Raw genomic sequence first — 61461 nt, 5'->3', positions numbered from 1 at the left:
ATCTCATACTTCCATCTTTCTTTTTGACCAATAAAACAGGCGCTCCCCAAGGTGAAACACTAGGCCTAATGAATTGTTTCTCTTGTAGTTCCTCTATTTGTTTCTTAAGCTCAACTAACTCTTTAGGAGACATCCTATAGGGTGCTATAGATATGGGTGCGGTACCTGGCACTAAGTTTATACTGAACTCAATCTCTCTCTCGGGTGGTAAACTAGACACATCCTTAGGAAATACTTCAGGAAATTCTCTCACTAAGGGAATCTCATCTAGCTTACTCTCAGTCTCAACTGTTAATGAAGATAAGATCATGTATACCCTTTCATTTTCCTTTAAACAAGTTTTAATGTTAGAAGCACTAAGAAATTCCGTACTCTTACATTCACCAAATGAAATGGATTTATCAAAGCAATTTAAAAGAACATGGTGAGAAGATAGCCAATCCATACCAAGGATTACATCTAATTGACTAAGAGGCAGACAGATTAAGTCAATTAGAAACTGTTTTTCAGAAATTGTCAAAGGGCATTTTAAACACACTAGGGATGTAGTTACAGGACCATTAGTAGGGGTTTCAACAACTAAATCAAAATTTAACAAAGACACAGGCAATTTCAGTTTTTGGACACAAGAGATGGAAATAAAGGAATGAGTTGCACCAGAATCAAATAGTACAACAAAAGGAGTCTCAGCTATGAAACAAGTACCTTGTATCAAATTTTCTGACCGAGCAGCTTCAACACCACTAAGAGCAAATACTCTCCCTATAGTCTTTGGTCGTTCGGTTTGCGATCCTGATCCAATGACACGTGTTCTTGGTGGTTCAGGACATTGAGTACTGATGTGTCCTTTACCATTGCAGTTGAAGCAAGTAACCTCCTTGTCACGACACTCTGATTTAATATGACCGATCCGTCCACACTTTCCACATCTTCCTGAAGAAATAGACACAGACCCTCCAACACTACCAGTAGTGTTCACAGTGGACGATTTAGTTCTATTGGCAGCAACCATATTTCCCTGAGATCTGGTAGAAGCAGAATAAGGCTTACTCTTACCAGAAGTATTTGAATTCACTGCACGAATAGGACCTCCAACTCCCTTGTAAAAGACAGAACGTGCACGATTATCACGGTCATAGATTCTACTCTTGTTGACAAGCGTTGGGTAGTGATAAATCTCTTGATAATTAATTGCGGTTTTTATCTCAGGACGAAGGCCATTCACAAATTTAATACATTTAGCCCGTTCGCCACCCTCACCATGATAATGGGTACAATAACGGACCAAGGCATCAAATTTTTCAGCATAGTGTGCCACCGTATCATTTCCTTGCTTTAACTCGAGAAATTCAGCTTCCTTCTGGCTTCTCACATCATCCGGGAAATATTTCTCAAGAAAAACTCTTTTGAAGTTTTCCCAATTTAATTGCATTCCTCCATCTATTATCCTTTGAAGTGCTCATTCCCACCAAAAATGGGCATCAGCAGTAAACATAAAGGTAGTGTAATATCCCAAAATTTTATTCAAATGAAAAGAGTTATTTATTATGTGAATAAGTATTTTATTCCCGTATTTTACTATTCATGTATACGTATTTTACTATTTATGTATACGTATTTTACTATTTATGTATACGTATTTATGAATAGTATTTTACTATTCATATGAATAGTAATTTTGAAAAAAAACGTAAGCACTTACGCAAAACTCAAATTATTTGGATGAATAGTATTTTACTATTCATGAATAGTAATTATATTATTATTTTAATGAATAGTGCATAGTGCATAGTAATTTATAATATTATTTTAATGAATAGTGCATAGTGCATAGTAACTTCAAAATTTCTATAAATAGGGGCCTAAGGTTTTGGAAAATTTAGAATTCTAGAGAGAAGGAAATTCTAGAGAAATAGAGAGAGAAAGTAAGAGAGAAGGTTCTGCCTAGGTTGTGAAAAGAGGAGGAGAATAGAGAAGGTTCTGCTCTAGTTCCGGTTCCGGTTTAAGGAGAAAGAGAGGAGATTCTGCCCAAATTCCTATTTATCCAGGTAAGGGGGGAGTGGGAAACCTTGCTTGGGGGTGTAGAAATAATTGTTAAATAGTCTGTTTGTTGGATTGGCTCCCGATCCCTTGTCTGTTGTTTGATTATTTGAATATACATTATTACTGTGTTTTGTTTGTACTACTTGATTTTCTTGTTGCGGTAATTAATAATTATAATTAATGGATAATTTCACTTTTACTATTCTAAAATATTCATTGAATGGAAGACTAAGTCTCCTATTAACTTATAAATTTAGACTTTATTATCTAAATGGAAGGCCGAGCCTCCTTATTTTCATTAAGCTTCCTATTTTACTTAAGGATATAATTATACCAGGAAATATAAATTATATGATCCCTAAAGACCTTTGAACTATTGGACCCTTGACTTAATGACCTTGGACTATTGAACTGTTGGACTGTTGGACAATGGACTATTGGACTATTGAACCTTTGGACTATGGGACTATTGAATTATTGGACCTTTGGACTATTGGATTAATAAAATATAATATAAGTATGAATTATGCTTATGATATGGTATATTATAGGAAATTCTGTAACATGTGAAATGTTAAGTTTATGATTGTATGACATGCATCATATGCATATATACTCCAGGTGTGCCGCTGAGGCCGCATACCCACGACTAACAAGGTGTGCCTTTGGGTCACCAATGATGTAACCAGGTGTTCCTTTGGGTCACCCACGATATGCTAACTAGGTGTGCCTTAGGGTCACCAATGATGATATGTGAACTTCCGTATGGCGCCACATGCATATATTTATGAGTTGAGTCTATGACATCATTGCATGATAAATAATTATTATATATGATAATGATTATGTGTGTGTGCTATTTAACTTTTATTTCTTCATCTACAACTGAGTGAGATGTTTCTCACTCCCTTGTTATTTTTTTTGTATATGTTTAAATTTATGTTGCAGGTGATCATCATCATGAGGATGTTGGTGATGAGGCCTAAAGGCTTCTTGGGGCATGCTCTGATAGGATGTGACATCGGGTTTAGCTAGGATTTCTCTGATGTCTTTCTTGTTCTAAAAACATTTTCTTTTCTTGTGTAATTTAATAAATTATAAGTTGTTTCCTAACTAGGAGGCACTGCCACCTTTACTGGGATTAATTTATAATCTTTGTTTTATAATAACTTCTTAAGTTTGATATTTATGTGTATGAATTTATGAATGTGCATCTTCTACCTTATGATACTTATTGTTTTATATCATTCTATGAAAATCTTTTATAAATATAGTTTATGTTTATTAATGATTTTGGGGTAGAGGGTGTCACATTTAGTGGTATCAGAGCAGGTCGATTTTATCGGCCGTGAGTTATGTGTCTACTATATTTATTGATAAATGAATTGATTGTGATATCTATTATGTTGATATGATGCTTGCCTATGTCTATTAATTGTATTATTTCTTTAGAATATGGCTGGTAGAAATGATCGTGCGATTGCTGATGCTCTCCAAGCATTAGCCCAAGCTATGAACAACAATAATATGAATGGAGTTGCTCCTAACTGGTTGGAGCAATTTCAGAGGAATAATCCACCCACTTTCAAAGGAGGTTATGACCCAGATGCCGCCATGAATTGGTTATCAGAGATCGAGAAAATCTTTAATGTTATGGATTGTCCCCTTACAGAGAGAGTGAAGCTAGCCACCTTCATGCTGACAGCTGATGCTTACTTTTGGTGGGAAGGAGCACTTCGGAGGATAATTGATGGAGGCGTACATTTGAATTGGGAGAACTTCAAGAGGGTCTTTCTTGAAAAATATTTTCCAGATGATGTAAGGAGTAGGAAGGAAATGGAATTTCTTGAACTAAAACAAGGAAACGATACAGTAGAGGTATATGCTGCAAAGTTTGATGCTTTGGTCCGCTACTGTACACACTATCATGGTGAAGGTGGGGAAAGGGCCAAATGCATAAAGTTTGTAAATGGTCTGCATCCTGAAGTGAAAACAGCAATCAATTATCAGGAGATATATCATTTTCCCACTCTGGTCAATAAGTGCAGTATTTATGATCGTGACAACCGTGCTCGTGCTGCTTTCTATAAAGGAGCTGGAGGCCCTGCTCGTACAGTGAATTCTAATACTTCTGGTAGAAGTAAGCCTTATTCCAACCCTACAAGATTTCAAGGGAATATGACTACTAATAATAGAAGTAATTCCTTTACTAGAGGAACCACTGTAAATACTACTGGAAGTGTTGGAGGATCTACTTTTTCAGGGAGATGTGGGAAGTGTGGACGTGTTGGTCATAACAAGTCAGAATGTCGTGACAAGGAGATTACCTGTTTCAACTGTAGTGGTAAAGGACATATTAGCACTCAATGTTCTGAACCACCAAGAACACGTGTCGTTGGATCAGGATCGCAAACCGAACGACCAAAGACTGTAGGAAGAGTATTTGCTCTTAGTGGTGTTGAAGCTGCTCAGTCAGAAAATTTGATACAAGGTACTTGTTTCATAGCTGAGACTCCTTTTGTTGTACTATTTGATTCTGGTGCAACTCATTCCTTTATTTCCATCTCTTGTGTCCAAAAACTGAAATTGCCTGTGTCTTTGTTAAATTTTGATTTAGTTGTTGAAACCCCTACTAATGGTTCTGTAACTACATCCCTAGTGTGTTTAAAATGCCCTTTGACAATTTCTGATAAACAGTTTCTAGTTGACTTAATCTGTCTGCCTCTTAGTCAATTAGATGTAATCCTTGGTATGGATTGGCTATCTTCTCACCATGTTCTTTTAAATTGCTTTGATAAATCCATTTCATTTGGTGAATGTAAGAGTACGAAATTTCTTAGTGCTTATGACATTAAAACTTGTTTAAAGGAAAATGAAAGGGTATACATGATCTTATCTTCATTAACAGTTGAGACTGAGAATAAGCTAGATGAGATTCCCTTAGTGAGAGAATTTCCAGAAGTATTTCCTAAGGATGTGTCTAGTTTACCACCTGAGAGAGAGATTGAGTTCAGTATAGACTTAGTGCCAGGTACCGCACCCATATCTATAGCACCCTATAGGATGTCTCCTAAAGAGTTAGTTGAGCTTAAGAAACAGATAGAGGAACTACAAGAGAAACAATTCATTAGGCCTAGTGTTTCACCTTGGGGAGCGCCTGTTCTATTGGTCAAGAAGAAAGATGGGAGCATGAGATTGTGCATAGATTATAGACAATTGAATAAGGTAACCATTAAGAATAAGTATCCATTGCCTAGAATAGATGACCTTATGGACCAGCTAGTTGGGGCTTGTGTGTTTAGTAAGATAGATTTGAGATCAGGTTATCACCAAATCCGAGTGAAATCCGAGGATATCCCAAAGACTGCTTTTAGGACCCGCTATGGGCACTATGAGTATTTAGTGATGCCTTTTGGTGTGACTAATGCACCTAGTGTTTTCATGGACTACATGAATAGGATCTTTCACCCTTACTTGGATAGATTTGTAGTGGTCTTCATAGATGATATCCTAGTGTATTCTAAGAATAGGGAGGAGCATGCTGAGCACCTTAGGATCGTTCTTCAAACCCTTAAGGAGAAACAGTTGTATGCTAAATTGGCAAAATGTGAATTTTGGTTGGAGAGTGTAAATTTTCTAGGGCATGTGATATCCAAGGATGGGATAGCTGTAGATCCTTCTAAGGTAGAGGCGGTTCTTGAATGGAAAACACCTAAGTCAGTTTTTGAGATTATGAGTTTTCTAGGACTAACTGGGTATTATAGGAGATTTATAGAGGGTTTTTCTAAATTAGCTTTACCTTTGACCAAATTGACTAGGAAAAACCAACCTTTTGTGTGGGACTCTAAGTGTGAAGAGAGTTTTCAAGAACTTAAGAGAAGACTAACTAGTGCCCCTGTGTTAGTATTACCTGACCCTAGCAAGACTTTTGAGGTATTTTGTGATGCTTCCAAATCAGGTTTAGGTGGAGTACTTATGCAGGAGAGAAGGGTAGTAGCCTATGCGTCTAGACAACTTAAAACCCATGAGCAAAACTATCCTACCCATGATCTTGAGTTAGCTGCAATAGTATTTGTGCTTAAGTTGTGGAGACACTACTTGTTTGGATCTAGATTTGAGGTGTTTAGTGATCATAAAAGCCTTAAGTACTTGTTTGACCAAAAGGAATTAAATATGAGAGAGAGAAGATGGTTAGAGTTTCTTAAGGATTATGACTTTCAGTTGAACTATCACCCAGGCAAAGCTAATGTGGTAGCTGACGCTTTGAGTAGGAAATCCTTGAGAATTTCTTCTTTAATGATAAGGGAATTGCACATGATTGAGGAATTTAGGGATATGAGTTTAGGGTGTGAACTAACCTCTAAGAGTATTAGGTTGGGAACCTTGAAGGTGACTAATAACTTGATAGATGAAATTAGAAAAGGTCAGAAGGTAGATCCTTTCTTATTGAGTCAAGTTGAGAAGTTAAATCAAGGTGTGGAAAGTGAATTTAAAATTGGAATAGATGGAGTATTGAGGTTTAGAGATAGGTTGTGTATTCCTAGTGTGCCTGAACTTAAGAGAGCAATTCTTGAAGAAGGACATAGGAGTAGCCTTAGTATTCATCCTGGAGCCACTAAGATGTACCAAGACCTTAAGAAGATGTTTTGGTGGCCTAAGATGAAGAAGGAAGTGGAGGAATTTGTGTATGCCTGCCTAGTATGTCAAAAAGCTAAGGTAGAACACCAAAAACCTTCAGGTTTGATGCAACCTTTGGATGTGCCTGTATGGAAATGGGATAGCATCTCTATGGATTTCATAGTTCGATTACCTAAAACTACGAAAAACTTAGATGCTATATGGGTTATTGTAGATAGATTGACTAAGTCTGCCCATTTTATTTCCATTAACATTAGATACTCTTTGGAGAGACTAACCAAGTTGTACATAAGTGAGATTGTGAGATTACATGGGGTTCCTACTAGTATAGTTTCTGACAGAGATCCTAGGTTTACTTCTAGATTTTGGGACAGTTTACATGAGGCTCTAGGCACTAAGCTTAGATTGAGTTCAGCCTACCATCCCCAAAAAGATGGTCAAACCGAAAGAACTATTCAATCTTTGGAAGACTTGTTGAGAGCTTGCATCTTAGAACATGGGGGTAGTTGGGATAGTTTCCTACCTTTGATAGAATTTACCTACAACAATAGCTACCATTCCAGTATTGGGATGGCACCCTATGAAGCTCTATATGGTAGGAGATGTAGAACACCCTTGTGTTGGGTAGAACCTGGAGAGAATGCTATCTTAGGACCTGAGATAGTTCAACAAACTACTGAACAAGTTAAGATGATCCAGGAGAGAATGAGAGCAGCTCAGAGTAGGCAGAAGAGTTACAGTGATAAGAGGAGAAAGGACCTTGAGTTTAATGAAGGTGATCATGTATTCCTTAAAGTTACTCCTTGGACAGGAGTAGGCAGAGCACTAAAATCGCGTAAGCTTACTCCACGTTTCATTGGTCCTTATCAAATCCTTAAAAGAATTGGTGAAGTAGCCTATCAAATTGCCTTACCCCCATCTCTTTCAAATCTTCATAATGTCTTTCATGTTTCCCAACTCAGAAAATATGTCCATGATCCTTCCCATATCATCGAGTCTGACAATGTTCAATTGAAAGATAATCTCACCTATGAAACAGTTCCTTTAAGAATTGATGATACGAGGGTGAAACAACTAAGAGGAAAGGAAATTCCTTTGGTTAAGGTCGTTTGGGGAGGACATTTTGAAGAAAGTGCTACTTGGGAGTTAGAAAGCAAGATGCGTGAAGATTATCCTTTTCTATTTCAGGAAAATTTCGGGGACGAAATTTCTTAAAGGAGGAGAGAAATGTAATATCCCAAAATTTTATTCAAATGAAAAGAGTTATTTATTATGTGAATAAGTATTTTATTCCCGTATTTTACTATTCATGTATACGTATTTTACTATTTATGTATACGTATTTTACTATTTATGTATACGTATTTATGAATAGTATTTTACTATTCATATGAATAGTAATTTTGAAAAAAAACGTAAGCGCTTACGCAAAACTCAAATTATTTGGATGAATAGTATTTTACTATTCATGAATAGTAATTATATTATTATTTTAATGAATAGTGCATAGTGCATAGTAATTTATAATATTATTTTAATGAATAGTGCATAGTGCATAGTAACTTCAAAATTTCGGGCCTAAGGTTTTGGAAAATTTAGAATTCTAGAGAGAAGGAAATTCTAGAGAAATAGAGAGAGAAAGTAAGAGAGAAGGTTCTGCCTAGGTTGTGAAAAGAGGAGGAGAATAGAGAAGGTTCTGCTCTAGTTCCGGTTCCGGTTTAAGGAGAAAGAGAGGAGATTCTGCCCAAATTCCTATTTATCCAGGTAAGGGGGGAGTGGGAAACCTTGCTTGGGGGTGTAGAAATAATTGTTAAATAGTCTGTTTGTTGGATTGGCTCCCGATCCCTTGTCTGTTGTTTGATTATTTGAATATACATTATTACTGTGTTTTGTTTGTACTACTTGATTTTCTTGTTGCGGTAATTAATAATTATAATTAATGGATAATTTCACTTTTACTATTCTAAAATATTCATTGAATGGAAGACTAAGTCTCCTATTAACTTATAAATTTAGACTTTATTATCTAAATGGAAGGCCGAGCCTCCTTATTTTCATTAAGCTTCCTATTTTACTTAAGGATATAATTATACCAGGAAATATAAATTATATGATCCCTAAAGACCTTTGAACTATTGGACCCTTGACTTAATGACCTTGGACTATTGAACTGTTGGACTGTTGGACAATGGACTATTGGACTATTGAACCTTTGGACTATGGGACTATTGAATTATTGGACCTTTGGACTATTGGATTAATAAAATATAATATAAGTATGAATTATGCTTATGATATGGTATATTATAGGAAATTCTGTAACATGTGAAATGTTAAGTTTATGATTGTATGACATGCATCATATGCATATATACTCCAGGTGTGCCGCTGAGGCCGCATACCCACGACTAACAAGGTGTGCCTTTGGGTCACCAATGATGTAACCAGGTGTTCCTTTGGGTCACCCACGATATGCTAACTAGGTGTGCCTTAGGGTCACCAATGATGATATGTGAACTTCCGTATGGCGCCACATGCATATATTTATGAGTTGAGTCTATGACATCATTGCATGATAAATAATTATTATATATGATAATGATTATGTGTGTGTGCTATTTAACTTTTATTTCTTCATCTACAACTGAGTGAGATGTTTCTCACTCCCTTGTTATTTTTTTTGTATATGTTTAAATTTATGTTGCAGGTGATCATCATCATGAGGATGTTGGTGATGAGGCCTAAAGGCTTCTTGGGGCATGCTCTGATAGGATGTGACATCGGGTTTAGCTAGGATTTCTCTGATGTCTTTCTTGTTCTAAAAACATTTTCTTTTCTTGTGTAATTTAATAAATTATAAGTTGTTTCCTAACTAGGAGGCACTGCCACCTTTACTGGGATTAATTTATAATCTTTGTTTTATAATAACTTCTTAAGTTTGATATTTATGTGTATGAATTTATGAATGTGCATCTTCTACCTTATGATACTTATTGTTTTATATCATTCTATGAAAATCTTTTATAAATATAGTTTATGTTTATTAATGATTTTGGGGTAGAGGGTGTCACAGGTAGCCAACCTCACTTTCTGAGGAAAAGGACAATCCATAGCATTGAAGATCTTTTCGATCTCCATTAGCCAATTTATTGCAACATCTGGGTCATATCCTCCTTTAAAGGTCGGCGGGTTATTCTTCTGAAATTGCTCCAACCAGTTAGGAACAACTTCAGCCATATTGTTGTTGTTCATTGCTTGGGCTAATGCTTGGAGAGCATCAGCAATCGCACGATCATTTCTACCAGCCATAATCTGGATATATAGAACTTTTAATAAACACAGACAACTATAACATAATATATTTACAATCAATAAACATAGTAGACACATAACTCACGGCCGATAGAATCGACCTGCTCTGATACCACTAAATGTGACACCCTCTACCCCAACATAATTACTTAATAAGCATTAACTATATTTAAAAAGTATATTAGAGTGATATAAAATAATAAATATCATAAGGTAGAAGATGCACATTCGTAATTAACATTTATACCAAACTCAAGAAGTCATAATAAAACAAAGATTATAAATTAATCCCAGTAAAGGTGGCAGTGCCTCCTAGTTAGGAATCAATTTATAATTTTTTGTATCATACAAATATATTTAAATTTCAAAAGAAAGAAAATAAAACATTATTATCCCAGAAAGAAGCCTAGCTAAGCCCGATGTCACATCCTATCAGAGCATGCCCACTTAAGCCTCTAGACTTCATTACCAACATCCTCATGATTAAGATTACCTGCAACATAAATATAAACATATACAAGAATAACAAGAGGAGTGAGAAACTTCTCACTTAGTTGCAGGTATAGAAATAAAAGTTAAATAGCACACACACACGCAATATAATTCACATATATAATCAATCTCACATATATGCTTATGTATAATGATTTTCTTGACTTGACTCACTAATGTATGCATGTGGCGCCATACGGAAGTTTCAGAATTTATCACTGGTGACCCAAAGGTACACCTATCACTGGTGTTCATACACCTCGTTAGCATGTTACATCACTGGTGTCCCGAAGGCACACCTATCACTGGTGATCATACACCTTGTTAGCATCACTGGTATGCGGCCTCAGCGGCACACCTGGAATAATATATGCATATGATGCATGTCATACATTCATAGACTCAACATTTAGCATATTACACATATAAGATTCATATTTCATAATTATGATTTATTTTATTAATCCAACTTTAATAGTCCAATAGTCCAACAGTCCAATAGTCCAACGGTCCAATAGTCCAACGGTCCAATAGTTCAACAGTTCAACGGTCCATTCATGGATCGTAGGTCACAAGTCATGAGTACATATTTCATACAGTCATATCCTCATAGGTCCGCATAGGTCTCATATATACTTCATATACTCAAGTCATAATAAGATCTTCATAAGTTCGCATAGGTATTTTTATTCTAAAACTTATTCTTTTTTAACATCAATTACATATTTATTAATAATAATATATTAAGATCTTTTAAGTAAAGTAGGAAGCTTAAAAGGTAATATAAGATAATAAGGAGGCTCAGCCTTCCATTTAAATAACAGATTACAAATTTATAAATACTTAGGAGGCTTAGCCTTCCATTCAAATAATAGATTAATAGATTCTAATATGTAAATAAATAGGATATAAAACAAATCACATCAATAATACATATTCAAAGAAATAAATAGCAAGCAAGAGATTGGGAGCCAATCCAACAAACAAACTATTTAACAATTATTCCCACACCCCCAAGCAAGGTTTCCCACTCCCCCCTTACCTGGATAAGTAGGAGTTGGAACTAGCGCAATAACTCTCTAAAAACTTGGGCAGAATCTCCTCTTCTCTTTCCTTAAAAAGGAATCGGAATTAGGGCAGAATCTCTTCCTCTTTCTCTTTAAACACGGCACTGGAGCAGAACCTCCTTTTCTTTCTCCTTCTCTCTCTTACTTTCTCTCTCTATTTCTCCAGAATTTCCTTCTCTCTAGAATTCTAAATTTTCAAAACCTTAGGCCCCTATTTATAGAAATTTTGAAGTTACTATGCACTATGCACTATTCATTAAAATAATATTATAAGTTACTCTGCACTATTCATTAAAATATTAAAATTAATTAAAAAATTGAAACTTGCTTCCCTCGTGGTTTCCTTAGCAGCCATTTACTGTTCACATATACGTATACGTGAATAGTAAAATACGTATATGTAAATAGTAAAAATATGTATACATAAATAGTAAAATACGTATACGTAAATAGTAAAATACGTATACGTAAATAGTAAAATACGGGAATAAAATACTTATTCACATAATAAATAACTCTTTTCATTTGAATAAAATTTTGGGATATTACAATGAACACTTTGATTACCTTCAAGTTATTGTTCAATTTTAACAAATTTTTATATAAACATATAAAATGATATGATGTTATAATTCAATGGTTGAATTTACAAAATTCACATTTAATATAAAGTTATTAAACGATATAATACTTAATAAAAATTACATTGATATCATTTGAACCCCTCAAAAAAAAAAAAATATATATATATAATATTCAAGAAACAAAATAACAAGTAATAAAGTTTTGATCCGTATTTAACATTCTAAGTACTTATAAGAAAGGAGGAGGAAGGAGAGAATTAAACAACAATTGTAATAGTATTAAAAAAATAAACAAAAAGTGTTTATAAATAAAATTTAGTAGCATCAATGTATTATTTATAACTTTGTTTCAAAGAGTTCTGACAATAATGAATTGTTTTCCCGATAAGCCTAGTTTAAAATTAGCTTTTGATGGTATGGTTGCTCAAAATTGGAATTTGGCTTAATAAGAGAAGGGGCTACGTAAGTTTGATGCACACCCAATTGGATCTTGTGTGGAAATATGGCGACAAAGAAAGAAATTATAAAGAGTGTGCGTAGGGTAGTGCCCCAAAGGAATCCCGTGAATCGTATTTGGATCTTGTGACCACGCCCACGCGCAACCCATGTTGCCTTGGACCCACACTAACTATACTATACATTCCAAATAATTTTCCTTCAACGTCGTCCTATAATTTCACTCCATTATTATTTCATCAATTCTCAAATCATCTCTTTTCTAATTATATATTTATCATTCAATAGTAACAAGGAAAAAAATTGTTCTTCCATGTCGTGCCAAAAGTGGTTTTCCTCAATCCAATTTGGTTCAATTTATTTATTTATTTTTATAAAAAAACCAAAATCACGTACAATAAAGTCAATGTATTGATAACATGTTGTTTAAAACCAGAACTAATACTCTTTACGGCTTGTTTATAAGTACCATGTCCTTTATGTGATGATAATAAAGTATGGGAAACATACATAGAATATAACTAAGTCATCAAGACAACTGTTCAAAGAATGGTACTTTCCTTGTTCTTCAATTTTTGTCCCGAATAATTGTTCATGGCCATCGATTCAATGCAATAAGTTGCCCCAAAAACACTGTATGTATGTCAGATTTAGAGACAAGAAATTATTCATTAATATTGTACTAGACGTTATCCTTCTTAACAACGGCTATATATTTATATTTTATGTCCTGCAAATGTCTTTTGTTTCGAAACAATTATGTTCAATGCATTGTTGAATATTAAATATGGATAATTTTCTCAACAAAAGATCAAAACCTTGATTCCCTATGTCGTGTTTGTTTCACAATAGAAGGGACATTTGTTTTAATGCTTATTGAATTATTTACGGTGATTTGTTTCGTGGAATGACAATGATGTACTTAAGAAGGTATCTTTTCATAATTTGTTAAATCCACGTTTTGTTGATTTTCAACACTTTTTAGCTGATATTTCCAGATACTTCGATTCTCAAAGCTTGAATCAAGGACACTGTTTTCAGCAATCTTTAATATTTTTCTTACAAATCTTTGTAAAAAAAAATGCCAAGTAATAAAAAACAACTTCATAATTAACTGCCTAATTAAAATATAAAAATTAAAATCACGCAAGTGCTATATTTAAAAAATAATATCCACTTAAATCAGAAATTTAATATTACTTTTATTTTTATTTATTAGGCTTAATTAAGAATAATTATTTATTCTTTTATATAAGGTTTAAGTCATATTATAACATGTATTTATTATTTTTAAAGTAAAATATAGTTAATTAAAGTGTATTTTTTAATTTAATAAAATATATTAATTATAATACATTTTAATTGACTGAAAAAAAAGAAGACTAGTAGTTAAAAGAGTAAAATAATATAAGTCATATATAAGATATATGAATATTAATTAAAAAAGAGAAATAATATAGAATTATTTTTAAAAAAATAAAAAAAAATATAATTATTTATTATCAATCAAATTATATCTTATATAACTCCAAGCGTGTGGTTCAGCGGTAGGGATTGATTCACGCTTAAGCAAGGTCAGGGGTTCGAATCCTGCCTTGTGTATGCAGTCGCGTTAAATCTTGGGGCGTTAATTAAATTGTATTTTTTTTAATTTACTAAAATATATTAATTATAATACATTTTAATTGACTGAAAAAGAAGAAGATTAGTAGTTAAAAGAGTAAAATAATATAAGTCATATATTTCAATTAATTAAAAGATATATAAATATTAATTAAAAAAGAGAAATAATGTAGGATACTTTTTAAAAATATATATAATTAATTATTATCAATCAAATTATATCTTATATATAGAAACTAACGTAATGTAAGTTTAGTACATGTTTGGATTTATTCATTTATAAAAATATATTTTCAAGAGAACCAAGTTAAAACCAACATGCTTGTTATTTAACTACTATTAAATTATTTCGCTTTTATCAAAGTTTCGAATTATTAGTGGCACAAATATCTTAAAAGTGAAATTTGATTAGGAAGAGGAAAATAAAAAAATTACAAAAATTATAAAGGCTACACCCCATTCAAAAAACTAAGAATGTTAACTTTATTTTTTATTTTAAAATTATTGGTATTTTATTAATTCTCGTTAATTATTATTTTTACATATATCTCTATTTAATAATCATATCTTACTTCGCAACTAATCTGGTAATAAATATTAAATAAAGATATTTTAGATTAAATTTATTAATCTATAAATAATATTAAATATTTTTTAGTAAATGTGTATTAACAATTAACCTTACATATAAAAAAAGGATGCATGCTAACAGCAGGGATTGTGGAAAATGAAGAATTAAATATTTTTGAAAGGAAACAAAGTTGAACAGTCATCACAGTCAGATGAGAACATCGAATGTAATAGAAGTTTGGGATTAATGAGTGCTTGTATTTGCATTTTCGCACAATAATTCACAACTTTTTATTATTATTATTATTATTATTATTATTATTTTTTTTACACACCGTGTTGTCCTCCGAACATATTAAAATATACATAAAATACTCAATCTTTTATTCATAAATAAAATTAAGACATAAACATATTACTTTTTTTCTTCAAAATAACCAGTATTTAATAATATTATCTTTATGCTTTGAACTAAAATATAAAAAATAAAATAAACGAGTTAATAGTATATCTGTATAGCATTGATGGTGTAATTCTTTTACACTATTAAAAAATCATTAAAATTTTTTAGGAGTAACAAGTTTGTTAATTTTTATAATAGAATTTAATCAATTATGAATAGTTAATGCAAAATTTTACATCAACAACCAATTAAAAATTAGTTTTGATATGATTATTATTAAAATCAACAAATTTATAATCACTATTTTGAATTATCAGTAAAATAATTAAATTTACACATATTAAAAAAAATTTAATTATTTGTATTAAATCATTTTTTCTAAATTATTTTGTAGCGCAACCGAAAAATCATGTATTAAAGAAAAAATATTTTATAAAAAATATCATTAAATAAAATATAAATAATTAAATTTTGTTTATATTTAAGAACAAAAAGTATTTTTTTCTTATAATAGAAAATAGAAGGAGTAATACATTATACTTTCTTCAATCTTTATTTATCCTTCTAGACTATAATTTTTTTTTTAAAGAATTTTTGTACACCTTTTAAAAAATATTTAGTTCTAGCATGTTAAATTTATAATAATATCATTCAATATCTTAAAATATGTAGAATAAAAACAATTATAATCATGAAATAGAAACATTAATTGTCAAATAATGGTATACATTAACAAAAATAATTAATATCAATTAAAATGCGTACATCATAAAGTTTTTGAAACAAAAGTAAAAGTCTAAAACATTCATATATATATATATATATATATATATATATATATATATATATATATATATATATATTTCAAAGGGAGTATAAGATATTTTTAACTTAATCATACTATGTACTATAAGTAATTATGTTAATTAATTTTATTGAATTTATAAAATAAAGTTATAATGTACTGATTTTACTTTTCTTACTTATCATTAAATTTTCATGAAAGAAATGAAAAATTATTCTATATAAAAACTTATGCACAAATTAATTCCTATATATAAAATACAAATAACTATCTTGTACGAGAATATTTTTAAGAAATTTTTTAATGAGAAAGTTTTTATAAATTCTTTTACTTTTTATCTAATTTAATTTTTATTTATCATAATTATTTTTAAATTATGTTTTAATATTATAAAATAAATTATCAATAATATAAATATTATATATTCAAACATATTAATTACTTATATGCATAATTTATTTTAAATTTTAGTTATATATAATATATATTTAACTTATACATTACATATATTAAAATACTAGTATCAATAAAATTGATAAATGATAATCAGAGAATTTGGAATGTGAGAAAAATATATTATTTCTTGAATCCTTTTTTCATTATCCAAGAAAAAAAGATATAATCTCATAATCCTTAATAGAAAAAAAATGAAAAAATTAATATTTTAAAGAGATTCTAAAATACTTTAAAAATAGAACTATTATTTATTTTTAAACTGTGCCTTATAATAAGAATGAGTGGAAGCAATTTATAGTTACACAAGTGAGTTAAAAAAAGAATTAATCACTTATATACTGTCAGTGTAAATTTTTTTACACTGACAGTCAATCAGAGCCGTTAATAGTATTCTTTTTATTTTAATTTAATTAAATAAGTAAATGAAAAGACATTATTAACGGCTCTGATTAACTATCAATATAAAAAAAATTTATACTGACAATGTATAGGTGATTAATTTTTAAAATATATTTTTTATTCTCTTTAGATTAACTAATTACTTTGAAAGCTATACCTAACCTAACGCGAGTTCTGAATGATTAACTACAGAAAAAATTTGAGTCACAATTAATAGATGTGAAACTCCAAAAATATTTCATCCCCACTTCCAGATTGTGAAGAATAACGTATCATAGTTTGATTAAAGGTGATAGACAAGTTACACTAGGAAAGTACAGTTAATAGAGGACTTGTTTGATCCTGTCATGCAGTGTGCAGTATATTGATGGGTTCTAGTGTACTTTAATTCATTATTAAAATTAAGGACATATACTCAATTCACTGCTTCATTGCATGGGCGATTCACACTTTTCAAATGATTTTAAATTAATACATGTATATGAACTACAAAGACCATATGAAATCATAATGATGATACTACTTAGATTTTTTATATATAAATTTCCACATTAGACATTCCTAACATGCAGCAATATTAAGTTTAAAGTTTCAAATGACAAGAAACTAACTACAAATATTGAACATGAAAATAAGCACAAGCAAAATAAATACACCGAATAAAAAAAAAGAAATTAATTGATAATGAAAATTGTAGGTAATTGACTTTTGAAATTTTTTCACATATGCATTTCACGGATATTGTGCTCACACGAATTGCTCGCCAAAAGTTGAGAAGTAAAAATGGAAAACCCTCTCTAAAAAGAATGAAAAATAACAATGTTAATAAATAAAAAAAATGAAAGATAATCCAAAAGGACTTCCGAAAATCATTCTAAATGAATAAAATATTAAATTAAATAATTATTTTTAAAAAATTTTGTTATAAAATATTAATATTTTACTATTTCAGAAGGTGATTTGGATAGTGATTTCAAAGGATGTATCATTCCTCCTAATGAATATAATCCGTCAATGGTTAAAAAAGAGGGCTTATGAAATTTAAGATTATTTCCTTTTTTCTTTTGGATAAAAAATATTATAACGATGAGAATAAAAATAAATTTAAATTCTTACATATTTAACTCAATTTCTATGTATATGGAATATGAGACTAAAGGATAATATTGAGGAATCTTCAACTTTAACCAAGGACTATATAAATTTGTGGAAAGAGAATATTAAGGTCTAAGAGAGAAGGTACGTTATTTGCATTTATTATAGTATGAATTGTTTGAAATTGTATAGAATCAAAGACTTACTTAAGTATGTCTTATACAGATATCCCTTTTTCTCCTCGAATAGATAAATCTGAGAACTAATCATCTTAGAAAGAATGAAGATTGTTCGAACAGAGACTCAAAGTGATAAGATTACCGATGTACCATCGTGTAAATACACTACGAAATTGACTCTCATAATTTAAAAGAAAGAAAGTTAAAGTTCAAAAAAAAAAATTCTTGATTTAAAGTTCAAATTATGATAAAACATCTTATTTGAATATAACTTGTTAATGAATATAACTTATCAATAGTTAAAAATGATGACTTATAAAATCAAGACTATTTCCTTTTTGGGATAAAAAATATTATAACGATGACAATGAGTATAAACTTAAATTCTCATGCATTTAACTTGACCAACATTATCTCGACCCTTAACTACCAAAGCGTTGTAAATATTAGGCATCTTCCCTGGGGGAAAGGCTACATCTAGTACCAGACCAATTATTTGGGCGATACGTCCCAGATTTTTTTTTTCAAGCGCAGAAACCTCAGGACCAGAAGTAGTAGGATTTATTCGCATATAAAAATATATCCATTTTTTTCCGAAAAAAAAATTGAAATAAAAAAAAAAATGTTCGATAACCAAGCAAGTTGATCATTGAAAGATTGTAGATGTGACTGATAGGTTCCTAAAAGATTACTTTTTTTAGCATTTAAGTTCCTAAATTTTAACTTCGTTATCCAAGTTAGTCGTTTCGTTATAATCAATTACTAATTTTGTTAATCTCATGATCAATCAACAATTAATTGTCACGTTGACACATATTTCCTCCCACAGTTGGTTGTTCTTTGTCCTAATCACTTAATATAGACCATAATGCCAGGTTTTAGTATTTTCAATAAGCAACTGACACTTTGTCATATTTGAATATTTTGGCTACGGGTGCTCTATTTAAAACGCAAGGTTTTAGTACTTTCTTACTACTACTAAAGGAGTTTTACAATTCATTAAGAGTTACATAAACACCTATATTTGATTGACGCATCCTTATTTAGAATCTTTCAAAGCGACCACTGTTAAGTCTCAAATTTACCTCCTTTTTTATGAGACTTATTGAACAAATTCCACGCACCCTTTGAACTATTGTAATATAATTGTTCTCATTTTGATTTCTTTTGTATATGCAGGTATTCAAGTAGAGAATTGAGGATAACAAGGCTAAAGGAGTGGAAATCAAAAGAATTAAGGAGCAGAGCAGGCAACCGCGCCAGGCGCCGTATTAATCTCGCCGGGCGGGCATAAAATAGAGTACTCTCAGCCTTTGGGAACCTCGCGCCGGGCGCAATTTAGAATTGCGCCGGGCGCAATTCAAGGTCGAGAGCACATTGAGCATCAGGGGAAGCCCGCGCCGGGCGCGAAGTGTAACGCGCCGGGCGCAATAACCCTAATTTGTTTCCTCAGGCTGCATAAAAGGAAAATTTCGAGGGTTTTCTCCCTCATTCTCACATTGGGCGCCTCCAGGAGCTGCGGAAGGGATTCCCAGGGCTTGGGATCGTCCGTGTGCGGATCTTTCCTTCGGTTCTTCACTTCCTCTTCCATCTCTATTTTGTATTTGCCCTCTTTGTTGAGTGGTTTCACCCATTTTGTGGGGTTAGATGTAACCAACGAATACTATTGTAATCCTTCTGGTTTTTATGATATATATACATGTTGTTTCATTCATTGTTGTTTATGTTTCTATTCTTAATGCTTGCTTTGGATTGATCACCATTTGCATGATTTAAGGTTCCATGGGTATTGGAAAATAACCTTTGAAACTAGTTCTGAAACATATGCCTAGTGGTGATTGTATCTAGGGATAGAGCTTGACCCATTAGTAGTCTTAAACCCTAGCCCGTAATGCGGGTGTAGATATTGGGTACTCAAGGGATTGATATTCAATATCCGCATCTAGGCTCTTTTTCTAAGGGATTAGGTTTGAGTAACTCTTGGGTTGACTAAGCAATGAATTTAACAAGAGATTAAGGACTCATTAGTGTAACGTTTGGTGAAATCTGACCCCACAACCTCACAAAACCATTACCATTTCTACCCTTTTCCACTCACAAACCATTATTTATTTATAGCTTTCATTCCAGTAGTCATGCTCTTCGATTCATATACATGACGAACTACAATTTGGAATCATTCTTTAGTCACGAATAGTCATTAAATGCTTATTTTACCTTCTAATCCCTGTGGATACGATATTTTTTTTACTACTTGAACGGCCGGTATACTTGCCGTGTTTGAGACCGTTGATGGAATTAAACTAAATTTCAATTATAACAAAAGTACTTCAACGGAAATCTCAACAACCACTCATTTTAGTAAGCCTCAAATTCAATAGTTTGTGATTTATAATCCTAAATTCCCAAAACAGTCAAAGAAATTAAAGATGATTAAGACAAAAAAATATAACTACAGGTAACCTTACGAAACCTAACAACAATCTTCTATTTTCATCAGAACATTCATGACTAAAATATTTAAATACGACAAAGCATTAGTTACTTTTTGGAAAGGTTCAAAACCTTGGATTATAATCCATATTAGGTGATTAGGCGAGAGAATTGTCAACTAGAAGAGAAAATAGGTATCAACCTGACACTTAACCATTAACCGTTCAAGAAACTAAAAGAGTTAATAATTGAATATAACGGAAGGATTAATTTGTATAACAAAATTAAAATTTAGAGATTCAAGCATAAAAAAAATTAAAAAACCTATCAACAATTTTTACCTTCTTTTAGGAATAAAATTAGATTACATATACTAGGTCAAAAAAGTTATGAATACTATATAGTAATATAATATAAAATGTCAATAAAAGAAAAACATAATATAAAATGGAGAACATAAAATTGACACATTAATAACTACAATAATGAACATGAGTTTATACACTACAACAAAATTTATTTTTACCGACAATTATTTAACGGTAATAAATTAATTACCTTTATTTTATTATTTAATATAAGTATTAGTGACTAATATATAATGATCACTAAAAATGTATTTATATCACACCAAAATTTACTATTAGCGACAATTATTTATTAAGAAAAACTTTAGTCCCACATCGACTAGAAATAAGATAATTAAAGAGTATATAAATGGATAATAACTCTCCCCTTATAAGTTTGTTATGTAGGGTTGAATTAGACCTATAACTTACTATTCTAAGTTGGTATGAGATTGCTCACTATTATCAAACTCAATACTCCTTAAATTTAAGGAGACCAACTATTGATAAGGTAATTAAAAATAAAAAAATTAAAAAGAATATATAAGTAGAAGACAACTCTCATCTTATAAGTCACACATTGACTAGAGATAAAGTAATTAAAGAGTATTTGTACTCATCTTACAAGTCCCACATCGACTAAAAAGTAAAAAATGTCACAAAAAGTTATACACTTTTTTTCCGACCATTATAAGGGTTTTTATCAGCAATTATTCGTACTCATTTTACAAGTCTCACATCGATTAGAAAGTAAAAAATGTCACAAAAAGTTATACACTTTTTTCTGACCATTATAAGAGTTTTTACTAGCATTTAGAATAATTATCGCTAAATATTTTAGCAACACTGCATACAATGACTAATGTGAAAATGCTGGTAAAAGATTTTGTAGCAATTTTTATTGCCACCAAAAGAATACCACTAAAAATCTATTTTTTTGTAGTGATATACACACAATTGTTTTCATTAATTATAAATTTTTTGAGTGATGTCCATAAACAAAGCCATAAGATGTCATAACCAAGAAGAAATATAAATATGTTAGTTTTATAGCTTGCATTTTGAATTTTATATATTATATTATAATAAATAATAAAATTATTATTATAATTATAGATGATAGTAATCTAAATTTTATGTGTTAGTTTCAGATGTGATTTTTTAACTTTTAATAAATTTTAATTTATAACATAGTATGTCAGAAGAAAAATATTATTATTTATCCTCCAAAGATAATAGATACATACCTAGCCACACATAAAATTGGAAAAGTACCTGGCAGCTGGAAATTCTACCTAAAGTGAAGATATTCACGTAAAATCTCCCTAATAGTATTTCTCCGTCAGAGAGTTAAATTATGGAAATTGGGGTAGCTATCATGGGTTGCCTTACTAAGGTGATATACTCAAAATGCAAATCAGTTTCTCATTTTCATTCCACAAGATAGCAACATGGTTTTTGTCCCCTATAGGATCTATTCATATATAGTAATATCATAGAGTGATTATGACTCAGGCTAAACAACATTAACAATCAAACAATTCTTATGACGTAATTCAATTATTTAATTATCTTGTTTATAAATTGATTCTTCCCATTTTTATTATTTACTTTGCTTTAGCATTAGGGACATTTTCTACCCACCTTAATGTTGTACTATCCATGCTATATTATTTTTTATGGTAACCACAGCAAATAGAGTATTATTTTTCATGTGAACTACGATCTCTCTCTAATAAACCAGAACTGATTCTACCAGAATCGAGATTCTTTTCTCTTGATAGAAAGACAACTATTTTTTTTTTCCTTTTCAATTTCAAAACCACCAAAGCAAAAATAATAAATCATATAACATTTTGCGGAGACGAGTTGGAAGTATCCTATAGTATCTGTAATTTCAACTAAAAAGGGGGGCCTTGTTAATAGACTGTCAGCTCCTCTTCATAGAAACATCAAGATCAATGCATCATATCATTCAACAACAATATTCTCACCAATAAAATACGCTTCCCTATTTGAATGATGAAACCTCACTAGTAACATTATTCTCATATATTTTATTCATAATTGTAACCTTTTAAATACATAATTGAAAATTGATACAAATTCTGCTCATAAACATAAAATTAAATGACAAATATAAATACTCATAAAAGTGTAACAGCACTTATAATTCCTATAATTAAAAAATCATAACCGTAGAAATTCTAATAATGCTCCATTAATATGAAATAAACTCAAATAATAGATGCTGATTCAGATTCTCAACACTCCTCCTTGAATCAGTAGCTATTAACTCGAAGTTTCCCTCTCAAGTTCTCAAACTTTCCTTTTGGAAGTGCCTTTGTGAAGATGTCTGCCAATTGATCTTCTGTTATTCAATCTAACTCTTCCTGTCTTTGAATACCATTTATTGGAATTTGTCATATCAAATACATCTTGCTTAAAAGTGTGACCAAATCTTTCATGCCAAACATTACTCTTATCAATTTTAGCAATAAAATCATGATCTTCAATCAAATCAAATTTCAAATAAAAACTGTTTTTGGTCATCTCAATCTTTGCAATCTCTAAACCATGTTCATCCATGATAAAACAATAATTCTCTTTAAAAGAGACTCCATAACCATTCCTTAGCATTTGTGGAACACTAAGAACATTTTGATCCAATTTTGGAATGTAGAGAACATCTTTAACAATTATCATACATTTCTTGGTTGCAATAGAAATTGTACCTTTTCCATAGGCTTGTACAATTTCACCATTTCCCATCTTGACTTTTGGCTTAATTGATTTGTCAATGAAGGTAAAAAATGATAAATATTTAGTCATGTGACTAGTGCAACCACTGTCAATGAGCCAAGTATTCAATTCATGTGAATTGAATTCTTGAGATGCCATAAATAAATACTCATCTTCATCATCATTTTTTTCTTCAACCACATTTGCCTGTTTTTCTAGTTGTTGTTCAGGCTGATTCTTCTTTAATCTGCAATACTTTTCACTGTGACCATTTTTATTGCAAAAATTACAGTGAAAAAGTGGTTTATCTTTAAACCAACAATCTTCTTTAGAATGGTTGGTTCTTTGACAATGAAAACAAGGCAAAAAATTTCCTTTTCTCGAAGAACCTTCATCTTTTCCTTTGTTCTTATTGAAAGTTCGTGACTTTCCAAAATTCCTTCCATTGTGCTTTGCTCGAAAGGCACCTTCAACAGCTTCATCACTTCTAATGGAGACTCTTTGCTCTTGTGCGTGAAGTTTGCTGGTCAATTCAGTAATTGTGAGAGTTTGCAAATCACAAGAGTCTTCAATTGCAGAAATCTTGGCTTCAAATCTTTCAGGCACCGAAACCATGATTTTCTCGACAACCTTTTGATCTATAAATGATGTTTCACCAAGAAGTCGCATTTGGTTCACAATATCCATTAATCTGCCAGAATAATCTTTGACAGATTCATTATCCTTCATCTTCATCAATTCAAATTCTCTCTTCAATGTGAGAAGTCTAACAGATTTGACTCTGCTACTGCCTTCAAATTCATCTTGAATCTTGTCCCACACCTGTTTAGGTGTTTCCAAATCCATGATTTTAGTAAAAATATGATCTGCAAGTCCTGCATGTAGACAAGTGATGACTTTATCTTTCTTCAACTTCTCCTCCTCATAAGCTTTGATTTGTGCAATGGTTGGATTTTCTCTCAATGGTGGTGGATCAGCTTCAGAAATTACAACATTCCATAAGCCTTGAGATCTTAAAACAAATTTCATCTTGACGGCCCAAATATGATAATTTTCACCATTAAACATTGGAATTGCAGGTGAATTGGTGGAAGTAGACATCCTTGCACCAAAAATTGTTTAAACAATAAATCACTCAATTTTGTGTTTGCACTCAACCTCAATGTGTTTAGCGCTCAATAAACTTTTCCTCACAGCCCGTAAGAAGCAAGCTCTGATACCACTTGTTGGAATTCAAGAAGAATTAGAAGGCTTAAACTCATATATTTTATTCATACTTGTAACCTTTTAAATACATAATTGAAAGTTGATACAAATTCTGCTCATAAACATAAAATTAAATAACAAATATAAATACTCATAAAAGTGTAACAGCACCTATAATTCCTATAATTAAAAAATCATAAACGTAAGAATTCTAATAATGCTCCATTAATATGAAATAAACTCAAATAATAGATGCTGATTCAGATTCTCAACAATTTTCTTTTTCTTTTTTCATACTACATATATTTTTTTACCGAAAATTATCTTTTTCTGAGGCAAATAGAATTACTCTTTTCTAATAATTTAACACAACTGTATATCGAAAACTAAAACTTGAGATTACTGATTAAATTATAGAACAATATTGTATTAATTGATTTATGCACAGGTTGTAATTAGTAACATTAACATATTATAAAGCATATTAACTGAGTCAGTATTTGAAAATAAGAGAAAAGGAAGGCACAAGGAGGTAGAGGTTGTAGGACACGACAAAGCCTAAAGGCCTTGTAAGTTGTAATGGGGTGGCAATTTGTCAGTAGCTTAGCCACGTTTGTTGGACCAAAACTGTTTGATCACGGACTACGCTAACAATACCATATTCACCCATTATTGGCTTTCTCAATGACCCTTCTCTCAACCCTTTTTTTTTGTAAAATATTATACTCTCCTTCTCGTGAGCACACATGTAATATCGTTTTCGCTAAGGTAGTGTAACATCTACCAGTCATTACAGTTTTCACATACTATGTTATCCCTAAGCCATACTCATAGATAGCTAACTACTAAAGATAGTAAGATAACTCAGCCTCAGGAATACGAAGAACAACAAGAAGAAGAAAAATGACTAGTTTTCAGTTCCACTTGAGAGTTTTGAGTTTGAGTGTGTTGATTTCAGTTTCCTATTTGGTGACATGCTTGGGGAACAATGAGATGCCCGTTCAGTTGAATGATGATGTTCTTGGTTTGATTGTGTTCAAATCTGACCTTCATGACCCTTCTTCTAATCTTGCTTCATGGAATGAAGATGATGCGAATCCATGTTCGTGGCAGTTCGTGCAGTGCAATCCCGTGAGTGGAAGAGTTTCTGAGGTCTCATTGGATGGCTTAGGACTATCCGGGAAGATAGGAAGAGGCCTTGAGAAGTTGCAACATCTAACGGTATTGTCCCTTTCTCACAACAACTTGAGTGAGAGTATTAGTCCATCACTTACTCTTTCCAATAGTCTCGAGAGGCTGAACCTTAGTCACAATGCTCTTTCTGGTTCCATTCCTACTTCTCTTGTGAATATGAATTCAATAAAGTTTCTTGATCTTTCAGAGAATTCATTTTCAGGACCAATCCCTGAGAGTTTTTTTGAGAGCTGTTCTTCCCTTCGTCAAATTTCTCTAGCTAGGAACATGTTTGATGGACAAGTTCCTGGCTCACTGTATAGATGTTCCTCCTTGAATAGCCTCAATCTTTCCAATAACCGTTTTTCTGGTAATGTGGACTTCACTGGGATTTGGTCACTGAACAGGCTTAGGACTTTGGATCTATCCAACAATGACTTATCTGGGACCTTTCCTAATGGAATTTCATCCATACATAACTTGAAAGAGGTCTTGTTACAAGGTAACCAGTTTTCAGGTCCATTATCCAATGATATTGGACTCTGCCTGCATCTGATTAGGTTGGATTTTAGTGGCAATCAGTTCAGTGGAGAACTACCTGAGTCACTTGGGAGGCTTAGTTCTTTGAGCTATTTCAAGGCATCAAATAATCTTTTCACCGGTGAGTTCCATCAATGGATTGGTAACTTGACCAATCTGGAGTATCTTGAGCTCTCAAACAATCAGTTCACTGGAAGCATGCCACAGTCCATAGGGAAACTGAGATCACTGACTCATCTGAGCATTTCAAATAACAAGCTTGTTGGAACTATTCCATCATCATTAAGTTCCTGCACAAAGTTATCTGTGGTCCAGCTCAGAGGTAATGGTTTCAATGGCACAATTCCAGAGGGTTTGTTTGGCCTAGGATTGGAGGAAATAGATTTGTCTCATAATGAATTGGGAGGGTCAATTCCAGCAGGATCAAGCAGGCTTTTAGAAACTCTAACCATTTTGGATCTTTCAGATAACCATATCCAAGGGAATATTCCTGCTGAAACTGGTCTTCTTTCAAAACTAAGATATTTGAATCTGTCTTGGAATGATCTTCATTCACAGATGCCTCCAGAATTTGGCCTACTTCAGAACCTAACAGTTTTGGATCTTCGCAATAGTGCATTGCATGGTTCAATTCCAACAGATATATGTGATTCAGGCAATTTAGCTGTCCTCCAATTAGATGGAAATTCATTGGAGGGGTTTATTCCAGAGGATATTGGGAATTGTAGCTCTCTTTACTTGCTGTATGCTTCCTATTTCTCATGCTCTAGTCTAATACCATTTTTTGTACGCATTTTTTAGAAGATACTAATTCCTATCTATTTCAATGCAGGAGTATGTCTCACAACAATTTGTCTGGCTTAATTCCAAAGTCCATGTCAAAGCTAAACAAGCTCAAAATCCTCAAGTTGGAATTCAATGAACTAAGTGGAGAGATACCAATGGAGCTAGGAATGCTTCAAAGTCTTCTGGCTGTGAACATATCATACAACAGGCTCACAGGCAGGCTTCCTGCAAGTAGCATATTTCAGAACTTGGACAAAAGTTCCTTGGAAGGAAACCTTGGACTTTGCTCACCCTTGTTGAAGGGTCCATGTAAGATGAATGTCCCCAAGCCACTAGTGCTTGATCCAAATGCATATAACAACCAAATAGGTCCCCAAAGGCAAAGAAATGAATCATCTGTCGCCGGCCCGGTCCATCGCCACAGATTCCTTAGTGTATCTGCTATTGTAGCTATATCTGCATCCTTTGTCATTGTATTAGGAGTGATTGCTGTTAGCCTTCTCAATGTTTCTGTAAGGAGAAGGCTAACATTTGTGGACAATGCTTTGGAAAGCATGTGCTCAAGCTCTTCAAGATCAGGAAGTCCAGCCACAGGAAAGCTTATTCTGTTTGATTCCCAGTCCTCACCTGATTGGATCAGCAATCCTGAGTCCTTGCTCAACAAGGCATCTGAGATTGGAGAAGGAGTCTTTGGAACACTCTACAAGGTTCCATTGGGATCACAAGGTAGAATGGTGGCAATCAAGAAGCTTATATCCACAAACATAATTCAATATCCAGAAGACTTTGATAGGGAAGTTAGAATCCTAGGGAAAGCAAGACACCCTAATCTAATAGCATTGAAAGGATACTATTGGACTCCTCAATTACAGCTTCTAGTAACTGAGTATGCACCAAATGGTAGCTTGCAATCCAAGCTACATGAAAGGCTTCCTTCAAGTCCACCTCTTTCTTGGGCCACAAGATTCAAAATTTTGCTTGGAACAGCAAAGGGGCTTGCTCATTTGCACCACTCTTTCCGTCCACCAATCATCCACTACAACATAAAGCCAAGTAACATCTTGCTTGATGAAAATCACAGTCCTAAGATCTCGGATTTTGGCTTGGCGAGGCTTCTGACAAAATTGGACAGGCATGTGATGAGCAATAGGTTTCAGAGTGCATTAGGATATGTGGCACCAGAATTGGCATGTCAGAGCCTAAGGGTGAATGAGAAATGTGATGTGTATGGTTTTGGAGTGATGATCCTTGAGCTTGTGACAGGTAGGAGGCCAGTGGAGTATGGTGAGGACAATGTGCTGATATTGAACGATCATGTGAGGGTGCTGCTTGAGCAAGGTAATGTGTTGGAGTGTGTGGATCAAAGCATGAGTGAGTATCCAGAAGATGAGGTGTTGCCTGTTCTGAAGCTAGCAATGGTGTGCACCTCTCAGATTCCTTCTAGCAGGCCTACTATGGCTGAAGTGGTGCAAATACTGCAGGTCATTAAAACCCCAGTTCCTCAAAGGATGGAAGTGTTTTGATGAGATATGATTCTGTGTTTAACTAGCTTGACATATAGAAAATCTTTATTACTGTTGAGATTTTTTTTTCCCTTTATGTTATGTATCCATTTTAATTTCCTTTGCCATTTGGTTTATGTGGACTGTTCTTTTAAGTATAAGCAGATTTTCCTCGTATAAATGGAAATCACTATCACATGTCTTGACTCTTGTTTTCTCTTTTACTGATATCAGTTTATCGATTATATTTACCAAATTATAATCATGTCACAAACTACAGCAATAATTTTTTTTATCAGACAAACTACAGCAATTAGCAAATAGCCACATGATTATCCACTGGGAAAGGAAAAATATAAAAACCTTAGGCACGAAGACAGAATTGTGTTATTATTTTTGGGTGAGAAAAAGATTTAGGGAAGAAAAGTTTCCCCAGGCAAGCAAAATTGAATTCAAGATTTTTTTATCAAATGTTATTTCATTCAGCTGACTCAACCAACGTTTATAATATAACAAAACTTGCGTATTGAAGTTGAAGTATATGTACTTTCATTAATAAATTATTGTATATGTATTTTATTAAAAACCAGCGCAAAAGATTGTCCCCAATTACACGTTTTTGCGGAAGATATAATTTTAATTAGGGAATCAAGTAAAGTGATTAACCTTGAACTTGAACTTTAGAGATAAACATTGGAAACAAAGCGTTTTTACTCAAGTAAGAGCACAATAGTGTTTGTATAGCAATTTTAGCAATAAACAAGAAGAACATGCATGGAGGTAAAAATGGAAGACGACATCATAACTTGATTTTAGATATTTGGAATAAATAGTACAAAATGATCGAAAAATTAACGAGGGTGTCGAGATATAAGCACGATGACTTAAATAGAAGAATGCATGAGGGATAATTAGTGATGGCAAAGTGCCTACAAGACTCGAGCCAAGTTTTATCCCACTATTATACGTCTGACTATACTATATGATGATGAATAGAGCTTTAAAGGGACATGAAAAATAAAATGAAATCCATTACTGTAAATGAGAATGTTAAAATAATTGTCTACCATAAAAAAAGAAGAAGATAAAGAATGATTATAAAAAAAATTATATATTACTGTAATAATAATTAAAAAATATTTAAATATTTTTAGATCCTATAAAATGTAGAAGTTTTAATTTCGGTCCTTGTAAAAAATTTTCTTTGATTTTTTATCTTTCTAAAATTTGTAAACATTAATTTTAGTCTTTATAAAATATTTTTTATCTTTGTAAAATGAATAAATTTTAATTTTGATCCCTACAAAATATTTTTTTTTATTTTTCATCCCTCTAAAATATAAAAATCATCATTTTTGATTCTTAATGATCGTTTAAACAAATAAATATTTATTTTAAGGACTTATAAAAAAATTTAGAAATGTCACGTTAACATATTATTATTAACAATTATAAACATCTAGATGGTCAATTAATCTTTTAATAACAAATGAATAATTAAAAATGATTATATAATAATAAAAACTAAAATTAATAATTCTAAATCTTACAAAAATCAAAATTAAAACTTGATAATTTTGTAAAATCTAAAAACATAATTAAGATATGACAAGATTAGTTAAGGTGATTTGGGTATGTACCTGACCAATACAAAAATCAATAGAAAAAGTAATTTGTATGATTTGTCGTGTGAAAAGGAGGAGGGAGTTTGTCAAGGAAAATATCATGGTAAATAATATACTTGAAGATTTGGTTTTTAACCACGTGTATAATCCCTTGGTTTAAATCACAGATAAAACTATTGTACTTCTACTAAAATAACAGCTTAAAAATAGACTTGGGAAGTTATTCTATAGCACTCGAGTCTAGTCCTTTGGAATAATCGCAGCAGCGAATGTTCAGAAAATCTACGTTCAGAAAAAAATCACTGGGTAGAATAATTGGAAAAGACGTCAATACAGTCATTTTGGATTTGCTTTTTCTCATGCAAACAGAACAAAACGACCATTATCTTATTTGGTAGTATTCTGCAGGACTGATTCAATGGCGCATGGTCCTATCTGGCCCTTTTCTTATATATGCTACTCGCTCGCTTTAGAGTAGCTGATAACCTTGCAGAATTAGCCTTTTCCATTTACATGGAAGAGGATGAACATATCCTTCGAAAAAAATCCAAAAAAGAATCCAAAACACCTTCCGAATCTTTAAAATATTCACACTTTTCAATAAACTTAATATAAAACAATTATTTAAATTAATATTTTATAATTTAAATTAATTTTTTAAAGATTCGGAACAACTTTCGAATATCGAACTGTGATTTCGGAGGATCCTGAATTTTCCTATATGGATAGGTACCGGATGGAAAAAGGGACTCTTTATTAGATTGAGCCTTCCACAAGTGCTGATGTACAATCTTTATTTCCACTTTTCTGAATAAAGTTTGGTACCTTCCTTTTAAAAAAAACTAAGAAAAACTTTATTTAAATCAAGGAGAGACTTCATATACCATCAAATTTCTAATCTTACAAAATGTCTCCCGTAAAAAGTATAAATATTTTCCACAAAAATGAACTAAAGTAGTTGATGCTAAGCAATAAAACTCGAACAAGCAATTGGCACTGCTTGTATCTCTAAAGAAATTATACTGCATACAATTGGATGGGGTTCATAAAATAAACAAAAAATAAGTCGCCTTAAAAACATGATCCTCTAGTATACTACCAAAGTTGCCATAAAATTCCATCAACCAACAGAATGAGAAACAAAAATTGCCTTCTCAATCCTCATGCAAAGCCTTCATCAAATAGAGTCTGTTAAAGCTCTGTCCTGACACCCTGCAGAACACAACCAAAAATGTAACGACGATTAAACTCTTTTTAGCTAGAGAAGATATACCCATGATATAAGAAATAGCAGAAAATCAGAAACTTCAAATCGGAAACTAAGTGTATCTTGCTCCTCAAAACTGGAAGAGCTTGGCCACCGTAAAAAATCTAGTCACATACCCATTGATTTGGTTGCAGTAGTTGGAAATTTGATTAGTTATGAGGAAGCTCTCCAACCGTGATGGCTCAGGGAGTGGCTTGAAGACGGGATTTGAAGGATCTTCCTCCGGCAAAGGTTCTTCTCCAGCAGCTTTACGAGCCATGTTCTCCGCCCTGGTATCATAAAACCCAAAACATATAACATGTTGACCCAATAATTGAAAACAAGGATAAGCTATCAATTACAATGGTCAATATTTATGTTTGCTTAAAATACAAAAGACGCACCAAAGGAAAACATTAAAATTGTATGCGTAAACACCCGTGCTCATAATATTTAAATCAAACAGACACATGAATATTCAAATCTGCTGGATTACCTTGATCTTCAGTTGAAAACGAAAACTATCGGAGTTGAAAACTGTGTTTAACAATTACCATACAATAACCTTTTAACCTTCATTTATCATTTATTGGATGTGGGATATTAGAAAAGCCAAACATTGTACACAGTACACCATAAAGCACAACATACAGGACATGAAACAGAAATAAAACTCAATCGCACTACCATTGATGCACTATTGCATTTTGATTCACCCATCCACCGCTAACCACATAAACACATTCTTTTCAATCTCTCAATCCTTATTCATTTTTTTAGTATTTGCCTATTCGGCCAGATATCCTCACAAACAAAGTTGTAAGACTAAGGGGCAAAGCTTGCCTAGCTTCCACTGTGACCAATCACTATCGGTTATACTAGTTCATTTAATTAAACCAATATATAATAGGTACCGATTGTTAGGCATATATCCTCAACCATAAGTAAATTCTATTTTCCAGCATACTCTTGCAACAGAAGCTTTATTTACAAGTGCAATATATATAATTTTAATGGCAAAATAGTTTGGATTATAAAGCTTCCTACGACTCAAATCCATGTTCATTTAATATAAATCATACAAAAAAAATTGAACTACAAACTGAAGCATACCTTCTCTTTTGAAGCCATGCTTGCTGCTGTGCTTGTTGACGAGACAAGCTCCGATAGTAGAATTGGAACTAAAATAGAAGAAATTTCAGTCAATCACATTTTAAAGCAACACACACACATACTAAATGCAGACCTAAACTAAAATAACCTTTTGTTGTTCTAGGGACAAGTCATCCATGCATTCAATCAAAAATTCCATATTCCTCTCCATTAATGAACTGGTTGACAATTGCAAACGATCATAGTCACACTGCAATGGCACAACAACAGATGTAAAGACAAACTAAATTTAAAATGACCAAAATAATCTTTATTGAAGATCATAGTTCACCTGGGTGACTGGAGTATCAGGTTCCAGCTCTGTCATAAAAGCACTGATAAGAGCAGAATTTGAAACTTTGATCTGATAAATAAATATATATGAAAGCATGATCAGCATTAATTACAAACCTACTAACAAAACTAATAAATACACTTCCATACTACAAAATATGTACAAAAATTATTCATCTTATCCAGTAACATGTCTGTTTCATTCTTAATTGCTGCATTAAGAAATAAGATAAAGATTATTACCATATTAATCCACCATGACAAATGTTTTTTATGATCATTTCAAAATTTCAATCGCCTTACAATTAAGATGATTTGGTAAGTATAGACATTCCATATTAACAGAAATTCATTATATGAAGGAATATTTGGTCAAATCACTAAAAAGGGAAAGGGAAATGTACAGAGAACTTACCGGTATTTCCTCAAAGATGTCCACCCATGATAAGTTCTTCTCCCTCAATCTATTTCACAAGACGGAAAAATAAGAAATCAAATGGTTCAACTTAAAGACAACAAGAAATACAGAAGAAAATTCATACTTCTCTCCAGTAAAATTATTGCTGCGATAGAGTTCCATGAATGAGTCAGAAAGCTTCAAGGCTTTCAGAGCTAGAACACCTTGATCTGACCTTGATGGATCATATATTATGCAAACACAGCGTCTAATATTCTCCTGAAAAACATTGGTATGTTGGAAACAAATGGTTATTTACCAGATTAGATACTGTTGAAAAAATTGCCTTCAGCTGAAAAAAAATATGCACAAAGGATTGCCACTGTCATCCAATAAACTAGCTTTTATGTTTTAAATATCAGAAATCATTATCAGCCATTATTAGTAAATTTAAGCAACAGAAAACCTAAATGGAAAAGGCATGATATTTTCATCATCTGGTTATAGACAAATATAGTTTTGTTCGTCATTCTAACTAGTCCACCCAACTTCCCTTGTTTTAATAACAGCTGTTTCTACTTCAAAGTAATATAATAAGCAAGTTTGTAGATATAATATAGTTAGCTCATTTAAAATTCTCAGTTAATTGTAACAGAGTTAACTTTCATCCAACAAATTATGCCAATACCTGGCACTCTTGATCAAGAACAATATACTTCCTAATTATCATAAAGTCAAAATAGGTGCCCGTTCAGAAGTTCAAATCCTTGGTGGTGCAGACCACATTTTATGACGTCTATTGGGAATTCTTGATTTATAGTTCCAAAGGTTATTATGTAACTTACTGCAATCACCTCCCTATAATGACCACATTAGACCCAGGTCAAATAGTTTAGAGAGGTGTGAACATTTACATTTAATAGCAAACTATCGGAGCATTTGGTTTCCATAAAAACATAACTATACAAGATACAAACCAAGAAACCCCAGCTTAGGCAAAAACATGCAAAATAAATTGATAACCATTCATTACCTGGTAATTCATAAAGGTTTCAATAAGCTCCACAGTCTGAAAGGAGCCAAGCAATGTAGACTGGTACCTAGAATCAGAGAACCAAAATTCCTTCACATTTACAATAATATAAAACAATTGAAATTGAAGCACTAGAACAGGTATTTGAGAAGTGGTATTTTCATCTTATATACCATCCAACGGTATTGTTGTCAACATTAACCTCCCTCAGGCACCTCATCATTTCAAGCTGGTAATTAGCACCATCAGCTTCAATTTCCTCGTCCTCCTCCCTCATCTGCAATTTTTAGAAACAGAAACAACAACAACTTTAGGAGCGCAACATTAAAGGATTCAAAAATGGAGAAACAAAGAAAGGTGACATCATACTGGAAAGGGGAAGCAGTTGGTAACTTCAAGAACACTGCCAACATCCAACCCAAGAAGTTGTCCAGTGACTAAAGAAGGCGAGTGGTCCTTGCAATGCTTAATTATCTTCAGTATAACCTGTTCAACCAAGAGACAATAGCACCCACACTAATGTCACTATTCTCTATCATGGAAAAATTAATTGAAAATTCTATTAAAATACACACACATATAAGATAAACCTAGCTACGACCAGATCGCCATCAGCATAGACAATGAAGACGTGAACATTAGACAGATGCATAAACAATTTGAAGCTTAACTATGAGAATGGAAAGCGTAGAATTGATACCAGTCCTTCAATCTGGACGACTCTGAGAGGCGGCGCAACCTCCTCCGTCGCGGCGACTTGGAGAAAAGATCTAGCAGTAGCTGCAGGCATAAAACGAAAGAGACCTCATTGAGAAAACATGAATAAACAAAAACGAATAAGGAGAGTGGTGGAGATTGTACTGGTAGCCATGTTTTGAAGGGAAAGGTTGGAGCGAAGAATCGGCGATGGAGTTTGAAGGAGGAAGAAAACCCTAACGCCGGAGCAAGAGGAGCAAGAGGAGGGGGTTTTGCCTACAATTCGCCTCAAATACTACACACCCAAAATTACAATTAGCCCAAATTTTTAAAAAATCCTTTAAAAAAAACGTATTATTTATGTTAATTTAATAGTTTCAAATAATATATAACTATCTAAAAATTATAAGTAATTATTATAATTAGTTAATATAAGGTAATAATGATAATAAAACATTCAACACTAATAAAATAGAAAAAATAATAGTGAAATAAAACTGTAATTATTAAAATAATAATAATAATAATAATAAATTTATGTATATTAAACACAAACTTTTATTTTACATATTTTTAGGATTTTTTTTGGATAAAATAATTTGTATGATATTTTTTAACTTATTATTTAATTCAATTATTATTATTATTAAATATTATTATTTTTAAATAAATTATCAATAAATAATTTCTTATAATATAAATTATTTATTATAAATCTAAAATACAATTTATATATTTAAATTTTTTTATGTATATTTATTTTAAATATAATTTATATATTCAAACATAATATTTTTATATATAATTTATTATAAATTTTAATTATATTATATATAATGAACATGTATGTGTATAAGTTAAAATACTAGTAAATATAATATAAAAACTAATAAAAATATTAAAAAAAATTAAAGTAAAATAATACTATAAATATTATGACTGATAAAAATAATAATAATTATAAATAATAAACAAATATTATAAGGTTAAAATATTAATGAAAATAATATAAAAATATTAATAAAATACTAAAAATTTAAATAATACTATAATTATTATAACTAATAAAAATAAAAATTAGCTAATTATATTTTTTATTTTGTTATTTTTTTTATCGATATACGATTTTAATCAAGCCTTTAGTCTTTTATTTTTAATAATATTTTTGTATTACCATCCATTTGTATTTCTTGACTTTCAAATTTTAACATTAATAGTCTATAATCATTCACCAATACAACTTAAATCACATGCCATCAGTGACATTTTTCAAATAAAAAATTAAAAAATATACAAATGAAGTTTTATAATTAAAAAAAATATTAATCACATATTTAAATAAATATAAATAAAAATCTTTATATATTTTTAAAAAAAGTATATTTAAAATATTTAAATGTCACACTTTAGTAAGGACATATCACATGTCAACATTAAAATTTAACATACAATAATGGATGTCAAATTGATAATAAAAATAAAATTTCATATTTTTAAAGTTAGAGGGACTTAAAGTATCTATTTTTAAATAAGATAATTAATTTGAATTGATATGAGTATCAAAATACTTATGTTATTTAATCAAGTAATCGGAATTCTATTTTATCTCTTGCAAATACATAAAATTCGAGTAAAATATTTTACATATTTGATATTTGTAAAATCTTTGAGGAAATTTATAATTCTGATACAATTTGATCCTTTAGGTATGTTGATAAAGGTTTAATATATTGATTTTTCATATGAAAAAATAAATTGATTAAAACAAAATTCATTTTGATGATTTTTACATCACAAAAGGAATTATTTTTTTATTATGCGGTATTTTTAATGCAAATCGAAAAGATAATAATAAAGATAGTATAAACAATACTAACAAAATAAAAAAATCAAAAGGTTTAAATGTGTTTTAGTTGAACGGTATAAATTTGATTTTGATTCCATAAATTTAAAATTAATTTTTTAGTCTTATAATTAAAAAAAATCTTATTTTAATCATTTCACTTAAATATCATTAATAAAAATGTCAAATAAAAGTCATATTACTGAATTTGTTATATAATTTTTATTTATTAATATTATTATTAATAGAAATATCATATTAAATTCATCTAATGTTATATAATTGACTCAATTGGACATTATCTTTAATGTTTATAGGGGTTTTGAGAGACAATAAGTATTATTTTTTTTAAAAATTACAAGAACTTAAAATAAACGTTAAATTTGAAGGAAAAAAATAACTTCATACTTCCTTCCACAGGGGCAAACAATATCTTATCTAAAGAAACTCCCAACTATTTAAAACTCATAAAAAAATTAATTTAAAAAATTATCAATATAAAACAATAATTAACATAGCAACAAATATTTTAAACAAAGTCAACAACCATTTTCTAAAACTCACGGTATTACAAATTTTTACTTTAAAAGTTGCTGGAAAACTATTAGTTAGTCTAAAACTCTAAATACAATATACCAGGCTTCAAATCCTAGCACCTTACAAATTTACAACAATAATAATATAATAGTTTAAAATGTAAACTAGTAAAAAAAAAAAAAGGGAAATGAGCATAAAAAATAACATATAATAACAAGCTTTTATTTTATTCACTAAAAATAATAAATAATATTATAAAAATGAAAAAATAAAAGTATTACTTAAAGATATAATTTTCTCAATTAAAAGTAAAAGTATAAAAAAAAAGTCTAAAGCAAAGTACGTCAACTTTATTTTAAAATGAGTAAGAGTTAAAATTTTATCTTTATTTTAAAAATAAAGATATCATTAGTTGCTACTTCCTACGTAAATTTAAAAATTTGTAAGGTGCTAGGATTTGAAGCCTGCTAATATTGTATTTACTATTTAGAGTTTTAGACTAACTAATAGCTTTTCATCAACTTTTTAAGTAACACTGTGAGTTCTAGAAAATTAAGAATTTGCCGGCTGCAGCCAGCAGGACATAAATGACCAATGAAAACAAAAAATTAAGAATTAATTTGTTATTTTTCATCTCACTGCTATAAAAGCTCATCACAAAGTCAAAGTCAAGGCCAAAATTTTACTTCACTCCGATATACACACCGGAATCTGTGTTGTGGTAAGTGGTAATCCAATCACAGGAATGGCGAAAGTGGGTAGAATGAAGTTGGGTTCAGAAGGGTTGGAGGTATCTGTGCAAGGACTTGGGTGCATGGGCATGTCTGCATTCTATGGTCCTCCTAAGCCTCAATCTGATATGATTGCTCTTATCCACCACGCTGTCCAAAGTGGTGTCACTTTTCTCGACACTTCTGATGTCTATGGCCCTCACACCAACGAAGTCCTTCTAGGAAAGGTTCTTACTTCTCACCCTCTGCTACCCTTTTCATTCTTTCACATCATAACAATTCTAACTTTCAATTTGCTTGCCCTGTGCTTTAAGTTGTCATTTGAGGCTTTGACCATATATACATGATATGATACATAGTATATAATATGATATGATAATTTATATGATCAAGTGTGCATGTGACACAGGCTCTGGAGGGAGGGGTGAGGGAGAAGGTTGAATTGGCTACCAAGTTTGGAATCAACCTTGCTGATGGGAAAAGAGAGATTCGTGGTGATCCTGCATATGTGAGGGCTGCTTGTGAGGGAAGCTTAAAGAGACTTGGTATCGATTGCATCGATCTCTATTACCAACATCGTATTGATACTCGTGTGCCAATTGAAGTCACGGTTCCACTCTTTCTCTATGCTTTTTGTTTTGTTTTTTACTCTTTTTTTCTTTTTTGTATTTGTTTGACACTGTGTATGGAAGTTTGATCTTGTAATGGTTTTAGTTAGGGACCCTCCCATCTTTGACACATGTTATGGAATTTTCATGTAGAATAATGCTGCTTTGCACAAGCAGGATTTCGTGTGTCATACCCATTGCTATGATTGACCGAATTCATGTGATAATTGTGGGTAGTAACTTTCAAAATATGAATTTTTTTTTTTATCTATTAGAATGATCTTGATACCAAAGGAGTTTAGAACAACTCTTTCACTCTGCTCAATCAAGTGAGCTTGACCTCCTCGACAAAATATGATTCTTTTATCCCACACTTGTGTACTGTTTTGCATTTTTCTTTTTTGCAATAAGTTCAGCAACATGTTTCATTGTACTTGGCGAGAAAGAGGAATGCCTATCACACACATCTCACATCTCTTAAGTTGCACCATCTAGCAACAGTTTGTGGGATAAGGCTTTTGTTGTTGTTTGTTAACAATAGCTGGTCTCACCTTGTTTTTTGCACACCTACTCTGATTCTACTACCTCGTGCATATAAAAGTTTATGAAAGTCAAGACTTTTGTTGCTGTTGTATTGCCTTTCAAGTTGGAACCACTGTTTTTCAATGCTTTTGCTGGTTCTTGTTTTGAGACAAATTATAATTATATTTGTAGCTTAATATAGGGCAGTTAATATTTTCACTTGCATGAGCCTAGATCTGCTAGATGATAAAGTTTAATATTGGTACATCCATATTCCCCTTTTCTTCAGGTTTTTGACAATTCAGTAGTACAATTTGGAATAAAATGCTATAAGACTATAATTTTCCAATGGAGTCGGAATCAGGAGGTCTCTCCTCTTTCCCTATCTTCTTCTGTGTATGCACCTGTGTCACACCAGTTCCATGAGCAACATCTTTATATTATTTAAAGTATTATATAGGAACCCCAATTTACCTTTCGAAGATATATCTGAGTTTGGAAGTGTTCTGGGTTTTTGTCATGGATGAAGCATGGAACTATTTGATATAAAAAGCTATTCATACATTCGATTTAGACCATCACCATTCTTCTTCTAATTTCCTCAGTCTAGCATGCCATTGGGTCTAATTGTGCTAACAAGGCCATGGAACTCATAGATCATCAATAAAGCTCTAATACCATTATGTATTAGAAGAGTGGAACCAATTGACTCATAACTGTTAAATTCTATAACCACAAAAGCTAGCAATGATTTCTGTACATTAATTGTAAGCAGAGGAATCGTTTTTCTCCTAATTTCTTCTGTGTGGTTCTTTCCCACTCATCACATCCACAAATTTGAATTACAACATGTAACTGACCTGGATGATATCATTGTTAGTTATATGAGGATAACTAATTGTTGATATGTATAAAAAGACAATGTATGATGACTTTAGTTTTTTTCTTTTGCTTTTTGTATGGTAAGGTTGGGGAGCTTAAAAAACTTGTCGAGGAAGGAAAAATAAAATACATTGGTCTGTCTGAGGCCTCGGCTTCAACAATCAGAAGAGCACATGCAGTTCATCCAATAACAGCCGTGCAGTTGGAGTGGTCCCTATGGTCAAGAGATGCGGAGGAAGAAATAATTCCAACTTGCAGGTGTCATTTAATATATATATGTTTTCTTTTTTTTAATCTAGCAGTTCTCTTTATAGGATTCAATAAAACTGCAACAATATGAGTTATAACTTTATGACTTTTAATTTTTACTTCTTAGGGAACTTGGTATTGGAATTGTTGCATATAGTCCTCTTGGGCGAGGATTCTTTTCATCAGGAACAAAGTTGCTTCAGAATTTGACACAGGATGATTTCCGGCAGGTTTGTGGAAAAGCATGCTATTACAAAATTTCATGTCAAATGTGCACTTTCATTATCAACACTGTAGCACTGCTTCTAGGATTATTCCAAGGTCATTGAATGTCGCATGCACTCAATGACATTGACTTCGAACCATGGCTGTCTTTGGAATTTTCAATTTTAATTAGTCCTATATTAATGATTAAAATACCTAGTATTATAATTTCTGAATCATTCATTCTTATCATTTGTCGTGACCCCCCCCCCCCAGTATATCTTTAACACACAGTAATTGTGACTGCTCACTGACTGAAATCATTAAAAAGAATATAATCTTTTGACTCCTCTTGGCCAGAATCAGCTCAGTTGCTTGTGTATGACTGATGCTTACCCAGATCCGAATTATTGGATCTTTCCTGCTTCACACACCTTGTATCTTACTCCCAATTTAAATCAGCGAAATTGATTGTTATCATTTATAATGTGAATCATTGATACCTAATATAATCTTATGTGTACATGTTTAAATCTGCTGCAGGCTCTGCCTAGATTCCAACCTGAAAATTTGGAGCAGAATAAGACTATATTCGAGAGGGTTAATGAATTGGCTGCAAGAAAGGGATGTACTCCATCTCAACTTGCATTGGCTTGGGTTCATCACCAAGGAAAAGACGTGTGCCCTATACCTGGAACCACCAAAATTGAGAACCTTAATCAGAACATTGGGGCTTTATCTGTCAAACTAACACCAGAAGAAATGGCAGAACTTGAGTCTTTTACTGCTGCAGATGCTGTCAAGGGTGACAGGTATATGGATAGTTTTGCTACATGGAAGGAATCTGATACTCCACCACTTTCTTCTTGGAAAGCTGTATGATGAAGTGCATCGCTTAATGCTTATACTAATAAATATTTGCTGCTAAAACTTTAGAAACATATCAGGATGAGTGGCAAGCCTTCTCATTTGAATGGAATTTGGCTATATAACCCTTTTTGATTAAATCCATTTATGTGTTTATGCTTATATCTAAATGAAAAAAACAGGATATGGCATTACTTTTACTTTAGTGTGAATGATTATTACCTCGGCAAATCAGCTTGAGTAATATATCTTGTTTCAGAAGCGCTAATCTTTGAGTACAATGGGGTGAATTTCTCACATCTACAACAAGAACTATGGATGTTTTCTATTTCAATGCTAAACTAACCGAAATATCCAGTCATGCAAGAAAAGAAAGTAGAGAAGTGAACAGAAACAAGGAATTGCAAATCATTTCATCAAACAACACTAAGATGTGAGCATCCACTGATTTTGACCACGTTTTAACTAGCATTGCGCATGGATGCAAATAAAATAAGGCCTTTTACAATCAAAATGTGTAAATTAACAAATTTATAAACATTTTATTTGTCTTATTTCTAGTTGACGTGAAATTTGGATTTTTTTTAATACAATGTCTCAGGTTTATCATTGTTGGACTGGATATGAGAATAAATTTTGAGTAACCTATTTTAATGATCTATGAGGGAAGTGTTAGGTTTTTCCAATAGAAAACTATAAGTGATTCTTTTCTGATACGAATACGCGACCAAAATATGCCTTTCAGTGCATCATTCCTTGGAGCAGTATAGTTCTGGCCGATTTCATGTCACAAGATCAAACTTTTCAATTTCTGAAAAGAAAATAATAATAAAATTTGACCATGCACAAAGATTGAGACAAGTTAGAGAAGCGGTGGTCCTGGATATAGAGGAGAGAGACCAAACTTACTTTAACTTCATGGTTTATAAAGGACTCATGTCTCATTCACAGTCATAACTAATTCAGATTAATTCACTCAACCCAATATATATAGTGGTATCTGTGTTGTGGAAAATGTTGGGAATGGCGAAAGTGGGTAAAATGAAGTTGGGTTCAGAAGGGTTGGAGGTGTCTGTGCAAGGACTTGGGTGCATGGGCATGTCTGCATTCTATGGTCCTCCTAAGCCTCAAGCTGATATGATTGCTTTTATCCACCACGCTGGCCAAAGCGATATCACTTTTGTTGACACTTCTGATGTCTATGGCCCTCACACCAACGAACTACTTCTAGGAAAGATAATTCCCAGTCTTTTCATTCTGTGTTGTTTCATGTTTAATTCTGCACAGGCCTGTGCTTTGAGCAAGCATATGCGTATGATATATATATATATAATATATCTATGGACAATCTCTGAAAACTGAGAACTAATATGCTCATGCATGATACGATTTCTGCTGGCCAAACATTATTAGAATTGATCCTGGGAGTACACCCCACATATCTCAGGACAAGTTTATTTCTACGGTGATTTTTGCATGCGTGCATATTTGTTTGTATGCTGCAGGCTCTGAAGGGAGGGATGAGAGAGAAGGTTGAATTGGCTACCAAGTTTGGACTCAGCTTTGCTTGGGGGGAAAAGAGAGATCCGTGGTGATCTAGCTTATGCGAGGGCTGCATGTGAGGGAAGCTTGAAGAGACTTGACATCGATTGCATTGATCTCTATTACCAACATCCTGTTGATACTAGTGTGCCAATTGAAGTCACGGTTCGACTCTTTTTCTATGCTTTTGTTTTAATTCTCTTTGTGTTCTCACCACTATGTATTTTGTGTGCATTTTACCTTCTTTTTACACTTCAGGAAACTATGGCCATCCTACTTGATTTAAAAGCTATTCATCACTCATCAGATTTTGGCCATCATCATTCTTCCTCTAATTTCCTCAGGCTAGCTCTTACCATTGGGTCAAATTGTGCATATAATCGAGTTCATGCACACTTGACATTCTTCTCCAAGACAAATTGGAATTGTTGGATATTCCACGTCAAATAGTGTGTATAAGTGGAGAATAGTGTATATAAGTAGAGAGCAATTCTTGTCTTACTTGAAAGAATGAGTTAGATCCATGATCCATTTTCTAAGATAATATGAGTCTACTTTAATGATTATTGATTTTTGTAATGCTTAATAGATCATCAACTATCGATCCATTATCAGATCATTCTCAACATGAAAGTGGTGCCCGACATGATTGAAGTGTATGCAACGGAGATTTCACATTGACTATTAATAAGAGCATAATATTATATATAGGTGAGGAGTAAAATCACCTTATACCTATATATTATTAGCCTGTGGTCTTTGAGGAGTGAAACTACTTGACCCAAATCACTTAAATTGGAGGAATTTTTGTTCATCCAAGTTTATGAGCCTTTTTCTTGTCCTTATTTTATTTGTGTTACTTTCCCACTTCATGTCATATCTGCACATGTGCTTAAACATGTAATGGACATTTTTAGGAACTTTAAGTTGGACATGAGAAAAATATCAAATAACCATTTGTTCACATATGTAGAAGGACGTATGAATAATGATGACTTCAAGTTTTTCCCTTGCTTTTTATTGTAAGATTGGAGAGCTTAAAAAACTTATTGAAGAGGGCAAAATAAAATATACTGGTCTGTCTGAGGCCTCAGCTTCAACAATCAGAAGAGCACATGCAGTTCATCCAATAACAGCCGTGCAGTTGGAGTGGTCTCTATGGTCAAGAGTTGTGGAGGAAGATATAATTCCAACTTGCCGGTGTCATTTAATTTAATATACAAACTTTATGTTCTACGATTCAATAAAACTGCATCAATATGAGTTATAACTTTAAGACTTTTAAATTTTACTTCTCAGGGAACTTGGTATTAGAATTGTTGCATATAGTCCTCTTGGGCGAGGATTCTTTTCATCAGGAAAAAAGCTGCTTGAGAATTTGACACAGGATGATTACCGGAAGGTTTGTGGAAAACATGCTATTACACAAGTTCTGAAATTCATGTCAATTTCTGACACCCTTTATCTCACTATATAAATGAATGAAATTGCATTGTTATCTTTTTAAATGTCCATCATTGATACCTAAATATAATCTTCTGTGTTTGTTTAAATTTACTGCAGATTCTGCCTAGATTGAAACCTGAAAACGTTGAGCAGAATAATACTATATTTGAGAGGGTGACTGAACTGGCTGCAAGAAAGGGATGTACTCCATCTCAACTTGCACTGGCCTGGGTTCATCACCGGAAGAAATGGCAGAACTTGAGTCCTTTGCTGCTGCAGATGTTGTCAAGGGTGATCGATACATGGATGAGGTGGCTACATGGAAGAAATCGGATACTCCACCACTTTCATCTTGGAAAGCTTCTTAATGAAGTGCATTACTTAATGCTTGTACTATATGCTTGTAATAGTGTACCTTATTTAAAAGGAATTTGGCTGTTTCAACCCTTCTAGTTTCTAGCAGTTGGTGTGTCTTTTCAAGTGGTTTGAATTCTGCCGGATGATTCCATATATTTGTTTATGTATTTGTCTAAATAAAATAATACAACCATCTGAAAAGGCTATAGCATGACTTAAGTGTCGTGGTTATTGCCTTGGCAAATTAGCCTAAGTGATAATATCTTGTGTATCTTTGAGTACAGCGGAAGTGAGTTTATAATATCTACATGATTATGGCTTTGCATTTCTAAAATTCAGAATGCTATTACTTAGTATAGAACCTTATATATAACTTTTAAGATATGTTTAGAGTTTTTCTCACATGTTATTTTTATTTGAATTCTGTCAGCTAGAGCTTTAGTTTCTATTTATGTCCATAGATGCTTCTTGACATTCTGTGAAGTGGAGATAAGCTCTGATATTTGCATACTTTACTTTTAGGTGACACAATCCGTGAATTGGGTTTTGGCTTAGCACATATTCATGGAATAAAAAAAATTATATATGATCTGACTGCACAATTATGTGACCATAAAAAAATTAGAAACATACAATAAAATATATATGACTTCATAACAAGCTATGGCCTATGTGGCTTCCATAGATTCTGGTTTAAGGAATTTTCATAGCTGGCACCTTGTATCTTACTATTTATGCATGTCAGGGAAGTTTCTGCCTAGAGTCCAACATGGATTCTGATTGCATAATTTGAAATAGAAGGGATTCACTCCATCTCAGGTTGCATTGGTCAAGGTTCATCAGCAATGAAAAGGTGTGTCCAACAACCAAATTAAACCAGAACTTTAATCAAAAGATTTGAGCTTTGTCTGACAAATTAACATCATAAGAATTGGCAGAGAAATTAGCCTTTTACTTTGGCATATTCTATCAAGGGTGTAATATACATGAAAAAAATATGTTATTGTATCATTTTCTTCTTGGTCCATGGTTTTCAATCTCATCCTAGAAATTATATTCCGTTATTAGCTAATTTAGCAATTTCTTCCTACCATTTCATATGTACATCCTATATATGAGGAGACATCTCTTTATGATGGTGGGACCCCAACAGTGTGTAAAATAAATAATAATAATAATAATAATTAAAAAGCAATATAGAGAAATAAAACAGATTAAGATTGGCAAATGAATAACAAATAATCACTAAAAAAACTAAATATAAAGTAAAAATATTAATGTACAAATAATTGACTTTGCGTGATATGAGTATATCTATATGAGATGAAGTGCGTGGGAATTTGGAAAAAAAAAAAAAAAAAAAGTAATTCATAGGTGTGTTTAAAAAGTAATTCATAAGTGATGGGATTTGACTATATACTATGTATTAATATTAATGAGAGTATTAATAACATATTTTTTTAACATTTTTTCATTAATATATTTATTTTTATTAGTTAAAATTTATTAAAAATTATAAATAAAAAAGAATCATTAATTCATTAAACTTTATATTTTCAATAAATTTTAATTAATTAATAAAATTGTTACTAACATTTATTTATATAAAATTTTAGGCTAGAATTAATTTTTATCAGGAAAAATAATATTTTATTGATTTATTTATAGATATAATTACCCAATTTTTCTAAACAGATAATTAAAAATTAATTTACATTTGCAAGAAGTGAAGTGAAACCACACAGGGTACATTTAAGGGGAAAAATAGAAAAGCAAAACCGTAATATCAAGCTGTGTCTTATACTGAGGTGTCGAATTGACGCAGCAGTACAGGTGCAAGTCCAGTATCATTTTAATGTTAAAAAAGAAAGAAGAACAAAATAAGTGGCACCAAGTATTTATAGCTTTCAAATGTTAGTGGGAATTTATTTATTCCCAAATGACCCAAATTCATAATGTTTCTAGAAGGGAGGCACTATGCTCAAAGAGCCGTGGAGTATAGAAATTGTCCCATACTTAACAAATTCATAATGTTTCTAGAAAGGACGCACTATGTTCAAAGAGCCGTGGAGTATAGAAATTGTAAACTTAAAATTTATTGAGATAATCATTTATACACTATTAATATAAAATATTTTACATTAATAATTAATTATATTTTTTAAATTATTTTATTTAATTAAATAAGTAAATGACATAATATTATTAAAAAATATTAGTATAAAAAAATTTTATATTAATAATATATAGGTGATTAACTTTAATTTCATCAGAACTTAAACATAACTCATTTTTATCTGTTAGTTTTTTTTTCCATCAGTGTTTTAAGATTTTTTTATACATCTTTGTCTTAAAAAAATTTCATAAGTGTTTTAAAATTTTATTTTAAATAATTTAATTTTATCTTAAATATAAGTAAAATATGATTAAAGATTATTACTTTTATTAATGATCAAATTCAAACATCATTTAAATAATTCAACTGTGGGTTGAATATATTTACAACTTAGTATCCAACTCCTTTGATCTTATTAAATTTACATCAATGATTTTACTATTTTTTCTCTTCTTTTTATTTTATCTCATTTTCCTAGTTTGTTCTCTCCCGCTTTCACCTTCCAATTTAGTTACTTCTCAAAAATATTTCCTCTATTATCTTTTATAAATAGAATATTATCCTCAATTATTAAAAGAAACAATAAATAATTTTAATAATTATTAATTAACTTTGAATAATCATTCACACTGTTATATTTTTATTTATTTTACTTTTTAAAATATTTAAAAGTACAAAATATTTTTTAATTTATAAATAAAAATAATATTATCAATCAAAATTGTTTTTATATGAACTATTAATTTTTTTTTCTCTAAAAATATTCATAAAAAGGACAGTTTTCATTTTTAAGTTTATAGAGAGCAGTGTTTTAGTATTTCTATATTAAATATATTTATATTTTTTTTTTCCTTAAGTATATTTTTATATCTTATTTAACTATATTAAATTTTTATAATTTTCGAAAAATATAGATACTTCTCTCTCTAAGTTTCGGTATGACTGATAAGAAGTATCAATAGAATATTCTAAAATATCAAAGATTAAATAAGATTTTTATAACATTTTTAAAGTTTAAAATATGGCAAAATGAAGTATGTTGCTTCATAGGTTTCGTACCACTAATCATTATAGTTTTGGCCGATTTTTAGTGATCAAACTTTAACTTAGATGGCTTATAAAGGACTCATGTCTCATAGTCATAGTCATGACCAATTTAAGATTAATTCACTCAACGCCACATATATAGTGGTATCTGTGTTGAGGTAACTGTTAGTGGAAGTACTAGGAATGGCGAAAGTGGGTAGAATGAAGTTGGGTTCAGAAGGGTTAAAGGTGTCTGTGCAAGGACTTGGGTGCATGGGCATGTCTGCATTCTATGGTCCTCCTAAGCCTCAATCTGATATGATTGCTCTTGTCCACCACGCTGTCCAAAGTGGTGTCACTTTTCTCGACACTTCTGATATCTATGGCCCTCACACCAACGAAGTCCTTCTAGGAAAGGTTCTTACTTCTCACCCTCTGCTACCCTTTTCATTCTTTCACATCATAACAATTCTAGCTTTCAATTTGCTTGCCCTGTGCTTTAAGTTGTCCTTTGAGGCTTTGACCCATGATATGATACATAGTATATAATATGATATGATAATTAATATGATCTAGTGTGCATGTGACACAGGCTCTGGAGGGAGGGGTGAGGGAGAAGGTTGAATTGGCTACCAAGTTTGGAATCAACCTTGCTGATGGGAAAAGAGAGATTCGTGGTGATCCTACATATGTGAGGGCTGCTTGTGAGGGAAGCTTAAAGAGACTTGGTATCGATTGCATCGATCTCTATTACCAACATCGTATTGATACTCGTGTGCCAATTGAAGTCACGGTTCCACTCTTTCTCTATGCTTTTGTTTTCATTGTCTGTGTTCTCACTACTATGTATTTTGTGTGCATTTTACACTCTTTGTACACTAGGTAATTATGATCATCATCCGATTGAAACTATTTGATTTAAGAAGAACGCTAGAGACTCTCTCTTCTTACTAACACTCTTTATCATTGGTTGTTATTTATTAGAAATCACAAATTAGTCTCTTCGGATTCAGTGATAAGAGGCCTCAAAATTTGTGATTTTTAACCGGTAATAGAGAAAGTATTAGCAAGAGTGTTATAGTGAGTGTTGCTAGCATTTTTCTTGATTTAAAAGCTATTCACCACTCATCAGATTTTGGTTATCATCACTCTACCGCTAATTTCCTCAGGCTACCTTACTAATGGGCCAAATTGTGCTTTCTATCGTGTTCATGCATGGACACTTGACGTTCTTCTCTGAGGCAAATTGAAATAACAAGATCATAGAAACCATAGATGATCAATAAATCTCTATAACTATATTAGCATGTGGTCTTTGAGGAGTGAAATAGTGTGACCCAAATCACTAAAATTAAATGAATTTTTGTTCATGAACCTCATTCTTGTCTTTATTTTATCCTTGTGTTACTTTCCCACTTCATGTGACATCTGCACAAGTACTTAACATGTAATGGACATTTTATGAACTTTACGTTAGACATCAGAAATAGCTATTTGTTCACATATGTAAAAGGACGACGTATGAATATGATAAGTTTTTCCCTTGCTTTTGCATTGTAAGATTGGAGAGCTTAAAAAACTTATTGAGGAGGGAAAAATAAAATATATTGGTCTGTCTGAGGCCTCAGCTTCAACAATCAGAAGAGCACATGCAGTTCATCCAATAACAGCCGTGCAGTTGGAGTGGTCTCTATGGTCAAGAGATGTGGAGGAAGATATAATTCCAACTTGCAGGTGTCATTTAATATACAAACTTCATGTTTTATGATTCAATAAAACTGCATCAATATGTGTTATAACTTTAAGACTTTTAAATTTTACTTCTCAGGGAACTTGGTATTGGAATTGTTGCATATAGTCCTCTTGGGCGAGGATTCTTTTCATCGGGAACAAAGCTGCTAGAGAATTTGTCTCCGGATGATTACCGGCAGGTTTGTAGAAAACATTCTATTACACAAGTTCTGAAATCCATTTCAATTTCTTGTGCATTTTCTTAACCAAATCTTTAGACTGCTTTGGAACCTTGGATTATTCAAGGCCCTTGAATGTCACAGTCACTCAGTGACAACATCTACTTCCAACCTTGGCTCTCTAGAATTTTCAACTTTAATTAGTCCTAACATTAATGATTCAAATATCTCTGTTAATATTAGTGTTGAATCATTTATACTTATTGTCTGTGGTGATCTCCATTAGTTATTATCTTCATTATATAACAATTGTGTTCAGTTATTGAAGGACCAAAGAAAAGTTAAAAAGAGAAAAGAAAATGAAAAAAGAGAGCACTAATGACAGAATGAGAACATTGGATGGCTTAGAGAGAAGAAAAATGTGATGTACTTTTCTTCATTTGGATCATGTGCCACTTGTATATCATTAACGCTGCCTGACACCTTGTATCTCACTATATAAATTAATGAAATTGCCTTGTTATATTGTTAAATGTCCATCATTGATACCTATATATAATCTTCTGTGTTTGTTTAAATCTATTGCAGACTCTACCAAGATTCAAACCTGAAAACGTTGAGCAGAATAATACTATATTTGAGAGGGTTACTGAAATGGCTGCAAGAAAGGGATGTACTCCATCTCAACTTGCCCTGGCCTGGGTTCATCACCAAGGAAAAGACGTGTGCCCTATACCTGGAACAACCAAAATTGAGAACTTTAATCAAAACATTGGGGCTTTGTCTGTTAAACTAACACCAGAAGAAATGGCAGAACTTGAGTCCTTTGCTGCTGCAGATGTTGTCAAGGGTGGTAGATACGCGGAAGAGGTAGCTACATGGAAGGAATCTGATACTCCACCACTTTCATCTTGGAAAGCTGCTTAATGAAGTGCATTGCTTAATGCTTGTACTATTGTAAGCTTGTACTAGTGTACCTTAGACATTAGCTATTTAAAAGGAATTTTGTTGTTTCCACCCTTCTAGTTTCTAGCTGTTGGTGTGTCTTTTTAAGTGGTTTGAAGTTTGAACTGTGCTAGATGATTACATATATGTGTTTGTGTATTTGTCTAAATAAGAACAGGCTATGGCATGACTTAAGTGTCATGGTTATTGCCTTGGCATGTTTGACCAAGTGATATGTATCTTGTGTATCTTTTTGAGTACCGTGGTAGTGAGTTTATATATCTTCACGATTATGACTTTGCACTTTAAAATTCTGAACAATTTTATTTTTCTAACAGTTAGTTTTAGACTATTATACTTGAGAGTATTCAGATTTTGAATGCTGTCACTTACTATACAACTTCATCTATAATTTTTAAGATATGTTTGGAGTTTTTCTCAAATGCTATTTTTATTTGAGTTCTGTCAGCTAAAGTTGTAGTTTCTATTTTATATATATTCTTAGGTTGTTTCTTGACATTCTGTGAAGTGAAAATAAGATGTAATATATGCATGCTTTACTTTTATGTGACATAATCCGTGAATTGGATTTTCGCTTAGCACATAATCATATGGAATAAAATAATTTTATATGATCGGACTGCACAATTAGGTGACCTTAGAAAAACTCAGAAATATACAATAAAATATATATGACTTCATAACACGCTGTGGTCTCTACACTCTACTGCTTCCATAGATTCTGGTTTAAGGAATTTTGAACCTATCACCATGTATCTTACGTACTATTTATGCAGATCAGGGCCTAAATTTAACCTTTTGTTTATGGATTTAAATCTGTTGGAGTCTCTGCCAAGATTCAACATGGATTCTGATCGCTTAATAAAAGAGTGTTTATACGCACTTACTCGCTCTGATTTTGAATATAAGTAAAAATAAATAAAATTGTTTCATGGTAATTAAGAAAGTTAATTTACATAATTTAATTTCACTAATTCCAATAAGAAAAATATTATCTTTATCTCATAATAAATGTGCAATAGAAGAAAATATAAATGTCATGTTAGTTTTTTATTGCAATATTAATTATCTTTTCTTTCATCTATACTCCTAATAAATATTAGATTAAATTATATTTTTGTCTTTTATCTTATTCTTTTTAGATTTACTTTGATTCTTTATCTATTAAAATGTTTATTTTGATCTTTTATTTGGATCAATTTTAATCCTTTTAAAATAATGATTATTTTCAATTTTATAACACGATTTTGAATTAACTTTTGATTGATTTAAGACGTAAAAATTGTAAAATTAAATTTACCTATATGAAAATTATGAAATGCGATTGACATTTGAATTCAAAAGGATTATAAACATAATGAAAATTGTGTGAAAAATATATCTCATAAACAACTAGAAAAAAGTATGAAATTATATTTTTTGAAATTTTGTATTTCCATCGTGTATATAATAATTTTGATTTGAAATTTAATTGCATTTGATAGTTTTTATATAAGTGAATCTAATGACATAAATTTTAAGTCTTAAATCAGTAAAAAAAAAAATTAAAAAGGCAAAATTGACCTAAATTTGGGAGGTAAATGACCTAAATGAACATTTAAAAAAATATCAAAATAAATCTAAAAATTAAGATAAATGATCAAAAGTATAATTTAGTCTAAATATTATGTAAAAAGTAGGTTTCATGTTGTATCATTTCTAGTAAAGAAGATTAATCATAAAATCAATTTTGTTAAATTATTATTTTCTTTCACCTATTTATTAGTTCTTCTTAGTGTGTGTAAAATAATCTAGGACGATACTTATTATAAGACAGAAGGAGTAAGTATTTTTCTAAATTACTCCGCGTTAGAACTTTATATCAAGAATAAGAAGAAAGATTGAAACTACAATCTCAATTGAAATAATATTTTAGGAATAATAGTATTAAATAAGTTGAAATTAATTAAAATTTATTTATATTTAATACTAACATGAGATTTTTTATTTTATATATATTCAAAATTAGAGAGTGCCAATATGTACTAGCTTCTAGTATTTTTTTTTCTGTTATAGTTGTGGCTTTTAGTATATGAATTCTTAAAATTCATCTTTAATCTTTTTAGATAAATTTCCACTAGTTTTTCTTTCTAAAATGTAGTTTGTCAGCTTCTGCTTATTTCAGTTCAATGTTTGTTTATATCCTAAATTAGTTTTATTCTCGACATGAGTCACAAATTCTCATTATGTAGCTAAAGTGTCGTCAACAGGAAGATTGTAAATTTACTTAACTATCCCAGGTGGTTTTATAATTTCTGTTTATTAAATGATCTTTGTTTAAAATTTCTCTCTTTTTTTTTATAGTTTTAGATAAATTCGTAATATTGTTACCCAAAAAAAACAAAAGATGATAAATTTGTAATATAAAAAACGTGTCCATGGTTTTTAACTCACATTAGAAATTATATTCTACTTTTACCAGTTTAAATACCATGGTTTTCAACTCACATTAGAAGTTACAATAGAAATTATATTCTACTTCCAACAGACAGTGTGATTTTAAATAAAGAACATTCACATATATAAGAATTGTCCATGGTATTTGCTAATTTAGCAATTTCTTTATACTAAAGTACCATTTTTGTGTGTGCATCCTACCACATGAGGAGATATTATTCGGGGTTGAGGAGGGATATTAATATGAGTTAATCATTTATACATTGTTAGTGTAAAAAAAAATTTATATTGATAATTAATTATATCTTTTAATTGTGTCATCTAATCAATTTGATAACTGGTTTGATTTTTAAAATTATGTATGTATGAAATATTTATTATTAATTATTTTTTTTAAAAATCAATGCCTTTTATTTTTTATTTTAGATTTTACATTTTTATAAATTAAAATTTATATATAAAATAAATAAAAATAATAATAAACAAATTAAATAAATACATGAATTAAATAATATATACTATTATTAATGATATACCATTAAAACTCATTATCCTTCCTTGGATACTCAAGAGTACTAATAAATCAACATTTAAAATCCACTTTCGGTAATATTTCAAAATTTTAGGTTTTTTAAGATTTTTTTTATATGGACCTTTTTAGGATTTTAATATATATTTATAATTTTTTTTAATTATATCCTATACTTAGTTAAGCACCCTCCATGTCTCACATGCATTTTTAACATTTAGAAATTTTTAAAAAAATAAATTATGATATTTTCACTTTTTAATGATATTTTTAATCGGTATGTAGAAATATTAAAGAGATCCAAGGATAATTAGGACAAATTTAAGTAAAACATTAATGTTACTTTTGAGGGTAATTTAATTCAAATATATAAAAATTAAGGTTTAGTTGTTTTTTTTATGCTTTAGTATTGTAATCGTGTGATTTTGGTCTAATTTTTTTATTTATTTAAGTTACATATATTATAATTTACATTCACATTTTAAATAATATATATTTATTATTATTCAAATTACTAATATATATAACTTAAATAAGTAAAAATTATATAATCACAATACTTCAAAAGACTAAAATCATACAATTACAATACTTTATAAACTAAAATTACTCAATTAAAAATTGAAAGACTGAAATTATTAAATTAAAATTACACAACTACTATACTTAAGAACAAATATTATTTAAACCCAAAACTAAATATTATTTGATTCATGTGTAAAAAGCTACAAGACTCAAAGTTTTAAACAAATAAAAATAAATTAACTAAAAAAATTGTCAAAAATATTTTTAATTTAGATTGGAAAAAATATATCAACACTTTTTATTTTACATTTTAAAAATGGATCAATTGACGCACTATTTATGATTAAAAAAATATCACGGTAAAAAAATTGCCGCAACCATTCAAATTTTATTAAGAATATATACGCGCGCATATATATATATATATAATTAGCAAAGTTGCAGTCATTAATGAAGATAAATTACATATTTAATAATTAAATATAATATATTAATTGTTGAGAGAATTTTAACAATGTATTTGATCTATTTAATTTATAATTTATTATTAATGAAAATTTAAATAAATTAAAAATAATTATATCTTCAAGATACTTTACGTTTCACTAATTTAATATAATATATATGTTATATATACAGTAGAATCGTGTTCCTTTACTAATGGTACATCTCCTGATTAATTATTAATTATAATCAATTAACATGAAATATTGACTTTTGAGATGTTTCCAGTATTCAATCTGTAGAGATTGTAAGTTATTCCATCCATAAAGAGAGGTTTTCATAGTTAATACGGGACAACATTTACATGCAATACTAATATAGTATTGTAGATATTCTTCAATTATAATTAAAATTTGGCTTTGATAATGTATATGATAAATGATTTCATTAAATATTCTCATATATTATGAGTTCAAATTCATATTTTGATAAATACCCACATTTAGATAGTTATATACGGAAAACATTCTCACTTTTTTTCTACATCAATGTTCACATTCTTCTATTTTTTATTTTTATTTTTTACTTCTTCCAAATTTTCTATTTTATATATATATATATATATATATATATATATAGTTAAATCTTATTCCATCAGTTTCTTTTGTGCTTTTTTAATCGTTCGAAGCTCTCATACGTCTTTTATTCAAATGTTAAGGTGAAGTGTTTTTGTTTTTTGTTATTTTTATGGTTAATACTTTTATTATTGCATATAATAGAAAAAACTTATTCTCCGTTTTCATTTTTAAATGTATTCATCCCATTATTCAAAGTAGTAAATTTCATATATTCTTGTTTTTTATTATTATTAATTTGTAAGATTATTTTTGTTGTTGTTATATTTAAACTCTTCTTACCCTAATCAAAATTGAATCTCCATTTATCATTTATGCATATATATATATATATATATATATATATATATATATATATATATATATATATATATATATATATATATATATATATATATATATATATATATATGTGTATTTGATATGTCATAGTTATGAGTAGCTACAGTTGTATAGTTCATGAGTGATTGTCAGTCTCTTATAAACAAGGTTGATGAGGCATAAAGGACAATGAACACAATTTAGATGCTAAACTAGGTTTTTATTTTTATTTTTGAGAGATCAGTAATTAATTAAATAGGTGAATATATACTTTTGAATCTGTTTTTTTTTATAAAAAAAATAAGTACTTTTATTTTGTGAAATAATAACTTATCAGTAATTTCCATTATATTTGGGTAAACATATCTCTCAAAAAATATTTGGGTAAACTTTTTAAAGATAGAGAAGGAGTGCTTATTTTGTGAAACAAATCCAATTTGTTTATCACAAAAAAAAAAAAAAAAAAAAAAAACAGCTGTTGTAGAAGAAAGAGAAGAAAAGTAAAAAATAATAATAATAAGGAGAGTGATTTTAATTAAAAAATATTTTTTATGATTATAAACAAGCACATTTTGATTTCTATTTATTTAAAAATCACTTAAAAATATATCACTTTTTTAAAATTTAAACAAAGAGAAGAGACCCTATATGATGCCCCTTCTTTGTGGCACATATCTTTCTGGTGTCTGAAACAAATTGGTGATTAATCTGCTAGGAGGACTATGAAAGAACAATGAAGACTGTTTAGATAATAAATAAATGATAATTTTTATTAACAGATAAACATTCATCTAAACCCAATTATATAATACCATATGTACATTAATTGTATATGTTAAAAGAATCTGGATCATAATGACATGAATGCATGTTGTGCAGCAGATCTCTTGTGTTTTGGTTACCATATATAGAGTGAGGTAATTTATTAACGCAAAAAACAGCAACATAGTAATGGTATATTGGTATGGTTGTCATTTGTCATATAGATATAAGATATGTTCTTTAAACACGTACGTGGTAAAGAAAATGGAAAAAAGTATTTAGACATCTACAAACAGACAAAAGTACTATCTGGATACTTTCTTTTTTTAATTACAAACTTAAATTAATGTTTTAGGAGACATTAAATACACGAGAATATTTTTTTAATATGAGAATCATAATTTTTAAGAATTGTAAATTCTGAAATTATGATCTGTGGAATGATTAAAATTCATTTAATTAGTCATAATAATTTATATGAATATTTTAATGATACTTAAAAAAAATTACTGCATTAAACAGACAAATAAAAATAATATAATTTTTTAAAATATTTTTATTATATTAAATAAATAAATATATGTAATATAACATTTTTATCGAAATAATTTTTTTTATTTAATTTAAAAATGAGAATTTTCGCTTACTCTCGCTAACTATAGGAATGATTTCGAAGGAAACATACTTAAAAAAATTCCTAGAAAACATTTCTTAGAAATGTTATTTTTTAATTAATAAATTAAATATTGAAAATTAACTTTCCGAATCTCATGTTCATGGAAAAAATAAAATCAATCCTTATAGCAAATGCTTCTTTAACGATGGTTCGATTTTATTTTGTCTTTTTGTGAAGTCAGTGAGGTTTTCTAACGATTAAAAGATGTTTAAATTCCAAGACTCTTAGAAAAAAATATCTGCTAACAAAAATTTGCTTCATCTTACCTCAAAAAATTAGTCTCTGAATATTGGCAAAGAAAGATACTGTGACCAAACAAAAAACATATTGTGCATTATTTTTTATTTGCTTGTGGAATGTTTAATAGCAACTTTATATATATGGAATTCAATCCTATCCATGATTTTATTCCTTTAATAGCTTCTTCAATTAAATTTTATTACTTGTGATTATTTTCACTTTTTTCCTTTCAAGCTAAAAAGGAATATTGTTTAATATTTTTCAAAGTCAATAATATATTTCCCTCTTTATTCCATATCAGATCATTCCTTTAATGGCGTCCCCAATTAATATACCAACTTTGTATTACACAACCTCTTCCATTGTCATCATTCATCAGAGACAAACACATTCTCTTTCACTGAATCACAAAAGACCAAACACAGAACATGGACAAGCCTCCGTTGAAGAAGTACTTTGATAAACTCCGGTTTGTGTTTCTCACCTCATTTATTTTTTGTCTGTCATTGCTTCTATTGGATTATCACATGGCTGTAAGTGATCATGGCATCACCTTTTATCTTCACGACAAAAATGGTGCAAGACATGCACAGATTCCCAAGCCCTCAAATTCTTCTTTCAGTTTTAATGATGGTGGAAAAACTAGCTATACCAATACCAATCAAACTAATGTGACACATGGTGAAGTGCATTGGAGAGACCCTCCTTTGGTTAGAGACAATGTTGGAGTTGTTACAAATTCTCCCACAAGAAATTTGGATTCTTGTTCAGGTCAATATGTCTATGTTTATGATATTCCTAGGAGGTTCAATAGGGATTTGCTGAAGGATTGTCACTCTCTCGTGAAGTGGTGGGATATGTGCCCTTTTATGTCTAACTTAGGCCTTGGACTTAAGGTTATTGATAAATCAAAGGAGAAGGTTCTGTTGAAGGAAAGTTGGTATAGAACTAACCAATTTTCACTTGAAGTTATTTTCCATAACATAATGAAGCACTACAAGTGCTTGACCAATGATTCTTCACTGGCTTCTGCTATATACGTTCCCTACTATGCTGGCCTTGATGTGGGTCAGTACCTTTGGGGGGGCTACAATGTCTCAATAAGAGATGCTTCACCAAAAGAGTTAGTGAAGTGGCTGGCACAACAACCTGAGTGGAAAAGAATGTGGGGTAGGGATCATTTCCTAGTTGGAGGGAGAATTCGTTGGGACTTCAATAGAATATCAGATGACAATGATGATTGGGGCACCAAGCTGATGCTTTTGCCAGAAGCAAGAAACATGTCAATTTTGCTGATTGAATCTGCTGCTGAATATAACAATGAGTTTCCAATTCCATATCCAACATACTTTCACCCCTCCAAGGATAAGGAGATTTTTCAGTGGCAGAAAAAGGTGGCAGAAGAGAAAAGGCGTTACTTGTTTTCATTTGCAGGTGGTCCAAGGCTAAGTAGATCAGCCAGCATCAGAAATGAGATAATCAAACATTGCCAATCTTCTAAGAGTTGCAATTTTCTAAACTGCCTTGATGGTCCCAGGGATCGTTGCAATGATCCTGTGCATGTTACAAAGGTGTTTCAGAGCTCAGTCTTTTGTCTTCAGCCTCCAGGGGATTCATACACTAGAAGATCAACTTTTGACTCAATTTTGGCAGGTTGTATTCCTGTTTTCTTTTGTCCAGAATCAGCATATGACCAATATTTGTGGCATTTTCCCAAAAATGGTTCTAGCTACTCTGTGTACATACCACAAACAGATGTCACAGAGAATAGAGTAACGATCAGTGAGATATTGTCCAAAGTTCCCAAACATCAAGTGTTGGCAATGAGAAAAGAGGTTATAAGACTTATTCCAAGAATAATATATCGTTATCCAGGTTCTAGATTAGAGAACTTTGAAGATGCATTTGATGTAGCAGTGAAGGGAATTCTTGGGAGAATAGAAGCAATAAAAAGCAACATTACAATTGACAATTACACGAGTTCCTAGGAGGCAAGGCAAGGATGCTATGTTTCTTTTGGTCTCAAGTCAGGTGAAATTACAAACTAAATCAACAAAATTCAGAAATTATTGCCCTTTGTAGATGGATTTTACAGGCACTCTTTTGAATCATATCTTAGAACTTGGAAGATTTTGCAGGCAGAAATTGTTCGTTAGTTAGTCATATTTTCATTTCAGTTTCATTTTTGAGAATAGACATATCCTTTGTATTTATTTCCCCACAACATGTCAAAATATTTCATTGCTATAAATAATTTCTAGCTTCTACGTACTACCAGGTATATATTTCATTGTTATCTCATATGGAATCTAATTCATTACCAGTTGATATACATGTGAAATTCAATTGATTGAAGATAACAAAACTGACATCTGCAAAAAACAAACTAATTATCAAAAAAAGTGTAGTTTACGCTTATCTATTCATTTCCGTATTGAAGCTAATAGCGTTAAGGAATAAAAATAATCTATTACTCAGTTGTGTTTGTGGCAAGTTCAAGATTACTTGAATGTGGGATATATTATACTGTACTTGTTCTGGTTCTGGACATTTAACTTGTTTATGGGGTTCATTTATTTGTAGATCTTTGAACCTATAACAGGGTTATTTCTCAAACTGAAGAATTGAGAGTTGAACTGAAGGATTCTGAAGCTAATGAGAAGGGGTGTTTAGGAATAAAATTAGAGACAAAAATCTTAATATATATATATATATAAGGATGGTTCAAACGACAGCGGTATAACTTTTATTAAATGTTACACCGCTCAATAACTTTCAATCTAACGGTTGGATTTTCAAAATTTATATTTAATATAAAATTATTGAGTGGTGGAACACGGTGTCGTTTGAACCCTCCTATATATATATATATATATATATACTGTTAATATCAAATACTCAAGATAACACTGACCAATCTCTAATCATAGAAGAATGGAATTATATAAGAATCTGTCTAGTGAGGTAAAAAAGTTAGCTTCTTGTTGAATTAGGTTCAGAGTTTTTTTTATAATAAAAACAGAGCTGATTGATAAAGATTAGTCGCATTTCTTGAAATGTTATTTCACGTAGTGTTATAAGTTATAAGCTATTAGTTACCAACAAATCATCTGTTAAAATAAAACTGGACTTTAACCTTTTCAACAAGGCTGGCTGCATAATAATAATAAAAAATATATCTACATAAAATTATTTTTAATTAAATTTTTTTATATTAAATAAGTTGTTTATTTGTCTAATTATTTTATAATAACGATTTTTATATAAATTAATTTTATACTTTATTTAACATTTTAATATTTTTTTAATTTTTGTTTGATAAGAAAGTGTGACTTTTTTTCACCGAATCAAACCCTATAAACATGACATAGTACATAGTATTTTTGGTCACGATTTTATACTTAAGTCAATGATCAAATTTTTATCTATGATTATAACACAAGTGTTAAACTACTTGAGCATGATTTTGACATATTTTTATTTAATGTTTTCATTTGAGTAACATTTTATTTTGGTGGAAAAAAGAAAACGTAAGTTATTTATATTTTTTTTATAAAAATTGCTATCATGTGTAAATAATGATAGCTCAATTTTAATGTTTTATCCATTCTTATTTTATCTGAGTCAAGGATTAAGTAAATCAACTAAACATAACATTTGATTTTGTTCAGTAGTCATTATCATTTTAATTTAAATTAATTTTGATTAGGTGCTGTTTACCCTTTTAATATAGATTGATATTTTATCAGTCTATTGATCAATTTAACTACGATACAAATTGCTTTAATGTTAA

At 30.8% G+C, this 61461-nt stretch overlaps 5 protein-coding genes, 1 long non-coding RNA gene and 1 pseudogene across 8 annotated transcripts; 5 read left to right on the top strand and 2 right to left on the bottom strand.

Moving 5' to 3' along the window:
- Positions 1-10207: 10207 nt before the first annotated feature.
- LOC145956981 (uncharacterized) lies at positions 10208-12727 on the bottom strand. The gene is made up of 2 exons (XR_014433425.1): positions 11528-12727; positions 10208-10486 (listed from the first exon to the last, which is right to left on the bottom strand). It is a non-coding gene; the product is annotated as an uncharacterized LOC145956981 (long non-coding RNA).
- A 12750-nt stretch (positions 12728-25477) lies between these two features.
- On the top strand, positions 25478-29049 carry LOC109802246 (Leucine-rich receptor-like protein kinase family protein). 2 transcript variants are annotated; one of them, XM_020363527.3, is made up of 3 exons: positions 25933-26071; positions 26247-27306; positions 27396-29049. In XM_020363527.3, the coding sequence occupies exons 2-3, from the start codon at positions 26312-26314 to the stop codon at positions 28870-28872; spliced, it is 2472 nt and encodes an 823-aa protein (XP_020219116.1). In that variant the 5' UTR covers positions 25933-26071; positions 26247-26311; the 3' UTR covers positions 28873-29049. The 2 variants fall into 2 exon arrangements, with proteins under 2 accessions (XP_020219115.1, XP_020219116.1); XM_020363526.3 differs by having other exon boundaries at positions 25478-27306.
- A 2308-nt stretch (positions 29050-31357) lies between these two features.
- TIF3H1 (translation initiation factor 3 subunit H1) lies at positions 31358-35615 on the bottom strand. The gene is made up of 12 exons (XM_020363369.3): positions 35460-35615; positions 35299-35378; positions 34968-35084; positions 34772-34875; positions 34599-34665; positions 33711-33844; positions 33584-33632; positions 33167-33238; positions 32984-33085; positions 32836-32903; positions 31860-32012; positions 31358-31688 (listed from the first exon to the last, which is right to left on the bottom strand). Exons 1-12 carry the CDS (start codon positions 35467-35469, stop codon positions 31631-31633), a joined length of 1014 nt encoding a protein of 337 aa, XP_020218958.1. The 5' UTR covers positions 35470-35615; the 3' UTR covers positions 31358-31630.
- A 2702-nt stretch (positions 35616-38317) lies between these two features.
- Positions 38318-41968, top strand: LOC109802081 (putative aldo-keto reductase 2). Its single transcript, XM_020363292.3, has 5 exons — positions 38318-38632; positions 38815-39015; positions 40503-40675; positions 40794-40896; positions 41414-41968. Exons 1-5 carry the CDS (start codon positions 38420-38422, stop codon positions 41750-41752), a joined length of 1029 nt encoding a protein of 342 aa, XP_020218881.3. The 5' UTR covers positions 38318-38419; the 3' UTR covers positions 41753-41968.
- A 129-nt stretch (positions 41969-42097) lies between these two features.
- LOC145956980 (putative aldo-keto reductase 2) lies at positions 42098-45416 on the top strand (annotated as a pseudogene). Its single transcript, XR_014433424.1, has 5 exons — positions 42098-42971; positions 43241-43444; positions 44307-44479; positions 44579-44681; positions 44843-45416. The product of XR_014433424.1 is annotated as a putative aldo-keto reductase 2 (transcript).
- A 2916-nt stretch (positions 45417-48332) lies between these two features.
- LOC109802219 (putative aldo-keto reductase 2) lies at positions 48333-51372 on the top strand. Its single transcript, XM_020363478.3, has 5 exons — positions 48333-48641; positions 48817-49017; positions 49786-49958; positions 50053-50155; positions 50723-51372. The coding sequence occupies exons 1-5, from the start codon at positions 48429-48431 to the stop codon at positions 51059-51061; spliced, it is 1029 nt and encodes a 342-aa protein (XP_020219067.1). The 5' UTR covers positions 48333-48428; the 3' UTR covers positions 51062-51372.
- Positions 51373-57815: 6443 nt separating this feature from the next.
- LOC109802868 (putative xyloglucan galactosyltransferase GT12) lies at positions 57816-60072 on the top strand. The gene has a single exon (XM_029272165.2). The coding sequence runs from the start codon at positions 58097-58099 to the stop codon at positions 59654-59656; it is 1560 nt and encodes a 519-aa protein (XP_029127998.1). The 5' UTR covers positions 57816-58096; the 3' UTR covers positions 59657-60072.
- The last annotated feature ends 1389 nt before the right edge of the window (positions 60073-61461 follow it).

The sequence above is a fragment of the Cajanus cajan genome, chromosome 4 (assembly GCF_000230855.2).
Source record: "Cajanus cajan strain Asha chromosome 4, NIPB_CcT2T_4, whole genome shotgun sequence".
NCBI classification, from domain to species: domain Eukaryota; kingdom Viridiplantae; phylum Streptophyta; class Magnoliopsida; order Fabales; family Fabaceae; genus Cajanus; species Cajanus cajan.
The sequence above is the reverse complement of the archived record's forward strand: the minus strand, read 5'-3'. Positions and strand labels throughout refer to the sequence as shown.

Excerpts from the sequence above, each read along its gene's own strand:
- LOC109802246 (XM_020363526.3), top strand. The coding sequence starts at position 25,754 with ATGACTAGTTTTCAGTTCCACTTGAGAGTTTTGAGTTTGAGTGTGTTG. Across the intron at positions 27,307-27,395 it reads TGTAGCTCTCTTTACTTGCT|GAGTATGTCTCACAACAATT; the intron begins GTATGCTTCCTA and ends ATTTCAATGCAG.
- TIF3H1 (XM_020363369.3), bottom strand. Across the intron at positions 33,845-34,598 it reads AAACCTTTATGAATTACCAG|GAGAATATTAGACGCTGTGT; the intron begins GTAATGAATGGT and ends AATGTTTTTCAG. Across the intron at positions 32,013-32,835 it reads GCATGGCTTCAAAAGAGAAG|GGCGGAGAACATGGCTCGTA; the intron begins GTATGCTTCAGT and ends TTATGATACCAG.
- LOC109802081 (XM_020363292.3), top strand. The coding sequence starts at position 38,420 with ATGGCGAAAGTGGGTAGAATGAAGTTGGGTTCAGAAGGGTTGGAGGTA. Across the intron at positions 38,633-38,814 it reads ACGAAGTCCTTCTAGGAAAG|GCTCTGGAGGGAGGGGTGAG; the intron begins GTTCTTACTTCT and ends CATGTGACACAG. Across the intron at positions 40,897-41,413 it reads CACAGGATGATTTCCGGCAG|GCTCTGCCTAGATTCCAACC; the intron begins GTTTGTGGAAAA and ends AATCTGCTGCAG.
- LOC109802219 (XM_020363478.3), top strand. The coding sequence starts at position 48,429 with ATGGCGAAAGTGGGTAGAATGAAGTTGGGTTCAGAAGGGTTAAAGGTG. Across the intron at positions 49,959-50,052 it reads GATATAATTCCAACTTGCAG|GGAACTTGGTATTGGAATTG; the intron begins GTGTCATTTAAT and ends TTTACTTCTCAG. Across the intron at positions 50,156-50,722 it reads CTCCGGATGATTACCGGCAG|ACTCTACCAAGATTCAAACC; the intron begins GTTTGTAGAAAA and ends AATCTATTGCAG.
- LOC109802868 (XM_029272165.2), top strand. The coding sequence starts at position 58,097 with ATGGACAAGCCTCCGTTGAAGAAGTACTTTGATAAACTCCGGTTTGTG.